This window comes from Elgaria multicarinata, chromosome 8 (genome assembly GCF_023053635.1).
Source record: "Elgaria multicarinata webbii isolate HBS135686 ecotype San Diego chromosome 8, rElgMul1.1.pri, whole genome shotgun sequence".
NCBI classification, from domain to species: Eukaryota; Metazoa; Chordata; class Lepidosauria; order Squamata; family Anguidae; genus Elgaria; species Elgaria multicarinata.
In genome coordinates, this window is record NC_086178.1 from 55,862,351 (window position 1) to 55,920,762 (window position 58,412).

The window sequence follows — 58,412 nt, forward strand, 5'->3', positions numbered from 1 at the left end:
CTTGCGAAGCCATGGTTAGTGTGTTAACCCTTTTGAGCAAATGGTTAGTGAGTGTGTTTAAACCGTGGTTATGTAGCCACCAATGGTTAGGAATGGTTCACACAACAGGCTAAGTCATAATATTTAGCTCAGAATGCTTAGAATGGCTACTAGGAGGAGGGCTTTCTCCGCTGTGGCACCCCGGCTGTGGAACGAGGTCCCCAGAGAGGTCCGCCTGGCGCCTACACTGTATTCTTTTTGTTGCCAGCTGAAGACCTTTTTAATTTTCTTAGTATTTTAACATCTAAATTTAAACTTTCCTGTTTTAATTCTGTATTTTAACCCTATATCAATTTCTGCTGTGTGGTTTTATCCTGGTTGTGCTTTTTATATTGTATTTTGTATTGGGGTTTTTAGCTTGTTGGATGTTTTATTATGTTCCTAATGGTTTTAATTTTTGTGAACCGCCCAGAGAGCTTCAGCTATTGGGCAGTATAAAAATGCAATAAATAAATAAACGCCATTGCTTAGTGTGTTGTCTGAACAGGACCTTTCTCAGCTCTACCTGGAGATGCTAGGAATTGATTCTGGGATCTCTCGCATGCAAAGTAGGTGCTCTGCTACTGAACCCTCTGTGAAACAAAGCTTGTTTCTATTTGAGAAGACTAATATCCCAGAAGCTTCCCCACTCCAGAATCTATTTTGCTGCTTCAACATTTTTATTAATGAGGACAAGGTGCAGGGAATGGTTATCAAAGTTGCAGATGACACAAATTTGAGTGAGATAGCTAATGCCCTGAAAGACAGAAACAAACTTCAAAGTGATCTTGATAGGCTGGAGCGCTGGGCTGAAAACAACAGAATGAAATTTAATAGGTATAAATGCCAAGTTCTACACCTAGGAAAAAGAAACCAAATGCACAGTTACAAGATGGGGGATACTTGGCTCAGCAATACTACAAGTGAGAAGGATCTTGGAATTGTTGTAGATCACAAGCTGAATATAAGCCAACAGTGTGATGTGGCTGCAAAAAAAGCAAATGCTATTTTAGCTTCATTAAAGCAGTATAGCTTCCAAATCACATGAGGTGCTGGTTCCCCACTATTTGGCACTGGTTAGATCTCATCTTGAGTACTTGTTGTATCAAAAAAGAGGCAAGGTAAAAGTACAAATATAAATCCTTTATTTAAAGTATGCCTTGCAAGGCCAGCAGCATAGCTGTATGCCTGACTAAGCCCTCTCAAATGCTATCCCCAATCTCCCCTTATAGATTGCCCAGCCTTCAGCTGGGTCTAATCCCTGCTCTTTTAAACAAATAGTACTATACCATCTTCACAGTACTGTGTCCAGTTCTGGGCACCACACTTCAACAAGGATGCAGACAACCTGGAGGGGGTTCAAAGGAGTGCAATAAGTATGATCGGGGATCCAGAAACAAAGCCCTATGAGGAGAGACTGAAAGAACTGGTCATGTTTAGCCTTGAGAAGACTGAGGGAAGACATGATAGCACTCTTCAAATATTTGAAAGGTTGTCACACAGAGGAGGGCCAGGATCTCTTTTCGAGATCATCCCAGAGTACAGAATAATGGGCTCAAGTTACAGGAATAATAATCTAAAACCAACAATACGTTATTTGAATATTTGAGACAGCTATGGCCTATGGAGAAAAATGTTCTCTGCAACAGCTTGTGAGGTACTGATACGGTAGATCAGAGTTAGGCAGATTTCAGGGTTATGGGGTCTAATTTTTTTTTATACTAGAACCCCAAGGTCCATCAACCACAGCCAGGTGCAAAACAACAGCTTGGATGAGTCAGATGCAAAATGGTGGGTTAAGGAAGGAGTGGGAACCTTGTGGCCATCCAGTTGTTGTTAGACTGCAACTCCCATCATCCATGGCTTCCCACTCCTGCAACTCATGAGCCATAAACTGTGATGACCTGCATATATAAGTCTACATCTGAGTTAGTGTACATCAGGGGGTAAAACCCAACATAAGTCCAACTTCGAATTGAACCACTGAAATGAATAGGACTTAAGTTAGTCATGACTAACTCGTCCCATTCATTTCAATAGGTCTACTCTAAGTAGGACTTATGTTGAATTTTATCCAGGGATTCTAACACAGTGCTAAAATTGTCTAGCAGAGCTGCACAAAGACTTGGTCAAAGGCAACCATTTTACAGGCAAGTAACACTGAGGCTGGCAGATAAGTGACTGATACAAGGCCAGCCAGGCTAGCAAATTCTGTTTAGTTTTTACTTGCTGCTTTTAAACTATTGGGAGCCAGATATTTGCCCATCTACTGCAAATCACCAGAGATCTATCAACCGAGATTCCAATCTACCTTCTGACTACTCCTGGTCTAGATCTAGAGCTCTCCCAAACCTGCCAGTCTAGGATATTTGACTCCATGTCTGGAAGCCAGGCTAGCACAGTAGAACTGTTTGATGGGAGGGCTATCCTGGGTTTTACAGAGTTGGATAATGTTGGGTGCTGTTTAGATGGTATGTAAGTTCGGGATAAAGACTGTTCTGTTCTGTTCACCGGACAAAACAGCCAATTATTATTCTAGCCAATCCCAACCCTCCTAAATGGGTACACACACACTCTAATCAAGGTGGCATTCCCCACCCACCCCAAGAGGGTTAGTTATCTCATACTCATTCTGACTCTTCCCTTATCTCCCTTATCCAGTAACACTTCTTTAAATGTTTGGTGAAACTTTCAATCCATTGGCAGTCCAATCTCATGCAGATTTATTTATTTCAAATATTTAACAGTCACTTTTCTACAAAGCTATCCAAAGTGATGTACAACAATAAAACATATCAACAAAAAAATTAAACATGTCTTAAAAATAAAACAAGAATCAACTGTGTTTTAATTTAGTCTTTCCTTTGTAGAAGCCCCATTCCTGTTAGGAATTTAGTTTTGTATTACTGTTTCAATTCCACCACACATACTCATTTCTCCCTTCTTCACTCAGGGGGAAAATTAGACGTACACACTGTAAACATAAAACGTTAGGGAATTAAAATTGCTTAGCACTGAAGGTGGGCTACTTTATGAAGGTAGCAGTTTTAACTAACAAAGCTTCATAAGCAGCTTTTTGAAAGACAAATATGTGGAATGCGGTTCTGAGTTCTATCCATTCCACCACTTACATCAGATTGTTTGAGAATTCTTTGCTTTATTCTTTTTGGCTACAGTACAGAAAATACTTTTAATGTGAGTCCAATTTAAGCCATCAGGAGTTATGCAAGAGTAAGTGCATTTTGAATCACAGCCTAATCCTCATACACTGTCCAAATACAATTCTATCCTGCCTGGCCTATGGGATCCACAAGGATTTTGGAAGATATGGATACTTTTTTGTGTGCTTGTTAATAAGCAACTGAAAATGTACTTACACTGAAATAAAAAGGAAAAATAACTAGTGCTTCTCAATGTGTTTTTGTTTTGTTTTTAAACCCAAACCTACTCTATATCTCAACCCTCAAGGCTCTGGCAGCTATTTCTTTGGTGGACAAATGCACAAATTTATTATTGTCATATAGGTACACCTGCAAAACCCAGTACCATGTCTGCAAGGATTGATGGACTGGGGTACTAATCCAACACTGGCAATAGAACTAGAACAAAGTATCTCAGCCTTCCACCTTAAACCAGTTCCATTAGGCATGGAGATGATATGAGACTCCTGTAACTGTTTCTCTGTGCAATTGTAGTGACTGAAATGCTTAAATCGCTGTTGCTGTGACAGTGGCTCTGGTTGCTATGGGATGATGGGATCCTTGGAATGTTACATCCCTCCTAGGAATGAACCATTGCCACAATCTTTTGCTTGGACTGTTCCGAAGACAATATTTCCACAAATCAGTAAGTCTCCTTATTGGTCCCAAATTTTGCTCAAAGTTTGGACTTGTCTGACATTTTTACACATACTTTGTAATTTAAATGAAAACAACAACAAACAAAACAGTTTCTAATTCATGGCATTGAGTCACCGGTTCTATTGACATAATCATAGAACACGGAATAGGGCATCGGTTGTTATGTCTGGGGATGGCATTGCAAATATGAATAGCCTCTACGCCATCCACAGCAGCGCAGCGCCCCGCCCCTACTCCCTCGGGTAGTCTGAAGTCTGTTGATTCTTCTGCACACACTCCTTTATTCTATCGTGCCCGGAATAAGGGTTGTGTGAAGCCAAAATCGCGTTTGGTTTGTGCACTTCCAATAAGTCGCGTATCCTATATTAACTCTAAAACAGCACCCTGCCCCTTTCGTAATCTGGCCTAAACACCCTGCCCATTGACCCTCATATCGTACCCCGGCCCTGGGAAGCGCACACGGCCGTTCTTCTTGTCCGCCGCTGGAGAGGCCTATTGCAAGGGATGTACAGTATGTTTGCCCCTGCTCTTTCACACGTGACAGAGGGGGACGCGCACGCGCGGTTTGCGCTTCTCCCCCGCCTTGCGATTCTCAGATTATCATGGCGGCCGGAGGGGCTGGTGTGGATGTGGGAACGGCTGCGACCCCTTTGCAGGGCTGGGAACGGGAAAGCGCGGCCAGAGAGGCGGCGGAAGGTACGGGCTTGGGGCAGGCGGCCATAGAAATGGTCTGGAGACGAGACGGCGTGCTTAGGCTGCGTCTGTGGGAAACGAGGCGGGGCTTGCGGGGCTGCAGGCGCCAGCTCGAGAGCTGATGGGGTAGATAGTCAGCTGGGGAGCGGGTTAAAGGAAGACGGAGGTGATAGCTTCGGACTGAGGGGGAGCGGCTCTGCGGTTGGGGCTGTGTGAGGGCTCATCCTCGGAGTTTGTATTCCATGTCAGAATTCAGTCCAGGAATATGTAAGGCAGCCTTTCCCCACCTGGTCCCCTCCAGATGTTTTGGACTTCAACTTCTATCAGCCCTCGCAAGCATGGCCAACGGTGAGGAATGCTGGGAGTTATAGTACAAAATATCTGGAGTACATCATATTGGGGAAGGCTGATTAAAATAATACAGTGAGTACCTCTGGGCATGTATAGAGTGCCTTTGCCTCACCACTGAGTAACTTCACTCTGTGCACCCACATCTGGGATTAAGGAGTATGTAATTACAGCTAGTAAAACGTACTAAAGGTGAACAGAGGGAAGGTATTCAAACGGTTGGTATCTTAAAGTGTAACATTATATTATTGATTAGGTGCAAAGTAATGAGCATTTTTTCAGATATAGTACTGAGTAGGAATGGTATGTTGAGGTGGACATGAAGAAGCTCTCGTAGGCAAGGCTGGCTAGAGGATAAAACCATAAGCAGGATTTGCTTCAGGGGGTGGTGGTCTCTGATCATACCTGGGCATAACAAGATCGTTCTCTGTTTCCCTGGTCTATTCTGTTCTGCTCTCCTGTACATTAAACTGCATGACTCATCCACAAGACTCTGAAAAGATAGAAAAGCCTGCCCCTTACCAATCTGGCTATGAATACAAAAGAGGAGTTAAAAGGGTAACCAGTCCACATTTAAGTGCTCTTATTTTTTTCTTCTTCGACATGCAGCTGCACATTTCCTCTGTTCCTGAAAACTCCCTTTTTTAGTTTTTGAGAAAATGTCCAGCTTTAATCTTAATTAAAATGACTTGGTGGTGTGGTGGCCACTTAGAAATTCATCACGACGGGATTACAACTGTATGGACAGCTGATTTTAGCATTTAGCCATATGGAGGCAAATTTCACTGTGCTTTCTCTACCTTGTATTTTTTGTTCAATTGGGGGAATGTGCTAACTCTTGCATCACTGCATGGTCAGTGGTAGCATCCAGGCATATTGTAAGGTGAGTTCTATCCACAACCCAAATATAGGGATTGCATAGGTGTGAGAACTTCATCTCACCATATTGTTGGCTCTCCCTGCAATTCTATGTACTGTACTGCAATGAGTTCATAACTGTTTGCTGCATGGCAACCAGTTATTTGAATCCACTTTTTGTTAACAAGAGAGCAGAATGCAACAGTGGGCACTTGGCTGTCCATTAAGCTCTGAAATGCTGCCTGGGCTAGCAGTTTGATTAGAAACCAAGAGAAGGCATTAGTTGCAGGATTGGTTTTGTGGATGAGATTTTTAACAGGATCTGAACTAGGGGGTTCTTGACTTTTTGATAGCTACTGTGAAAAGAACATTAGGGAGTTCATCGTTTACAAGTATGTATTGCTTCATTTTAGGTTCCTTTTATGATTTAAATAATTAGATGAGCTTAACTTATATAGAGGCAAGTGAAATACCAGGGGATGTGAAGAGGAGAAAGTGGGATTTGATTTAACTTCCCACACCTCTGGCCTCTGAATTGTAAGTAGACATAAGAAAGAATTGTACTGTTTTTCTACAGTAAGTTCCCTATAAGCTCAGACCATTTCATCTTTGTACTATTCATGGAACATGCAGATGTTTGAAGTGTCAGGTGGTAGACTGGTTCAAAGTATTGGGATTAGTGCAAAAATCAGTACTGAAACAGAACAGAAAACGATATGTCCTGTATAGTTTAAATACTTCTGTTCATCCCAAAATAAAAGGAAAGCAAAATTAAGAACATGATAGATGCATAATCAATTGTTCAGAAAAGGTGAGACCTATTTACTTTAGAGTAGCAGGGGAAAGGAGAAGACAATTGACCATATGACTGTCATGAGCCATAAAACAGAAATGAGACCAAGTGGGTGGGTGTTAATAATAGTTTCTGATGTGCTGCTGAGAATAGTTCACCTTATTTGTACTTGTGGTAAGGCTGTGTTCAGCACAGCTATAGCTACTTTTGCTGCTGACATTGCTAACTTTGGCAAAGCTAATTACGCACATAGATCTGCAACAAAATGTTATGGTTTGTGTATTTTGCTCCTTACCTTTATAAAAAGGGGTGGGGAATGGGTGGTCCTCCAGATGTTGGACTGCAGCTCCTATCTAGCCAATGGTGATGGATAGTGGAAGTTATGGTTCAATAACATCTGGAGGGCCACACATTCCCCAGCCCTGCTTTAGTACATGCCCCTTTTACTATAGATTAAACCGCCCAGAGAGCTTCGGCTATTGGGCGGTATAAAAATGCAACAAATAAATAAATAATACAAAGTTATTTTGTTTTTAAATACTCAGTGTAGACCCATGCAGAAAAAATCATGGGATGAGAAGATGAAAGAGGCAAAGAAGGACACTTTAACGCTTCCATTCTACACACAATCAGATTTACTCACCTCGACCTAACTAAAGATTCTTTTGCATGTTTATTGCTTGCTTATTCAAGAACTGTAAATCAGATAAGTATCCTAGTATGGATGCTGCTTGTCTACATTTAGAAGTACATACTATTTACTCCAGGCTCAGGCTCATGACACAGGAAGTGAGATGCGCATAGATGGATATCTTTACTTAGATAAGGGTGGCAGGCTCCATGGAGCCAGTTTGGAGGGCAACTGCTGTGACAGTTCTGCTCCAGCCAGGAATCTGAGGCAGAGGGACTTTGGCAGGTTCCTAGTGGGGAGGGATTGGGTTCTTACCCCACAAACTTTTGAAGTTTAGAGTCTACACGGTGACGAGGCAGTTTCCCTTGCAATTTAAAGGATCCTTGTGAAGGAAATCCAGTTGGGCATGATGGAGGCATATCTGATGGCTCAGTTTCCCTGCTGCCCTGTTAGCGGCCGGGCTGAAGAGAATATATAGTAACTCACTTCCTTTGAGCTAACTCACAGTTACAGTGGCTGAGGGCAATTAGCCTCTGCTTGCTACTTTCTGCTGTCAGTATTCCAAAGCAACATGGGATTAGTCAAGGTGATCAATGGCTACTAGTCATGATGGCTATATGCTACCTCCAGTATCAGAGACCGTATGCCTCTGTATGCCAACTGCTGGGGAACACGAGCGGAAAGGTGCAATTGCACTCATGCCCTGCTTGTGGGCTTCCCACGGGCATCTGGTTGATCACTGTGAACAGAATGCTGGACTAGATAGGCCTTTGGTGTGATTCTGCATGGTTCTTGTGAGGGCAGTGTGCATTTTCAGACCTCAGTCCCTGATTATTTTTATAAGGGAGCTGGGAGCCTCTGAGATTTTTTTTGCATACCTCAGGGTCATTTATTAATGGATGGAGTGCTATACTGAGCCTAGTTGGGGTCATGTGAACTACCCTAAATACAGCTGAAAAGAGGAAAGGTTTACAGCGATGAGGAATTCCATGAAGTTATGTTCTGGTTGAGTCCCTTCTTCCCTTCCTTCTGAACAATAACTTCTCCAAATTAGGTTCTGAAGTAACTGTGAAGTACAGAAAGGTGTTCTTGGAAATGTGGTGCTCTTGATTTTTAAAGAGACACATTAAGAAATCAGATCTCACAGCTCTTTCCTTGGTACACCTTGTACTTTCAAGACATGTGCTGATAAAATGCAGGGTTTACAATTGGTTCATTCACACTAAACCTCTAGCATACTATTAGCTTTTTAGCAGATTGGGCTAAACCTGGGTAATTGAAGAAATTATGTACTCTGTCCATGGTACCGCCAATTTTTTATTGTAAATTGGGAGGAAAACTGTATTTTTAGGTGACAGGTTGCCTCATATCACCCAGTAATTTCCTTCATTTTCTCTTGACAGTTTATGCTAGCACAACATGATTTACTTTAGTGCTAATGCTGAGTAGGATACTTCCCATCGAATTTGGATGAAATGCGGATGACATTTTAAATTTCTTTGGTAAAACTCTCAGCTTTTTGCATCAAATCAAATTTTGCATAATTTAGCATTTATTTTTGACAACTCTGCAAATTAGGTTTATGTGCAACTGAAGCAAATTGCCCAGATGGACAGGCTTTGTATGATTGGAGTATGCTAGATTTAAAACTGTGCAAGGCAAGAAGAGGAATGGAGGACTAAAAGCACTGGAGATGTTGTGGACACTCAGTTATGGAATACAAGAGCATTACAGTGCTATTCTAAGCTTACTCAGAAGTACGGCCCATTGTGCTCAAAGAGGTTTACTCTTAGTTACTGTGCTTAGGAGTGTAGCTTTAATCTCTCACTTGCCTAGGGTGAGTAGCAGTTCTCCTCAAGTGCTTGCCAGAGATACTGGCAGCCACTGCAATTTCAGGCTGCAGGTACGACTCTGCATAAGGCTGCTGACTTTGAGAGACTGGCTGAGATCAGACAACACGCTAATCAACTGGGGGTGGGGGTGGTAAGAGAACAGAATGGGAAACAACCGTTGATTAGTGTGTCGTTCAAACTCAGCCACTGAATCCATCTTTCCCGGACTCCTGCAGGGGTGGAGGCAAAATTCTTAAATTTGCAGTTGCCAGTAGTGCTACAGCAGCACAGTAGTGTTAATGATAGCTGCCCATCTGGATTCTTCTGTCTTCTGGGAGTGCAGATATGGGCTTAAGTGAATTGATTAGGGATGGGCAGCTACCTCTTGAACATCTAATTACAAGGCTGATTAGAACAGAGACTTGTTTTCCTTGGATATTCCAACAGATGTTCCTCTTTTTCTCTAGCATAAAAGGAAAGTATATTGTTACGAAGATGTTGCTACTTGCTGGGAGTAAGGATAGGCAATGTTTGCCTTTGCTCGCCTGTGAATCTCAGTCTTGCAAATAGGTGTATAAAAATAAACATTTCTGTCTGTTTGTACGAGCCTGGGTGTAACAAGAGACTTGAATAGTGATCTGGCAAGTTCCTCTTTCCCTGAAGAAAATACTAGCCCCACCTGAAAGCCCAACAGGGGCCAGATCTACACCAAGCAAGATAAAATGCTTTGAAACGGGTTGAAAACGATATATGGAGTGTGTCCTGGACCCCAACAGTTTCCACCACTGTTATAAACTATTATAAAACAGTAGTGTAGATCCTGCCAAAGTCTGATGTGTCTTTGCTGCTTCTGTTTACTGCCTGTGTGGCAGCTGTGTGAGCTCCTGGTTAGTAAAGTCTTAATTGGCCCAAGGTGCATAGATTAAATGACCTGCATGGAATCTCAGATGGGACAGAACTAGATTGAAAACCCTGAAATTCCTATATAGCTCACTATTGCAATTAGACCTCCTTAGAAATAGCTGGGAATGACTGCCTCACCACTTAACATGTGTCCCCTTGTTTCCTGTCACTGTACACTATCTCAGCCAGGATAGTCTGGCCTTAAGGGCCTAGAGCAAGGGTGAGCAAGTTATGCCCCTCAGATGTTTTGACCCACAACTCCCATCAGCCCTAGCCAGTATAGCCAATGGTGAGGGATTATGGGAATTGTAGGTCAAAACATCTAGAGAGCCACAAGCTACCCACCCCTATGCTAGAGAGATGGCCTATTTAGCAACAGTTATTTTTCCTACCTGGGAGAAGCACTGCAAAGATATCCCAGTTCCTAATTATTGTTTCAAAAGTCCAGGGCAAGATAGGATTGCGATGCTTGCATTTGTTGAGGGGAAATCACTATGGTGGGGAAGCAGGCAAGCCTAGGTGCATTTTTTTTACTCCTTTGCATGCTCAATAAATCAGCTGTGTATTTAAGCACTAGCCTGGTAGCCATAGGTGAGTATAAATTGAATGAAGGTAACTGAGCAGCTAGTGGAACAGGAATGGGACACTCTGTTTCTCCTCTGTAACAAGCATAGGAAACAAGTGGGCTGTCTAGAGTTGTGGGACGCCTCCTCCACCGTGCCCAGCATAGAAATGCAGCTATCTTCCTCACCTCTTTTAGCGCCCAACAGGCTAGATTTTTAATTTTTTTGGCAGGCTGATAACTTTGACAGGTTACTTACAAGGCTGGGATAAGTGCTGTGACAATTTTGTGTTTGTTATGCCACATGGGAGGAGATAGACAACCAGCAGAGTCTCCCTCCCTCCTTATCTCATTCAGTAGGTTATAACCCAGATAAGCTAGGCCACGTGGGGAGAGAAAAGAACAACTCCTTCCCTTGAGTCTGGCCTGAAATCGCCTTCCAATCCCCAACTTAAGGAACAGAATTTATTACAAAAGTACAATAAAAGATGAGAAGGAAAACAAAGTAGGCACAGACAGAACTTACTAGCCTACAATAAACTCAGTGCAAAACCCCCATAAGCAGTCCAGTTGATCAGGCTGGAACAGCTTGGATCTTATGAGAGGGAGACAGGAAACGCAACCAGTTTGTGGGACAAGCAGGAACGCAACCAGTTTGTGAAGCAAGCAAAAGGATTTATTCGGGGGGGGGGGTTGGGGGTTGGGGAAGGGAAATAGCAATGAATATAACAATACAAGAAAAGCAAGTGCAAGTATTTCACAGAGAGTCTCACACCCCCTCTGGGCAAAGAAATCTTTGTTTCAACATTCACAGAGTTACAAATGAACCCTCTGAAAGCAAGAACACTTTGGAACTGTGCAGGCCCAACCAATCAGGCAGCGGGAAACAGAGCTCACTGGATCACCTCTTGCTTTCAATGGGCAAGGATGTGAGTCACGCCAGGGATTCCCCTCTCACCTTCCTTCCGATCAGTAGCACAACCCCTTTGAGTCACACCAATCCAGCCAACTGAGTCTTGGTAGCAGAGCTTCCTGGATCGCCTCTTGCTTTCAATGGGCAAGAAGAGATTCACGCTAGAAACAAAACCCTCCTTGCCCTTCAGTTGGTAGTGTGGCTCCTAAGGAGCTTCTTGGTTCCTGTGGCACTGTTTTATACAGTTGTCTCTGTTGGTGTATACAATCTCTGCCAGCTGAGTCTTGGGACGGTGCCCTTCTGGATCCTGCCCACCCGGAGGCGGGAGAATTCACACCAAAAGATTGGCACTTCCCTCGTCCCCCAGCTGGATGTATAGACCGGTATAATAATTGTGCAGTATGACAGAGGCAAGACGGCCCACCTTATATTTGCCCTGGACGATGAATTATACCCACAAAATTCACCCACAACATACTCACAGGTTTTCAGTTAGCTCCCCTCTTGGCCAAAGGGAGCCAGCGCCGAAAAAAGTTTGGATGGAGGTAGTGTTCTCAGGTGCACCTGGAATCATCCAAGAAAAATGCCACAAACCTCCAGAGCAAAGAGAGCACTGGGGTTTTATACCCTTGGTTCATCATTGGGGCTTATGGCCATGGAGGAAGATGCCGGGGTGCTCTTTGTTGATAATGCATCATGTACATTGATGGTGCTATATAAATAAATAAATAATAATAATAATAATAATAATAATAATAATAATGTTCAGTTTTGGGACGGAATGCTTTGTCTTGATGGACTGACCCCATCTCTTGACAGCATGTCCTGACCCCCTATTCGCTCCCAAGGCTGGTCTAGGTGTTAGCCACCTTTTGTCTGATGTTATTGAGAACATTTGACACCCTTGTCCCTTGTGTGGGGCCACCTCTGTGCTCTTACCTCACAGACTTCAGGGTGCCTGGCACATATCCTTTTTCCTCCCTTCATCTGACTTCCAAGAATCTTAAGGCCATATACATTCTTTCACACCTTCCCTCCTGCCAGGGCACATGGGATCAGCGACCCTGCCTCTGTCATCCCCCCTTCTCTTGATATCTTCCATTGACATTTGCATGTTTTGGTAATACAGAAACAATTAGCTTACTTACAATTCAGTTACATCTGAGGTCATGCTGGCACATATCTCTTTTACATTACACCATAATCATTACATTTCAGACAAAGGTTATGGTGCCTGTGTTTACACTAAGGAGAGGAAGAGCGTAGGCTGAAGTCCCCCTTGCAAGGTTGTAAAACTGGCAACTTTATTGAAGAAAAGGAGAGAGACAGGGAGGGGGTGATATGGCAAGTTGAGGGGGAGATAGGGAGAGAGAGAAAGTAACCTTTATTGATATTAAAGAAGGATTTTTTTTTAAAGAAAAGGAGAATTTTCAGAGCCTAAGCAGCAGATAGGCAAATGCACATTTTTCCAATTTGGGGGTCATTCACAAACTCAACCTAAAATCCACTCGTAACACTCCCAGCCAACTTCTAGAGTTTATCCAGAGAGGCAACAAAGGTTCCAGATGTCCCATTCACAGAAGCTGTAATTCCTCATTTATTCAAACTGGTCAAGGGAGGAGCAAAGTGACTGTTCAATTAACTTTTCAACAAAATGCAAAGCACAAGACTCCAATTCCCACCTCTTAGATAAAACTGGAATGACACCCCTTAAAGAAGAACGGCCTTGGCCAGGCCTAACAAATGAAATATATCTAAGAACTTAGAAATACATGCATTGTTGAAGAAACCCAACAAGAAATGGCTGCCCTGGCCTGCAACTAAGGGGAAATAGATACTGAGAAACAACTTAGCGTCACAAATGCTTTTCAACTCGTGATCATATGAAGTTGCCTTATACTAACTGAGTCAAGCCGTTGCTCCATGAAGCCTAGTATTTAACTGGAGATGTCAGTGACTGAATGTGGTAACTTCTGCATGCAAAGCATATGCACTGCTGCTGAATTATGCAACCAGAGGGTGGCAGATTGCACTGGGCCTTAAGCTCCCCATGTCTAAATTTGTATTTTAAGAACTGCTGCCTACTTTGGTGTAACAATCCACAGAACTTCTTAACCTTTGATGCTCCTTTTCTCTTTTCTTAGGCGTGAAAGCTGGGACGTGCACCATCTTAGATGTTGTAGAAACCTTGGGGTAAGTGGAATGCAGTACAGCAGTTCTCTGCTCTAGGGAATCTTATCTATCCTGCAGTCCAGGACGACAGTTTGCATTGCTGCAGCAACCTTAAGGCTCTATTGTTCAATGTTTGATGTTTGCCTGCTGAGTGCCATTTGCCCAGACTGGGGTGTAAATTTTCATTTAAATAAAATGTCCTGAATTATTAGGATGGGTTTTCTGTGACTTTGGAATGGTGCTGCGGACTTAGTCGTGGTAGTACTTGCTTAGCATGTTGCTCCTGGTATTGGGATTGATTTCAACTATATTTCCTTAGGCTTCCTGCCAAGTCCTTTCTGCATCTTCTTAGCATTTATGTATGGGAAGTATGGGAAGAGAAAGCCTCCATGGCAGTTTGTAGGTATGCATAGGGTATCTTTGACGAAGGTGTAGCATAATGGCTAAATGTGAGTTGCAAGCCAGGAAGTCCCTGTTTGAAATGTCACCTCGGCCACAAACATACAAGTTGCTAAGGTAGGAATTGACCTGAAAGGGTCAAACTGAAACTGCAAAATAAAAAGGCTGTTTCTCCTTTGTGATGGTCAGAGTGAAAGGAGGAGGGCTTTTCTCTCCTCTGATCTAAGGCAAAGGTTGGGCGTGCAGTAAGACTGTTGCACTTTCACCTGATTATGCACACAAACCCATTGTCCTCCATCATTCCTTGCGTTGCTCGGGTGCCAAGACACATGAAGTGGAGTTCTCCTCCCTGGGCCAGCCCCGCTCCCTCTCTCCCACTGGTGCCTGCTCTGCTGGCTTAAGCTGGCATTAGGTGAACTGTGCTGTTATTGAAGCAAAGTGGAACCTCTGGAGGGAATTTGTGAGGTGCGGTCCACCAGCAGGTCTTTTAGCAAATCAGCAGGTGTTGCACACAGTGAAGAAGGTGCAGGTAAACACATTTTGGGAGGGTTGCTGCCAGGATGGGAGGGTAGGTTCAACACATCTAACCTCTCATTTCATTTTCATTTGGTTTATTACATTTATGCCCTGGTTTTTCTCCAAGGAATACAAGATGGTATACCTAGTTTCTCCCCACCCCCATTTATTCTCCACAACCCTTTGAGGTAAGTTAGATTGAGAGAATGTCACTGGCTTATTGTTAGCTAGTGAGCCTTATGGCAGAGTAGAGATTTGAACCTTGGCCTCCCCAGTTTTAATCCGACACTCTAACCACTACACTGCACTGGCTTTCACCTTCTCTCTTCCTCTGGGCATTGTGAGGCAGCCCTAATCTCTCCATCCCTCTCTGCCCCAGCATGTATGTGTGTGTGTGTGTGTGTGTGTGTGTGTGTGTGTGTGTGTATATATATATATATATATATATATATATATATATGGCCAGTGAGAAGACTGGAGCGGTTATAATACCTCCATAATTTTTTTCTTGGTGAATGGCTAGCTTTGGGGTTTTGTGTTTGTTTTTATCCATAGTACAGCTGGCTGCATGGCTGTTGTTGCAGAAGCTGAGCTTGTTTCCCCCCATATTTTACCTCAACCATAATTTTGGAAAGCAGGATTATATGGATTTTTCTGCATTGCTGAATGAGAAACGAGGGCCTAAAGAGCAACATACACTTTCTTTCTATCTATCTGTCTGTCTGTCTCTATCTACGATTATTTCTAGGCTGCCTTTAAGGGGAGAACCTTCTCACTTTTTGTCATTTATTTAGAAGTAATTACAGTTGAACTCCGGGATTTACATCTGAGTAAATATGTGTAGGATCACACTGTCAAGAACACTGACTACAGCTAATACAGTAAAGGGAGAAGCTGGGGGAGACGGATTGTGTGGGATAATAATGTAATGGCTTTCTGGATGGTCACATTAACATTGATACAGCAAAGTTACTGAATGCAATTTCTCAAGCATATGGGGCCAAAGTATGGATTTTTGGACATGGTCCGCATGTAACGAGAAACCACAGTGGATTGTCCCTGCACTGACTTGAATAGTTAAATGGTGATAGTGGCGGTGGCCGCAATGAGAACCCCCATGAGGAAGTTCACTGATGGTGGATTCTCATTATGTGTAAACCAGGCCTTACTGGTGAACATGTAGAGGGTTTTTTAAACCCTAACTGATGAAGCCAGAGGAAACTTTTGTGGCTTCCTGTTGAAATCAAATCAGGATATCTTCTTTTCCCATCCACCCCAAAACCTATTTTTCTTTTCTCCTCCTTCACCTGTGGCCTTTGAACTCCTCCTCCATTTTCTATCTCTGATACAGATCTCCTCTTGAGAATGCAGACCCTCGGATGCGTACACGAGGCATCCAGATGCTCTCCGAAGTCCTCCTGCAGTGCTATTTCCTACTCCAAGAGCAGGAAGGTAGGGCATATGCTATCCTACTTGTGGGCTGGATCCTCACTCTGTCCAAGGTGCTGGCCTCAGCCTTCAAAGATGAAGCACAAGGTTGTGATGAGTAACTGAGGGATACACAGATATGTCTTGGTAGTCTTTGACATCCCGTATTTGAACTGTTAACTGCCCAGAGAACCTCATCTGTTGGGCAGGATAAAAATGCAATCAATCAATCAATCAATAAATAAGCAAGCTCCCATGATGAGTAACTGGGGTGTAGTTAGGTTTATTGAAAGCCCTAACTTGCCCTTAAAAAGTGCTTAAACTGTAGAGTAGTGTCCCAGAGGCCTTTATTGGTTTTGTTAGTTTTGAGCAGCCTGAACATATCTAGATGCAATGTGCTTCCATTGACTGTGAGGTTCGTGACAAATTGTAATTCTCATTTGGAAGAGGATGAAGGAACATCTTGGATGAAATGCCTTCTTGATGTGATTAGGGCAACAGCTAATGAGCAAGTGGATATTGCAATGCTATTTTATAATTTTGACACAGCAATGGGTCTTAGGGTCACACAGAGTGGGACTTTGACTGAGTGGGATGATGATCCTGGGTTGAATCTTCCGGCCTCCATTTCCCATCAATGTGCATAAGTTGGCTTCAGTCCTGGAGACTTAGAACCATGCCATCCTTGATGGTGCCCCATACCGTGTGCTTTCCCAGGGGCTACTTTCCATGCTGGGTCACACAGCTATGTGGGCAGCATAATCATTGTTAACTTCCTAAATCTGCAAACTTTAAAACAAGTGTTCAGAGCTGTAATTCTGCCCTGAGGAATGTGCTATGGGATGGGTAATAGTTACCTTGCAGTTTGCTTTCTGGGATATCCTGTTCCTGTTTTTTTGGTCATGGTTGTTGACAATGTATGTTTACATTTAACAGACCATCTGTCACCAGAAAACTTTTTGATGTATAGCTGCGAGGAGCTGGTGGGAGGGAGAGGATGTCAATATTGCTGAACAACCTGCACTGGTTCTGTATTGTCCACTATCCCTTCAAAAGTGCTAGGGCTGATGGAGATGCCAGTTTGTCCCATACAGATTTCTAAATATTCACTTACTACCATAGCCTGGTGATGCTTCTCTATTCCAGTGACCCATCTTGTCTTGTTCTATGAGAACCGGCTGAAAGATCATCACCTTGTCATTCCCTCTGTGCTGCAAGGACTCAAAGCTCTGGTGAGAATTTGCTCCCATTGTTACCACTAATACTAAGGAACCCATGGCAGAACTGAGGCATCACAGTACCCATCTGATCAGTGCTAGGGAACTGTGGTGTTGTAAGGACAGGAGGTAGGCACCTCTGGCTCCAGAGTCCAGGAGTGAGATTTCTGGTAGTGGGTGCTGGAGGAAAAATAATCTTTTCTGAATCTACTTGGGATGTATAGGGGTCAGAATCCATAGTGCATAGTTGTTTCCTTTCTCTTCTTATGATTGGGTCATGGTCACATGCTAACTAAATGGCTTATTTTGTATGTTTCCATGGCATTGGGTGGGGAATTCCTTCCTTATGGTTTACATTGCCAGGGTTTACTGGGGCCCTAAGCGTATTGTCAGGAGTTGCTGTGCAGGCAACCATCCCTCCCTTAAATGAAGGTGAACAGGGAGTTGTTACCATTATTTGTCTTGTCTTTAGAGTATGTCTGCAGTGTTGTCTCCAGGCCTGGCAGTGTCTGTTCTCAAAGCCATCTTCCAGGAGGTTCATGTCCAGGTGAGCATGGGAGGTCCTGATAGACTCTCCCATTTGGCCTTTACATTCCATTTCCTATTCACAATGCTAGTAGTGAGCTGGTTATCTTAACATCCAGGACTTGCTCATCCATATTCTCTTGATGCCATCAGAATCAAGGACTGAGCCCTTCAGAGATTCTGACTATTACCTTCCCTGACCTCTGAGACTGTGATTAGGAAATCTGCCAGTGTTTCAGGGTTGTTATTTAAAATCTTATCCCTTGTGAACTGCACTTCTGTTCTGCGTCTTCTAATATTATCAGGTGGAGGACAATGTATTAGAACTGGATGTCGGTTCAAATCCATCTCTACCATAGATTTGCTAAGTTGCCTTTGGCAAGTCACTATCTTATCTTCCATGCCCAACCTGCTCTCCCCAAACTAGAATAATGGCCCTGCTTGTCAGCGTAGTTGGGATGCTGAACAAGATGAGGCTTTGCTAACTTCCTCTGAGCCTTGGGGTTAAAATCTAAAACCTTTAGGATTGTACATATATATCTTGTGCATGTGGCGATGTATATCACTTCTGAATTAAAAACACACATTCACATCAGAAGTAGCGGTTTCTTGGCTTTCACATGGGGCAGAAAAGGAATTGGAGCTGTTCTCAGCAAGACTAAAAATAAAAGGGTAGAGAGGAAGGTGAAATGTCCTGGCCTTCTGCAGATTGATAGTGTATGTGTATGCTCTGTCTTCCCTTTAATATATCTTGATTGCCTTTCTGGCAAATTAGTCATCTGCCAATAGACATACTGTAGTACAAATAAAATGATGATAGAATAGAAGCATCCCAAATGAATTGGAAAGGACGGCAATAAAAATATACATCTCTAAAGCTTGAATAACCTGTGCATTTATTTCTTGCCTATGCGTTTCTCATCTTCTAGTCTTTGCTGCAACTGGATCGCCATACAGTCTACAGTATTATCACTAACTTCATGAGCAGCCGAGAGGCAGGTGAGATGGAGAGCTGTAGAAGAGGCTGAGTCGGACATCTTACTGGGAAACCCTGGACATTTCCTAATCTGCTGCTTTATCCCACAGAGCTGAAAAGTTTGGGTGCTGATTTCACCTTTGGCTTCATCCAGGTGATGGATGGGGAGAAGGACCCACGCAACCTGCTAATAGCCTTCCAGATTGTCAGAGATATCATTGTGAAGGGCTATGTGCTAGGTATGTCCAAGTCCTGGTCAGACTGATTGTATGAGAGAAAGCCCATTTTACCAATAGTTGCTTAGTTCGGCTTCTTACCATGCCTACTGTGTGTGAGGATGCAGATTGGTGGGACAGATCATGAGCATGGAAAGCCTGTTGAAGCATGCTTAGTTTGGGAAACATTGAACCAGAACTACAAGGCATCAAGTTCCCAGATGAATTTTCTTCCTGGTTTATGGCCTGTCTCAATGGTAGCACCAAATAGGCTACAAATTAATAGGCTGGGTCATAGAGGCTCTGAGCCTCTGCCTTCTTGCTTTGACTTAGGGTATGTTTGTGTCTGGCTATGTTGGCCATTGAAGGGACTCACTGCTGTCTTCAACTTCTCAGGGCCCTTCGCAGAGGAGCTGTTTGAGGTTACTTCCTGCTATTTTCCCATCGACTTTACACCTGTGAGTGAGTTATTCTGGTTCTGTGTCTTCCTTTTACTTCTAACCAGTTCCCATGCTGGGATATGGGTGTAGAAACAGGGCAGCCTGGGATTGATGGGTTTATTCAGTGCAGCTACTTGGTCTGAAATGGGGGGGGGGGTTTTAATGAGTAAAACTTTCACTCTCTGATTCTGTTCCAGCCCCCCAATGATCCTCATGGAATCCAGAGAGGAGACTTGATTGTCAGCCTGCGGGCAGTGCTGACCTCCACCCCCGTGTTTGCTGAGGTAAGACAATCAAAGTAGCTGAAGTCTGTTCTTTATGTCACTACCATGGCCCTGTGGAATAGATTTTGATATTTTCATGAAGGCAGCTGATGTCACAGTACCTGAACACAGTGCATTTAATCCCAGTATTGTAGAGATAATTGCCCTTGATTTTCAGACTTGAGCCAGTTCCCAGTATGTGGTCTGGGTATTACTTGCCAGGGAGGAGGGGGCTTTCTTACTTGTCTCGTTTCTGGTTGTTAGTGTGTCCCCCTACTGCTCTTTCAAAATGTTACTAGTGGTCCTTGGGTGTCTCTGGCCAGGGAGTACTGCTTATAAAGATTAAAAACAAATACCTGGTTTTAAAAATGCTGGGATTAATGGGATTCTGAAGAGGTCCATGCATTGCACAGATTGTTGCTTTGCTGGGGGTATTATGCTTTTTCTTGGATTAGAGTGAAGTCAAATATTTTGAGTATTGTTTGCGGTGCCTGCTGTTTTGGGATCTCATCTTTAGGATATATTTTACCCCCAAAGAATGCTGAATTTTCCAAGCACCTTTCCTTCCCATCCCCACAGTTCCTGCTCCCCTTGCTCATTGAGAAAATGGACTCTGATGTACAAAGTGCCAAGCTGGACTCTCTACAAACCCTGGTAAGAGCACTGAGCAAAGATCACCAAGCCCCTATAATAGGGGACTGAGGTTGTTGTGCATTCCTCTCTTTTTCTGCAATGTTCCCCAAAGCAAGACTGTGGCTGGGGGATTCCCCCCTCCCTGCACTGGGGTTTGCTTATCTTTCATTCTGGTCCAAAGGGCGGGGTATTTGTGATAAGGCAGTGCAACTACTTAATTTGCAATTAACACATTCCCTTGATGACGTCTGTGTGGCTTTTCTTACAGAATGCTGCCTGCATGATCTACGGACAGAAAGAACTGAAGGAATTCCTCCCTAGCCTCTGGTCATCCCTGCGCAGAGAGGTGAGAGGAATGAGTATTCACAAATGGAGATGGTCTTCGTTTTTCAGGAAACTGAATCCAGGCTTTTTCCCCGCTCTGTCTGGGGACCTATTTATTTATTTATTGCATTTTTATACCGCCCAATAGACGAAGCTGACCTACCCTAAATGCTACTCCAAACATTATACAGTTCCTACAGTGAATTGTTGGGGTGCTGGGGGAGGATTTAGTTTCCTTCTTAAAGGACTTGCTGAAGAACTGTCTGAGTTCTGGAGTGCCTCTGTATCTTGTTCAGTAAGGGGAAACCTGTTTGCATTGTACAGCTGATTCTCCGTCTCCACCCCCTACAGGTGTTCCAGACAGCAAGTGAGAAGATTGAAGCAGAAGGTCTGTCCGCTTTGCGTGCTCTGTCAACATGTCTGTCCCGCTTGGTGCTCAGTTCCGATGATGATGATCTGCTCGATTCCTTTCTTAGAAGTGTTCTGCAAGGTAAGCCCTGGAGCAGCAGGCCTTTTCAAGAAGTTTCCCAGTCCTGTCCAAGGCACTCCATTCCTCCTCCATAAAGCGCTGTTTGGAGGAAGTGGTTATTCCCTAGAGGGAAAGGCCCATCATACTGTTGCAGACATGATTTGGCTTACAATGCTGGAGGAAGGGGCGGAAGCTCTGACAGAGAGGAAAGAGCACAGAATAGGGTCTCCACTAAGCGGTGATGCTGTTTGCAGTCAACATCCTGATGAAAGAAAGTGGTGTTGCTTTTTGGAGGGATTTTTTTTGCTATTCCTCCCAAGCAGTCTTGTCAATTTCAGATTGCAGACACCATCTGTGTGAGCCTGATATGAAGCTGGTGTGGCCGAGTGCCAAGCTCTTGCAAGCAGCTGCAGGTGCCTCTTTGCGGGCCTATTACCAGATCACGAGTGTCGTACTTCCCTTGCTGGTGGAACAGTATACCAAACATGTGCAGGTGAGGACAAATGGGAGAGGGAAGAGTAGTGGCAACGGGGTTGGGAAATCCCAGTTTCATATTGGAGGATGTTGAGTGGCAGATTCTTCTGCCACTACCCCAGGTGTATGCTTGGGCTGGAGGACCATGGAAAGCCGTAGTCTGCAGATCTTGTCTCTTCCTCTGTCTTAAAACATGTCTTTGATCCCTCCAACCCATCCTGTATCCTCTTGATCTCTTGTAGAGTAGCCAGCACAGGACAATCTTGGAGGTGCTACTTGGTTTCTTGGAGTTGCGGCAGAAGTGGGGTCCTGAGGAGGAAGGTGAGATGGCTCCCTATTACTTCCTAGGACAGGAGAAACCTCTTTTACTTGCAAGACTACTCTTCGGCAGCATTAAGAACATAAGAAGAGCCATGCTGGATCAGACCAAGGGTCCACCTAGTCCAGCACTCTGTTCACACAGTGGCCAACCAGCTGTCGACCAGGGACCAAGAAGCAGGACATGGTGCAACAGCACCCTCCCACCCATGTTCCCCAGCACCTGGTGCACACAGGCGTATTGCCTTGAATACTGGAGATCGCACACAACCATCAGGGCTAGTAGCCATTGATAGCCTTTGTCTCCAGGAATTTATCCAACCCCCTTTTGAAGCCATCCAGATTAGTGGCCATCACTACATCTTGTGGTAGTGAGTTCCATAATTTAACTATTTGCTGTGTGAAGAAGTACTTCCTTTTATTTGTTCTGGATCTCCCACCAATCAGTTTCATGGGATGACTCCGGGTTCTAGTATTTTGAGAGAGGGAGAAAAATCTCTCCCTGTCCACATTCTCCATACCATGCATAATTTTTTACACCTTTCATTTTACACCTTTACACCATCGATTTGTATAACGGCAGTATGATACTGACCATTTTATTCTCAGTTCCTTTTCTTATAATGCCTAACATGGAGTTTGCCTTCTTTACAGTGGCCGCACACTGGGTAGACATTTTCAGTCACCGCCAGCTCAGATCCCATTAAGTTATACTTGAAGCTGGGTTCTTTTGCCCCAACATGCATCACCTTACACTTGCTTACATTGAACCACATCTGCCATTTGGACGCCCACTCTCCCAGCTTGGAGAGATCCCTTTGGAGCGCTTCACAATCCCTTTTGTGTTTTAGCAACATTAAATAATTTGGTGTCATCAGCAAACTTGGCCACTTCACTGCTCACTCCTAATTCCAGATCATTTATGAACAAGTTGAAAAGAATTAGTCCCAATACCGATCCCTGTGGGACCCCACTATTTACTTCCCTCCATCGGGAGAATTGACCATTTATTCCTACTCTCTGCTTTCTGTTCTTTAGCCGGTTACTGATCCATAGGAGGACCTCTCCTCTTATTCCATGTCTACTAAGTTTATTCAGGAGTCTTTGGTGGGGGACTTTATCAAGCATTCTGAGGCTATAACACTCCTGTCTTGCCCAGAATGGTTTGTCTTCAGAAATGAGGTTTTTTTATCCATAGAGATTGAGCAATGACCTATCAGGGCAGGGGGGTAGGGTGAGCCTGTACCATAAGAGGGAAGAGAGAGAAGGGGAGGCAGAAGAATTGAAAAGGAAAAGAGTTGACAGGGTATTTTCCCCAGAGGAATTTGTAGCCTCTCTGGTTGCTAAGAGAAGTCTCAGAAAAAGTACACACGAGTCATCTGAAAGTGCTGAAACTGCATATATGCCATACTGTGCTAACCCAGCTCACAAGGGGACAAAGCCAGTTGCTATCAAATGAAGCTGGAGGAGGAGGGGCAGAGGCCCCTATGAGGAGCGGACAGGGTTTTCTTGCCATTCTTGCCAAGTGGCTCAGTTGCCTTTTCCAGCAAAACATGCACAAGCAACTTGCCGGATGATATGATGAGCCACTCTGAAACAAATAAGGGTGATTAACCCATCATGGGTTGTTGTGTTGTGCGAACTAGGTCAATGTGACTCCAGTTGAATAACCATGGTCTACTATTCTGTATAAGGAATCCAGCTGTGGTTATAGGGCACTCAAAACTTTAGGTGGTTTTCAGTTCCCTATTAGCTAGCTACCTTCTCTCAAGCTCAGATCCTTGGATAGAAATTGAAGCTCATCATTACAGCACCCCTGCCAAGTTCTTTGCAATTTCTACCTATTAGTGCCTGCAACACTGCGTATGCAATATATTTCTCTCTCTCTCTCCCATTCAGACAAGAGTCCGCTGCTTTGCTCGAAAGACTCTCTGTGTTCCATGGTGTTCTCTGCCCTTAACGAGCCCAATGTGCAGCTTCAATTAGTTGGGATCCGAACTCTGACCTTTCTAGGATCACTACAAGGTGTGTATTATTCTGTGGGTTAAGTGGCATTTCCAGGAAGTACAGGAAGGATTATGTACATTATAGAGATATTTTCCTTGAGATGCATTCCTGAGATACCAGCGTATACAGAACCTTCGAGTGTGAAAGTTGGCATGTTCCATTATGTGTGCAGCCAGACAATTGAACTTCAAGAAGATTAGATGCTGTTCCATCCTGTTTTCCATAAACTCGGGCTATGTGGGCTCTGCATGGCCTCAAAATCAGAGTCCATTGTAGCAAAACAGTCAGTAGGGTTCTGCTATATAAGAAAGGAAAGTCTTTGAGGTTCAGTCTATTTGCTGTTTCAGGGCTCCTGACCCTCCCAGATGTGGAGAAGCTTGTGGACCACCTTGCACAGTTCATCCTGCATGAGGAGGATTCCCAAACCAGGTGAAGGGATGGGGACCAGGCCCTCTGTTCTGACATGGGAAACAGCAGACATGGTTGAGTTTTCCTGCATTGTCTTAGGGTGGAACCCTTTCATAATACATTTGTTTTCTATTCCTTATCTGTAAACAGCAAACAAAAAGGGTTCCACCACTTATAACTGTTCTCTTTAATTCTTCATTTTTTAATCCCAAATCAAAACTGCTTGTTTCTGTTAGGCATTTTCTTACTCTGATTTGCTAAAATGTGTACACATCTTAATTGAAAAGGGGCCTGTCTAATACTGCCTTTGGGATCTCTCCTTTCAACCTTCTTGAGCTTTTGCATTCTTGCTACAACAACGTTTGATTTATCATACCTGGTGCTAATTTATGCATGAAACTAATATTCTCATTCCCTTAGCAGAAATTCATTTGAGTCGTCGGAACCCAATAGTGTAGTTAAGCATTCTTCCATAAAACCATCAACTGCATTCTTTCAGAAATGCCTCGTAGTTTAATATTGTACTTTCTGATGATATTCTCTAAATCCGTTTTTAGCACTGTTATTGGTTATTACTCCTAAAATTTTTAAGCTTACAACTGCTCAATCCGTGGCCTAAAGCTCCCATTCAGCATGCCATGCATTCAAACCTATCAAACACAGGACAACTCTTAAACTGACTCCGGGATATATTTTCATAGCCTCTGATGTGAAAATTCCCACCTTTTTCTGACAAGTTCTACAATGAACTCAGCGGGAGAGAACTTACAAAAGCCCAGACAGTCTGCATCACTGTCTTCCTTGCACTCTTGTCCAAAGGATGCTTGCCATAAAACTTAACATGTTATAAAATCTAGTATGCACAAAACATAATAATACAGTTTCAAAAATCAGATCACAATGGAAAGATGTGTTTTCACGTTATGACAGTTCATTCAACTTTGCCCTTTCCTTTACCCCTATAGCTTAGCAGCTATGGAGGCTGCTGGCACCCTGGCTCCTCTCTACCCAGAGGCCTTCAGCAGGTGCTTGGTTCGGAGGCTTTCAGAAGGGTTGTATTCAGGTACAGCATATGAACTGAGTGGGGTTGTGGGAAGGTGGATGCCCTCCCTCCATGTTACCTTACTGAGCATTTGTGCTGAAGTGCTCAGTGTCTAACTCTGAGTTGCATTGTAGCTGCACTGTAGACAGGAGTTATGCAGGTGGCTTTGACTTGCATACTGGTTAGTTAGTTCTTAGACTAGGGCTGGCCTTTCTTACATCCATGTTCTGGGAGAGATAGTACTTAATGGGCCTTATTATTCTGAACATACTCCCTGCCTAGCTGTCGTGTTCTATGTGCTCTCTGCTGTCCGTTTCAGAACTTCAAGAGGGCAGCCCTCCGTCCCAGCAGGAACATTGCTTGCAGGCCCTGGCAGCAGTGTCCACTCACCCCAGTATAGTGAGGGAGACTGTTCCAGTCCTCCTGCAGCACCTCCAGCAGGTTCAGAAAGGTAATGTAAGAATTATATGTGACAAACTATTGGAGTTTGGGGAGAGGTGACCCAGTGCTTGGGGCAGCATTAGAAAGGTTCAGTATTTGTATGAAGGTAATGGGGGTTGGGATATAGAAGGTGAAGGGACTTAGTAGAGAACCTGTGTGTGAGTAGACCCCTCTTTGGTGCAGAGACTTGGAATAGGTAATCCTTAGGCTCTTTCAGCCCCGTAAGTCTGTAACCAAATATATCAGGAGAGGCAAAGCTAGTTCAGATGTTTGGGATTAGCACAGTCTTTGCCTTGAGCACTAATTGTAGTTGAAAGGGGGATATAACTTTAATAAATACTGTCTCCATTATAGTGTGTTACTACTATAGTGTGATGCCTTTAAATGATGGTGGTGAGTATGGCCTCATTCAGATGATTATATCTTGGCTTAACAAGATGAGATATGAATCATCCTAAGGGCTGCACATGCTTTGCTCCTCCCTTTGCTTGAGCTGGCAAATGAGGAAGTTTTCTATTAACTATAGTTCCCTGTTTTGTCTGAACAGAGAAACTATGTTTAATGACTTCCGAACAAGCCAAGATATTAAGCCAACTTCAAAGTATATGGCTTAATATCTGGCTTGTTCCTAAACCTTAACTATATAGTTTCCCAGTTAAGATGAAATGGGAAACTATAGTCAATAGAAGACTTTCTGGTTTGATTGCTCAGAGTGAGGAGCAAAGTGACTGCATGTGCAGTCAAACTCATTCATAGCTTGGCTTACTATTCTGAGATATTATAATCCTGTAGTCATTTTTCAAATAGCTGGGAACAGACAATCTCCTATCAAGAATACTTTTTCATACTGTGGGTTGCGGAGTTTTTTAATTACTCTTATTTTTGCAGGCCAAATGCCAGCAGACATCCAGTCTGTGGTGTCTGTGTGCCAGAGCCTGCAGCAAGTGGCATTGCAGTGCCAGCAAGATGCTCAGAGCTATTGGTACTTTCACCAGGCTGTGGTGCCCTGCTTGGTGGGCTTAGCAGTGCAGGCTGCTATGCAAGGTAAGACCTGGAGATGGGCACCGATATGATACTCTCTGCATTCGAGTAGTACCTGTAGCTCGGGTGGGGCAGTGCTTGCTAGGCAATTTGGGTATCTGTTGTACTTTTGAGTCCTGTCGAAGGGGATATATCTAGCAGTGCATAGATCCATTCTTTCTTTCCCATGTCCTGGCCTGGCCCTTATATCCCTTTCCCACTTTGTACCTATATTATGCGCTGAGAGCCACTTCTAGTGGTTCTGAGATATGAAAGGCAACCCCCATCCCTTCTCACTTTTGCCTTTTTTGCTACTACTTTCAGAGAATTCCCACACAACAGTAAGCAAACTGCTACTGAAGGAGGAAGCCTTATCAGCCATGGTACTGGTCATCAGTGCTGCCTGTATGCACTTAAGCCCAGAGTAAGTAAGGGCTCTTGATCTCTGTCCATACAGCATGTGTTATGTCTGGTCCCAATTTCTAGGCTTTGGGGTAAATTCCTGAATTTAGTTCCTTTGTTAGGACAGATTCTGGGGTGGGGGTGGGGGTCTCCCTTCCCCCATTCCTTAATGCTTAGAACCATGTGGCAGGAGAGTCCCTGTCACTTCTTTCTCATTTCTTCATGGCAGGCTGGCTGCCCAGAGTGTCTCCAAAGTGGTACCCCTCTTCCTAGACGGAGAGCTCTCCTTCCTGCCTGGAAACAGCTTTGCCAGCACTTTCCAGCCCTTCCAGGTAATTTGGATGAGTGAACCTCTGATGCAGCTTTGTATGGAGAAGCATGGCCATAAGCTTCAGGGTGACTCTGGTGCGAAAGTGATGTCATCTCCCCTACAGGATGGGCAGTGTCCAACGGCAAACCAGAGAAGACTTGTTGCTCTCCTCATGGCCTTTGTCTGCTCGCTGCCAAGAAATGTAAGTCCTGGGAGATATTGGGGGGATGGGGGTGGGTGCAGCACAGCTGAGAGCAAACATCTACACTGTGCCTAATGCCAAGCTGAGTAGTGCTGGGAGGCAGTGGATGGCATGAAGGTTTACAGTTACCTCTATGCCTCCCCACGCGCTCTGGTTTCCTTGTAGGTTCCAATTCCTAAGCAGGACCGGTTGCTTTGTGAGCTGCTAGCCCTGAGCTGTTCCTGTGACTGCTCCTTCACTGCCACTTCTGCTGCCAAATGCTTTGCAGGACTGGTTAACAAACATCCAGCAGGTAATAGCTGGATCAGGTTGTACATGTCCAAGCGCTCAGGGGTTGAGCTCTGCTCATGAATCCCCAGAGCTGGGCTGTTGGATAAAGCTCTTCTAGACTGATAAAATGAGCTACAGAGGACTAACTGTCAGTCACTTCACCTCTACCCTTACTAGGGCCTGACTTAGATCAGCTCTTGGGAATAGCCGTGAACAAGCTGGAGCAAGGCCTGAAGGAGGGTCCCTATCAAAGCCAGGCCCTCACTCTGCTGCTGTGGGTAAGTTTGTGCCATTTTGCCCCAACCTCTCTGCAAGTAATAGAGTTTAGTGTGCCATTTTTCCCCCTGCAGGTGAGCAAGGCTTTGTTGCTGCGCTACCACCCACTAACCACACAACTGACCGACAAGGTGAGCTTCAGGGAAGAGCTGGGATCCTAAGGAATACAAATACGCTGCTCCCTGGCTGCATTTTAATAGCTTCTGTCCTTCTGCCCGATAGCTTCTCGTGCTCTTAGGGGACACAGTCCTTGGCCCTGCAGTGGGCGATGGCTTTGCCTTGCTCATGGCCGACTCCCCGGATGTGCTGGGCAAGAGCTGCCATGCTGAGGTGCGCCTCATGTTCCGCCAGCGCTTCTTCACAGAATGCGTGCCACAGTTGGTGAAAGGTTTCCACACAGCTGCCCCTGGTGAGAATCACCCCAGTCCCATTTCTTACCTGAAGTGTCTGAAGTACAGAGAGTGCAGATGGCATCATGTTCAAGTTTATCTCACTTGCGAAGTCAGCACAGAATTTGAATCTCTTTTTGCCTGCAGCATTTGTGGACTCTTGCATAATGTTCTAAACCTGCTTCTTTCCAGCCCTTCTTGGGCAGGTGTAGAACTGGAAGAAGCTTCTGAGCCTTCCACTTGCAGAAGAGGAGGAGCCCAAGCTTCATGCCCTTTTCGGCATCCTATTCTCTTTCTGCCAAATAGGTTGGATTTTTCAGGGTTTCTGCAATTGCTTGAGGGGAGGAGAGTTCAGAGCCCTACAGTTACTTTTTCCTGAGAAATGAGACAATGAAATGGGCTTTCTTTACTGGCAATGGGTGGTTTTCACTATAAGCTCTGCAGAGGTCAATTGCTACCTGTCCCTTGCAAGTTCCAAGCATGCGTAAGCCTTTTTGGAAGACTTCTCTGGGCTACAGGAGTGAGCTTTTGCCCTTCTCTTCTTAGGTGTGAAAGCAAATTACCTGAAAGGCCTTTCTCACATACTGAACCACCTGCCCAAGCCAGTGCTAGTGACAGAGTTGCCTACGGTGAGTGTGGACTACTGGCCGAGGGTCAGGCCCTAAGGACTCTTGGCTGACGTGAATTATCAAGATGCAGGCATGTAGCATAAGGAGAATTGTGCCCCTCTTTTTCCTACTTTCCTATCCCTGCAGTTGCTGCCTCTGTTGGTGGAAGCTCTGTCATGTCCTGACCGTGTGGTTCAGCTATCAACTTTGCACTGTCTGCAGCCATTATTGCTTGATGCACCCCATGTAATGAGTCTGCATATTGACACGCTTGTGGGGAAATTCCTCAGTTTGACCGACAGCCCTGCCATGGTGAGTATTGGGTAGCCTCCTCCTTTGCAGCCGGGTACACCCTTGTCTCCTGCTGGAGAGGTATTAGACTTTAGAAAATTAAGGACGCCATCCACTTTTTCTATTGCAGACAATCCGCATTTCTGCACTTCAGTGCCTCCATGCACTTGCCTCCTTCCCCACGCCAGTGGTAAGTGGGGAATCTACCTATTGGTGGTAACTGGCCAGTTCCTCCTCAGCCATTACTCATTTCTCTCCATGGTGAGACTTCCGTGGATGTTGTGGGAACCTCATTAATGCTGCTTTCCTTTTACTGTCAGGTGATCCCCTGCAGACCACGGGTAATTAAGGCACTGGCCAAACCTTTGGATGACAAGAAGCGGCTGGTGAGGAAGGAGGCTGTGACAGCACGAGGAGAATGGTGAGAGAAGTCGGGTTTTCTTTGGGGGCCGTGTAGAAAAAGGGTAGTGCTTGCCTGAGTAGGTCCCCTGAATGCTTAAAGCCTGGCTACAGTTGAGGTAGGCTTGCGTACATTGTAGATGTGATGAAACGCATGAAAGACTCTTGTCTGAGAACAAACGTTTGGTTGCACAACTTAGGGGTTTGTCCACCCCTTTCCTGCTGTTGTTTAAGCCCAGTCCCGTATTCTTTCTCTTCAGGTTTCTGCTCGGAACACCTGGCAGGTGAAGGTTCACATTTCAAATCCCGATGGACAATCTCACCTGCCTCTGCTCACCTGCCAAGCCATCTGCCTGGATGTCCTAGGGCCTCCGCAAGGCTCTAGGCAAACGTGGAGGACTTTTGTGAGCTGGCAGAACCCTAGCCACAATCTCTGTATCCGGTAGGATGAAACAGCCAGCCCTAGTTCCTGCTGCAGCGCAGTAGTGCGTGGAGGTGGCAGGACCCACGCACACCACGCATGTGGGGCCAGAAGAATAAACAACTTGTTCGCTAACCGCTTCTGGAAAAGATGCCTCTTGTGGGGAAGGGAGCTAGTAGAGATCATAGGTTCAGTTCTGCTACGGGCCTTCCCTTCATCCTATACCAGGGGTGGATAACTTGTGGCTCTCCACATGTTTTGGCCTCCAAATCCCATGATCCCTCATCATTGGCTATGCTGGCTAGGGGTGACGGGAGTTTTGGGCCAGAAGTTGCCTACTCCATCACACACTTTAGGTACATTCCTACCATAACAGCGTAAGAGTATTAGTAGAGAGAGAATCATTTCCCCTTTTCTTACAATGCTGAGCTAAAATCTGTTTGAACTCAATTTTCATTGAGAATTCGCCCCCCCCTTTTTTTGCACACTTGAATTCCCCTAGCCATAAGTACACGAATTAGTTGACTTATTGGAGTACAGGTGTTTTAAATAGCTTGAAGCAAAAATATTCAGGATGGTTTTAAGTATTAGTGGTAAGAGCTTTGTCAGAACCATCTTGCATGATACATGCTGGAGAAAATGTAGAAAACTGGTTCTTTTAAAAAAACTGATCAAGGGGGCCCTTTACTACACCAGCCCAGGCAGGTAATTTAATTTTTAGATCATCAGTATTTGCCACAGTGGGAAGTAAAAAAAGTAAAACCTGCAGTGTCTTGTCCTTTCCTTGCACTATTCCATATCAGCTTAAATAGAGAATCTCATCTAAGCTCCTCTGAGTTATTCCACATTGAATCTGTAGTTTTAAAAAACAATCTTACTTGTAGAATGCTCTTCAACCATCCCTAGCACAAGTCTGAATTTTATATATGGAATGATATACCATTGTAGATATACAGGGCTAGAGTTCCTCTAGTTTGTGTACTACTCTTGTCTTTCAACGGCCTATTTGAATTGCATTTGACAACAGCTGGCAGTATAGACATGAATGGTGGTAAGGACAGTATTGAGAAAGGATTGTATGTAGAGTTGATACTTAGCCCAAAGAAAGTTCAAGGTTCATTCCTGCTATCTCCTACTTAAGGTCTTAGGAAACAGGGCAAGAAAAGGTTTCTGTCAGACTGATTGCATCCCTCCTACTCCCAACATTTTAGTCATAATAAACTTGGCAAACTGTGGTCACAGACAGTAAACTAACTTGTAATAAATGAGGCTTGAGGCACTAAGGAAGTCTAAATTGCTACTCTTAGGGGTGTGGGTTACAACGTAAACAAGAAGTACTTACATGTACTGTACAGCTTCCAAACAATGGGCCTAACTGAATACTGACTACATGTTTCTCAGGGCTTCTTTTCACTGTCAAACACTGCTGTTTGTGTAGATTCATATACAGCTATGTTCTCCTTAACCCTACTGTACCACTATTTCCGCACAATTTGGGGAAGGGACTATGTGTTTGCTAGTGGGCACACTGCTGATTGAAAAGGTTACAAAACCTACCAGGAAGTTTAATCAGAGCCCAGAACAGAGAAAGTGAAAATGTATTTGGCAGGAGCTGTTAGCTCTACCACACCATTGCCATAGCTGTAGGGGGGAAATTGACTTGTGAATCAATTCTGTGAACACACATAATCCTAAACAGTTGTGAGCTAGACAGATCCAACAGTTTGTCTTACTCGGATATCACCACCACCCCTCCCCTAAAGAGGAACTGATGCCCATATTAAAAATAGGGTATTTGTTTTTTTTATTTCTAAGGTTTTAAAAAAATCCCTACCTACTTAGAGAGAGCAGCAGGACCCTGGTGTACCAACCAGCCTCCCAAGAGTTATGGCGAGAGAGGACCTATCTCCCCTTCTCCCCCACTGTCAGGAATGACAATACTTAGTCAAGCCTCTATAGGGCGATGTGGGCAGATACGAAGTCGAGATGGGCGAGACGTCCCTGCCTCACCTCAGCTGCCTGCAGCTGGGGCTTCCTCAGCCTTCTGCCTCAGACTGCCGGAGCAAGCAGTTCACTGCAGATGATCCAGCTGTGGTGTGTTAGGCCACCTCCTCTTTTAGGGACTGGATTTTGTTAGGCTTCCCAATGAAAGCAGCCTGTGGCCTCAAGTCTTCAACCGGTTTGTGCACTTTTCTCCTTATCCTACTTAGATTGCCAGGAGAGGAGTCTTCTGTTCAGCAACACAAGGGGCAGTGTCCCAACTCAGGCCAGATCCATACGGTGGGTGGGTGGAGGGTAGCAGAACTCGGGTGACCCAGTGCCTAGGAAAGAGAGCAGTGTCTTCAACAGAATATATGGAGTGCCGGAAGCTATACAGACTTGTTTGTATACAGCTCTCTAGCCCTTTCCAGTTTACAAAGAATCTAGAGAGCCATAGCATTACTTTGGAATTCAAAATAAGCAGCTGCAGTTGTACTAATCGTACCTTCCTGGGTCAAGGGCCAACCACAATCATTCTATTACCAATGGCACAGGATGTAGGCACTTGTAGCCTCCCCCGCTTTCCAACAGTTTCTTACCTGTGTCTCTCCACACCTAGGAAAACCTTCCAGTTGCCCAAAGGTCCATAGCTGTATGGATTTCGAAACACCTAGAGCCATGGGGGAAAAGGCATGAAATTCGAGATTGCATTATATTATTCTAGCACAAGTATTCTTCCATTCTGTAAAGCACCCCCTGCTGAGAGAGCCCTTGACTGCCAGGCAAACTACAGTACCATTTAACTGGGCAAATAAACGTAAAGCAGCCACAGTCTTTAAGTTTCTTTTCAAAAATTACATCCTATTTGTATATAACTCTAGTACACTAAAAGCATCCAAACAAAGCAACTAAAATGATTACAATAAATTCAAATACAGTATATTCAAAAACATGCCTAAATAATGAAGGTTTGTGTTTCCTGGAGGTTATGATAAATGGGCAGAGTCAAATCTCAAGAGAAAGTTGTTTCCACAAGGTGGGGGCTGCAGTGGAAAAGGCCCTGTTCCAAATATTCTGGAACTGCACATTGTGAATTAAAAGGGCCCTAAGAGATGGGCTCAGATGCTCTGCCTGTCTTCTTTCCCCTCATTGAAGGTCCGGGCTCTCTCCTCACCTTGCCCTTCCATTGGAGCCTCTTCCTTTCTTTGCGGTTAATGTGCCTTTCTATGCTGGTCTCACCACGAGTGATGAGGACAGAATGCCATAGCATGAGGGCACCTAGCGCCAAGGCTACCGAGCTGGGGAAGGAAGGAGGAAAATTGTAAAAATGCCAAGGAACTGAAGTAGTCAGAACAAGGTCAGTTGGGTGAGACTCTGGGCTGTTCACTTTTGCATAGAATAAGACATCTGGTGAGCTCTGTGCAAGAAGCTTTCAAAAAAGCCCTCTGGAGGGGCCTTCCCCTTCCCCCCCATGAGCACGGTCACCTGAACAGCCAGATCAATTACCTGCAGAGGACCCAGGCATACACTACACTCTTGTGAAAAGCTCGCTGGCGGAAGGAGAAGGTGGGCGGTGGTGTCTGGGAGTACGTCTGCAAGGAAAAGCAGATGTTGCCGTGATCGGATGTGCAGAGGCAACTGTGACCCAAACCAAGATGATTATGGCAGGCTTGCAGGGACAAATGAAGGGACGTACAGCACAGCAGACAAGATGGATACCTTCTAAGAGACAAGGACCTCGGTGATCATGAATCAGCGATGGGCAGAGCATGGGTATTGGGACTCCGAACTCGCTTCCCTAACTCCCCCATTCATCACTTGTCTTCCAAAAAGGGGCAGAACATCAGTTCTGCAATTATCCCTTCCCCTTTATGGGGCAGCATGTGCCAGCTGAATGGGGGTCTGCAACTCCATTAGGGAAGAAGGGAAGGAGCGTTTCTGCCCAGGAAAGGGAATCTGAGCTGTTGCAACCACTGCTGTAGATTCACTCCTGGGGCAAAGCAGCAAAGCACCCATACCATGCTCTGTCCTGTCCCTGACCTGAGCAGCTGAGGAGCAGGTACCCCACCTGATTGGCTGTCACGTGCAGTGTCTCCTTGTCAAGAAGTTTCATTCTCTATCGGATGGAAAAGAGGCTGCCAGTTATACACGCTCAATGTTTCTGGGCCTATGTATCCCTGCTGCACATGGCAGTATCTTGTGCAGTAACAAGGCCAGAAGGAGAGAGACCCTTCCATTACCTCCCACCCACCCCCAGAGAAAACAGCCCAACCCCATCTCCCCCAAAGACCAGAACTCATCTGGGAAACTCACCTCGATGGCAGCATAGGCTTCCCAGAACATGTCCCATCCACTGACGCTGCTATAGATGCAGCCCATGGTCATGAACAACATGAAGGAGAAGAAGTAGCGATGGTTGAAGTGCCCCACACAGTTGTTCAGCCAGGCTATCTCTCAGGGTTAAAGGTCTGTAACTGCAGACAGAAAGCCAACCCTCCTCACATCGCAACAGGATAGCCAATTCTGGAGCTCCCAGCCAAACTGCACTGGCTCTTCACTGATCCAATTGCTTCCACTTCATATCCATGACACTCCCATTGGGCTTCCAGCATGCACTGCTCCTGACTTGGAGATCTGCTCCCTAAAGATGTGCTTTTAAGCAAAATCCCAGCAGTGAAGAGGGCATACCAGAGTAGTGCCTCATGCTGGAAGAATTGCTGCATGAATTTCTGGCCTCAAAAGTGTTTTCCCATTAAGCTGAAGCACGAAGGCCCCTTACGTACAGTTGATTATCCCGGCCATGTTGCCTCTCAAGAGATACGTACATCTCTGACGTTGCAGGCTACCTCCTCTAGCCAGTTAGTCTCAAGAGATCTCATACTGTTCCCTGGAGGTATACAGCATGGCTGGGAAACTTGTGGCCTTCTAGATGCTTTGGCCTACAACCCTAGCCATCATTGCCAATGAAGGAGGACGCCCATCCCAGGTATACAGATTCCTTTGAATTCCTGGGACAAGTGATCTGGCAGGACACTATCCATCACCCTAAGTCAGTCCCACTACGGGCCTGCAGAAGGATACGGCAGTGATGGTCCATCTTCAACACACACCTGTGGGAGGGAAATAGCATAGGCTTTGAGCAATATTGCATGCAGTTTAGAGACTAGACAGGCAGAAAAAGAGCTGCTTTGCATGGCTAAACAATAGTAAGAGAATGGTACAGCTGTAAAGCATGAGAAGGTGTAGCAACACAAGAGAAATGATTGTAAATCAGCACTCTGCCCTTTTGTGTACCTGCGAGCAAGAAGCCTGGGAGTCTCATAGAATCATAGAACAGCAGAGTTGGAAGGGGCCTCCAAGGCCATCGAGTCCAACCCCCTGCTCAATGCAGGAATCCACCCTAAAGCATCCCTGACAGATGGCTGTCCAGCTGCCTCTTGAATGCCTCTAGTGTGGGAGAGCCCATAACCTCCCTAGGTAACCTTCCCTCTTTGGCAAGAACTGACTGCGGGCTCACATGAATACATGCCCCCACCTCCACCCCAGTCTGCATCCCTATTGCCTTTGGGAATGTTACCTAAGCTAATATAAGGAGGCTTCTGTGCAAATTTAGAGATGCTCCTAAAGGTAAGATTGTGTATTCTGCAGATATGCAAATGTACTAGAAATATGGAGAATTTCTTTTTTGCAGAATTTAGCTTCTTGAGAACGGTAGTTTCCATTAAAAACAATGAAAGCTGGGGTGATAGAAGTAGGGTTAAAGTGAGTGGAGATGCTAAGAAAATCTGAGAGAGGCAGAGGAGGATTGAGCAGGTTTTGTAGGACTTCAATGTCCTTTGACTTTAATCTCAAAGAAAGCAGAAACCATGCAAAATAGACACATGCAAATTGAAAAGATCAGCATAATTTATTCAGGTCACAAAAACGGGGAGGTGTCCTCCCACACTACTCTGCCTATACCTACTTTTTGAATGTAGGTCTTCCTCTGAGAAAGAACAATGTTGATGCTCTTGCATTTATAACTTGGCTGAAAGGAGCAAAGTGAGGACTACACCCGAGGACTCGAGCATGACAAAGTTTAGTTTAGTTGGCCATATTGCCCAAGAGGCAACAATTAACCTGTCCCAAAAAATATCCTCTACAAAGAAAAAAAAGTCATCCTCTGAATTCTAGATCAGGAAATTCACATTCCATAGTCAAAATTATGAAAATCACTGAAGTATGTATTGGATAATGTGATTATGTTGCTCATGTTTGCATGCTTTATTTTGATGCAAATCTTTGGATAATTGGGAGAAATATAAGAGAAAAGAAAGAGAAGCTTATAGGAAGGGAATGTGGAAATCAAAAGGAAGACTTTAACTTTGGCCCTGCTAACTGCAGGAATGGGTCCCCAACACAGAGACCTTTCCCCAGTTGGAATTCGGCTCTCAGATCGGAAAAGGTCCCCCATCCCTGCTTTAACAAATTCTCAAGAATCTCTGCCAGACACAGGATTCCTCTCCTGATATTGCAAGACATTCCACATGTGCAGAACTGCAGAAAATAAACGAAACTGGTTATGGAAACTGCCAGAATTAGAGACATGCAACCACAAAACAATGGGACCTGTTGATCCTCCTATGGGGAGGGGCCATAGCTCAGAAGTGCTACGTAGACAGTCTCAGGTGTAGTCTCCAAGCTCTCCATTTCAAAGGATCTCAGGTAGCAGGGCTGGGGGAAAAACCCTCTGCCTGAGACCTTGGAGAGCTGCTGTCTGTCAGTATAGGAAGTACTAGGCCAAATGAACTAATGCAGCCTTCCCCAACCTGGTGCTCTCTCAATGTGTTGGACTGCAACTCCCATCCAGCACGGCCATTGGCATGATAGGAGTCACAACTGAGCATATCTGGAGATCACCAACCAAGTTGGGGAAGGTTGGACTAATGGTTTCTTTTCTTAAACTGCCCCGAGGAAAATACTTGAAGGGCAGTATGAAAATAGTATTATTATTATTATTATTATTATTATTATTATTAACATTTATATCTTGCTTTTCCTCCAAGGAACCCAAGGCAGTGTACATAATCCTCCTCCATTTTATCCTCACAACAACCCTGTGAGGTAGGTTGGGCTGAGAATCTGTGACTGGCCCAAAGTCACCCAGTGGGTTTCCATGGCCGAGTGGGGACTAGAACCCGGATCTCCCGACTCCCAGTACAACACCTTAGCCATTACACCACACTGGCAGTACAGTGGCTAAGATAAACAAACCATAATAAAGAGATAAATTATATAATAAAGAGATAAATCAACCATGGTTTATCTCTTTATTATTTTCCCTGGGGCGGTTGAAGATTTGGTATAAGACAGCTTCATATGTTCATACCCAATGGTTAAAGTCTGGTTTATGCAAAAGAAATGTTTAAGCAGTTATGCTTCAGAAAAAGTACAGGCTGCATAGATTTCTCCAAACTGAATCTTTTTTAAAAAGTAAAACTTATTTATTTATTTATTTAATTCATTCATTCATTCCATTTCTAAACCGGCCAATAGCCAAAGCACTCTGGGCTATTCACAAAATGGGGAAAGAGATTAAAAACAAAAACAAATTACAGGTGACAGGGAAGCATGACAGTAATGACACCTGAGTTGGACAGAAGGGAAGTGCCCACCTGTTGCAGATGCTGCAGTGATGGGTCCGAGCAGGCTTCGGGGCAATGCATTTCCTGCAGATGGAGACAGCAGCGACATCGCTCTTCGACTGCTGTGGGAAGGGAATAGCAGTGGGCATTTAGCTTTCTCTTGCCAGGATGCCATCTCCTCACACTAACCCAGAACATACACAGATCAAGAATATGTAGACCCAGGCCCTCTAACGCAGGGGTGGGCAGAAGGAAGGTCTCCAACTCTTTGGGACTTCAGCTTTCAGAGGCCCCTGCCAGCATGATCAATGGTTAGGAAAGCTGGGAGATGAAGTCCAAAACATTTGGAAATCTACTTTCTGCCCACCCTCTGCTCTAAAGCCCCAGCATAGCAGCAATTGCAGGCCTGTCTTTGGTCCATGAGAAAAGGAATGGTACGAAGTCATGCCAAATAGCCCAGGTTTAGATCTAAGCTTTAAAAGAAATGAAGAGGTGAAGTCAGAAATGCGAAGCCCTCTGCCCTACCTGTGGGGGATAACCAGGCTGAGTAGTGATGGCCATGTAGTAGTGGAAGACAATCATGACGAGGTTCCAGTGGCCATAGATGATGTGCCAGAACACCCAGGCAATGGGGTAGGTCTGCAGGATGAGTGGTATGAGGCAGACGTACACTATGACCACCACTGAGCTGGTCAATGTGATCACCAGAGCCACAAACACCTGTTGGAAGGAGGAGGAAAGGTTCTGAGCCACCAGCACCTCACAAAGAAGTCAGCCCTTTTGATGGAAGAATGGGTGGGTGGCGGATGGATCCCCTTCTTAAACCTTGCTTGGTTCTCTTGGGAATAGCAGGAGACAACAGTGTTGAGGAACTGTGAATGCCTTCTGCGAAGCACTGATACCATCTCCTCCAGCATTTGTAATGCCATCCATCCCCGTGCCCTGCTTAGTGGTTCAAAATAGCTAGTCAAGGCAGCTTGAAGCTGGGGCTGCAATTCTAGGGGCTGGAGCTGAAAACACCTCCGACAGGCCTTAAGATACACTCCGGCCCCTTGTTCCTTGATACTCACCACCCCAAACCAACGGGTCACATGGTCCACCAGCCAGTAGATGGGCTCAAAGAGGGCATCAAGAGCAGTGTCGCCATCAGCAAAAGAATTGTACAACAGCGAGCGCAGACAGAGACGCCCGTACAGCCATAGTTGTTCCACCTGCCGGGTCAGCCAGAACCGACGCCGCTGACCTAACCGCAGACACTTCAGGAAGAAGCGCATGACAGCGGAGTACATCCGTCGGCGGCTCCTCATCCCTGCCACTCAGAGCCTGGGGAAAGAGTAAGTCATGTCAGCAAGTACTGGTCAGGGGGTTTAGACAGCGGGCAAAGGCTTGGTGCTGAGCATTCAGCAACTCAAGACTGAATCTATTGCTCCAACATCATGATGCTAAGGGATGTAACGTTGCAGGGAGGTGGTACAGTCACTGCTGATCACAGGATAGCATTGAGGCTGGGGAGTCACTCTCACTCCTTACTATCAGTGGGGGTTATGGCACACTAGTAGAGAACACCAAGAGTGGGAATGCCCCTCTGTGCTTTGCTGATATTCCTGCTTTCTTCCTCAGATGGAACAACAAGACTCCTTAGGTGAGACTATACGCACCTGGAGCTCAAGGGGCAGGAGGATTCCCACCCCCCTCTCCAAAGTACTAAAGGGGCACATCTATAGGGATTACATTCAGGTTTCTTTACCCCAATGTCATTGCATTAATTGCAGATAGCCATGACAAAGGGAAAGGAAACACTGGGAGAAAACCGCAAATACAGTGAATAGTAGCGACACTGTGTCTTTCCCAATAGTGCTTAGAATTTGGGAGGAGAGGTACCCAAGGTTAGGGATGAACCCTCCCCAAAGGAAAAAAATAACCCCTTATCTTCCCCATCCTGGTGAGAGGAGCACCAGGTTGGGAAAGGGTGCCCTTATAGAGCTGAGCCCCGATAAGGTTTAAAGGGCTTTCAGATAGTGAGGGAGCAGACAGAATCTTTGCTCCCACCTTTGGTGCTTACTTCGAACTCTGCAGAATATTTTTAGGTTGGGAAAGAACCAACTGGAGAGGAAAGCAACTATTAATCCTTCCCAAACCCAGCCTAATCCCCTTGGCAACTCTATCCCAACTGGGGCAAACATCCCATTTGCACAGGAGTCAAAGAGGACCAAATTATAAAAGAAGGGAGACTGACTGGATGAGGGCACTTACCTGCTTGCTGAAGTCCAGCATCAAGCTGCAGCTAATCTAAGAGCAAGGAGGAACCTGAGCTAGGGCAGCTGCAGAGGAAACTGATCTTGGCCAATTAATATTAACCAGTATTGTGACCCTTGGAACCCCTCGGATTGATGGCCTGGAGCAAGGAACAACGGAGCAAGAGGGTCACAGGGCAGAAACAGTGCAAAGGGACTTAAGGCAGAAGGGGGAACAGAGCGCTACACTCAGAAGCGTCAACCCGATTTTTAATCTATGCAAACTCTGGCTAGCAGGCTTCTGCCTGGCTCTGCAGCAATTATTAAATCCAGTCTCAATTTAGTCTTACTGGACCAGCAAACCTCCCCCTCTCTCTAATCTAGTTCTACTTTTTTCAAAATGTGTTCTGGTACTGCCATCAGAGAAGATATTTCCTGCTGTTGGTCCTACTTACCCTTTTCAAGTTCATCTAAGGATGTTGTTATAGCTGCACAAGTTAAGTAGGGATAAGTCTACCTCCCAGCCTCTCACACATGAACTTTCACAGGGTCAGACTTTCACAGGGTCTGGGTCCTCTTAATTCTGCAACAGTAGAAACTCTGATAGAATTTTATACTTTGTGGCAGAATTCCTGCAGTGTTCTTCTTAGTAGCCAGATACCTGCATGTACACCATATCAGTCCCCACCCAGAGAATTACCCCACAGGACAGATAGTCTATAATGCACGTAATGATCTGGTGGTCATATAATTTGTTTGGAATATTTAGATGCAAAAGTAGAAGTCTCAGGTTACCTATTTGGGCTCATACACTAAATGCTTAATGATTGAGCATTCACCACCACTCCTTCACTTGTTCGTGCTGGGATTACAGTGTGCGTGTGCACATGCGCACGCACACACATATATGTATACACACAGAAAGAGAGAAAGAGCCATTGTGTCTGCCATTAGCTGGATGTACCGAGAGATCAGCCCATTCTCTGCAAGCTGAGCAGAGTTGGCATCATTCCTGGGCACAGATTAAGGGTGATTTCTGAAGCTAGCATCACCCCTCTGACAGATGGCAGCAACAGCAGAAATGACAAGAGGGAAGATTAATTACCGTGACACTCATCAAATAGTGGGACCTGCATGGGTGAGTCAATAGGCTTTCTGTGGTGGGGGGGCGAGTGAAAAGAATGTTACAGTCCAGCCTTCCCCAACCTGATGCTCTCCAGATGTGGTTGGACAACAACTCCCAGCTTCCCCAGCCAGCACTTCAACCACATCTGGGGGGATCAGGCCAGGGAAGGCTGTTATGGTCCCTACATTCTTTAGGAAATGTAGTTGATCTTGGGTTATAACTACACCGCTACGTCAACTCCAGATTCCCTACTCTAGGCATACTGGCCCCTACTGTGGACCAGAAAAACAAATATTGGAAGGGCCTGAGGAAAGGAGGGGGAGGAAGAGAAGATTCCTATCCTTTGTAGAGAATATGAGCCTTTATAGAGGCTGGGGAACTGCAAGGATTGAATCTGTTTCAGCGGATCATCGCTCTACATAAACCGGGGGAGCCACGCAACCTGAGGTGTTCCTTTCTAATGTGCCTTTCAAGGGTGCAGCTGCTATGGAAAAAGGTAGCTAAGCAATTACTGGGGAAACGAAGGGTGGACGTCCCCGGGACGGGGGACACCAGAGGCTGAGCAAGGAAGCGAAGCCTCTAAACGGCAATGGAGAAAGGGGGCAGCCGGCGCCGGAACAGCAGCCGGTTTCAAAGCACACCGGGGAAATGAGGTCTATCCCATCATGCACCGCAAGAACACCGCGTGTAATGGGGCGCTCTTCCTTACCTGGTCCTGCCATTCTCTGGGTCCAATCAAACCCAGAGTGCAAACCCCGTTATCGCATCCATCCAGACATCTTCTCCTCCTCCTCCTCCACCACCACCCTTAGCTTCAAGCCTCCTCATGCGCGCATGCGCCGCTGCACGCTGTATACGCTCAATGAGACTACATTTCCCAACGCCCATTGCAAGTCGCTTGATATTCTTTTTCCTCCAGCGGCGGTCACATTTTCACCGGCGATATGGTTTCTTTTTGACGTCCTATAGCGGACCGAAATCCCGAGGAACCGCGTGCGTGGAGGAAGTCAGGTGATCCCAGGCGCGCCCAATGAGAAGGCTGCTTACAGCCAGCCGGGAGGCCTAATAGGAGAGCGTCGTCCCCGCGCCCAGGACGGTGCCTTAAGGCCATTGGAGCGGCTGCAGAATGGCTCCCGCGCGCTACTGCGTCCCTGGTGGGTGACGGAGGGAGAGCGGGGCGGGGAGGGACGGGGCTGGTGGGGAGGGCAGGCCACGGAAGTAGCGCCCGTGGGTCCAAATCCAGGGAGCGCTGAGGGTGAGATACGTTGACAGTCCGTATCCACAAATCCTTTATCACAGTCTTCCGCATCCTGGAGCTCTCCAGGTGTGTTGGACTGCAACTCCCAGCTCTGCAGGCTGGGAGATAATGGGAGTAGTAGTCTCACGCACCTGGAGAGCAACACATTTTGGAAAAACTGCTGTGAAGTACATCTGGTTGGCCACTGTGTGCTGGACTACGCAGGCTAGCCTCCTCCAGCCCAGTGCCCTTGAGATGTATTGGACTACAGCTCCCATCATCTTATTGGCTTTGGTGGCTGGCTGGGGATGATGGGAAAGTGTGCCAGGTTGAAGAAGGCAGATGTATGAGAATTCTGATCCAGCAAAGTTCTTATGTTGATCGTTGGAAGGAGATGGGATAAACATGCTGGTCATAGGATAGTGCTGGGGTGGGGATTAGCTCAAGGCCTCCTGTACTTAACCGTCTTGTTTCTCCTCCAACAGCCAGTCAGGGAAGTCCCCAACCAGGGTATGATGTCAGTAGTCTTCCCCTCACCCCTGTGTAACTGGTATTCAGAAGCATATTGTCTCTGAGACCTGAGGTCCTATTTAGCAACTGTTAGATCTAATCCTCAATGAACTTGTCTAATCCTTTTAAAAAGCCATCTAAAAGAGTGTCCACAACTACATCTTGTAGCAGTGAATTCCATAAGTTAAGTATACATTGTCTGGAAGAAGTGCTTCCTCTTTGTCTGCCCTGAATCAACCCCCAATTTCATCAGTTGACCCTGAGTTTTGGTACTATGAGAGAGGAAGAAAAATCATATCTTTCTCCATGCTATGCATAATTTTATATTCCTTTATTAGAATATAAAAGTCTCCCACCCTGCTTAGTTGTCTTTAAAAAAAAACGCACACCAGGGATGAGGAACCCTTTTCCTATGAACAGCTGTTGAGCCACAGTAATTGATAGTGGATGGAGTCAGAGCTGATGGTGGCTTGAGCCTGAGCCAAAACTGGCCAGAGTTTACAGCAAGGATGGGCAATTTGTGGCCCTCCAGATGTTTTGGCCTATAGCTCCCTGCAACTCTAGCCACCATAGCAAATGTTGAGGGATGATGGAAACTGTAGGCCAAAACGTATGGAGGGCCATGAGTCATCCAGCCCTGGTTTACAGGATTACAGAGTGCTATCCTTCTCGCACACATGTGCACAAAGAGGAAACAATTTCCAGGGAAGTGGTCTGGAGAGCAAGAATGGGGCTGCTGCCTCTGAGAGCTGGGCAATGCTGAGAGCCATGTGAAATTAGGCCTAGTTGTTTAGTTTAGAAGAACCAATCATTTAGCCTTCCATAGGAAGCTGCTTTCTATCAGGTGAGGCTACTTGTGGACCTAGCCTGATATTGCCTGCTCTGGGTGGTATCCTCACTTGATCCTTTAAAAAAGCTAGAGAAGCCAGGGATTGAACCTGCAAAGCATGTGCTGTACCACTGAACTATAGTATCTCCCCAAAGCCTTGGTGTATATTGAAGCAGGAGAAGAGAGAAGGATAGGTGAGTGGTTGGGAACAGAATCAATAAGAAGAAATGGAGATAGTTAAGAAAGACCACAAGGGAGTGGGGAAATGTATTAATGATGGGGTGAGGGTGCTCCAGTCAAACAAAACAACGTAGTAGAAAGCAGAGATACAAGTGGAAGCTAGAGTATGTGTGTGGAAGGTATAAGGGGCACTGCAGGAGGGAAGGGGCACACAAGAGTGTAAAGGAAATTGAAGGGAGATGTGGGGTAAAGGCCCAAATTTTGGCTTGAAGCTTCTAGGAAGCCAGAGTAAAGAAATCTTGAAGCTTCTAGGAAGCCAGAGTAAAGAAATCAAGGAGAGGGTTGACATCTACTGGGGGGATGTTTCTATACTCTGGCAGGGAAAGAGAATTGCAGTATAGACCCCTCTGTTCAGGAGTTGGCTGTTCTATTCAGGAGTTGCTCTGATCACTCCTGTGAGCAGGACGGCTTCCCTCATTCCCAGTCTAGAGGTACAGTGGCTCTGTCAAAGGGTGTTTGACCAATGCCTTTCTCTCTTTTTACTCTCTGGGGATAAACCGAAGGGGATGGAGGATAGCCTACCAATATGTTGTATGCATTTACCCTACCTATATGTTGTATGTGTTTATTATTTAAAGCATTTTACCCTCTTCTTACGTGACAAGGCTCTCAGGATAGCTTACATAAGATCATTTAAAATAAAAATGTAAACTATACAAAATGTTTGTGCTTTTACTACTGTGATGAAAAAAAGAACCAAAAGCCAACAAGTCATTTTGCCTTGCTGGCTTTTGCTTCTTCTCCCCCCACCCCCACCCCACACAGAGCACTTGGCTCTAAGTAGTTGTACAATTAGGAAAGAAACGTCTTATACTTTTGCTGTAGCACTATGGTGAGAGAACCTGCATGTAACGTACTATTTCTAGTCACTGCCCTGTTAACAGTACAGGAGTGTATAACACAACAGAAGGATCCTAAGTTGGTCCTTCTTTCATTATGGCATCGTCACCTGTGGTATTTGATACTGCCTGGGGAACCTTACAGAATCTATGGAAGCATTTAAAATATCCAGTGAATATTGTGCAGACTAGACTTCACAATGCTTATTTTTTCTAGCATGGGTAATGAGGGGATATTAGGTTATCTCAGCCAGGCAGTGACTTGGGACTTAGAATCATAGAATAGCAGAGTTGGAAGGGGCCTACAAGGCCATCGAGTCCAACCCCCTGCTCAGTGCAGGAATCCACCCTAAAGCATCCCCGACAGATGCTTGTCCAGCTGCCTCTTGAAGGCCTCTAGAGTGGGAGAGCCCACAACCTCCCTAGGTAACTGATTCCATTGTCATACTGCTCTAACAGTCAGGAAGTTTTTCCTGATGTCCATCTGGAATCTGGCTTCCTTTAACTTGAGCCCGTTATTCTGTGTCCTGCACTCTGGGAGGACCGAGAAGAGATCCTGGCCCTCCTCTGTGTGACAACCTTTTAAGTACTTGAAGAGTGCTATCATGTCTCCCCTCAATCTTCTCTTCTCCAGGCTAAACATGCCCAGTTCGTTCAGTCTCTCTTCATAGGGCTTCGTTTCCAGACCCCTGATCATCCTGGTTGTCCTCCTCTGAACACGCTCCAGCTTGTCTGCATCCTTCTTGAATTGTGGAGCCCAGAACTGGATGCAATACTCTAGATGAGGCCTAACCAGGGCCGAATAGAGAGGAACCAGTACCTCACGTGATTTGGAAGCTATACTTCTATTAATGCAGCCCAAAATAGCATTTGCCTTTCTTGCAGCCATATCGCACTGTTGGCTCATATTCAGCCTGCGATCTACAACATTTCCAAGATCCTTCTCGTTTGTAGTATTGCTGAGCCAAGTATCCCCCATCTTGTAACTGTGCGTTTGGTTTCTATTTCCTAAATGTAGAACTTGGCACTTATCCCTATTAAATTTCATCCTGTTGTTTTCAGCCCAGCACTCCAGCCTATCAAGATCACTTTGAAGTTTGTTTCTGTCTTCCAGGGTATTAGCTATCCCACCCAATTTGGTGTCATCTGCAGATTTGATCAGCGTTCCCTGCACCTCCTCGTCCAAATCATTAATAAAAATGTTGAAGAGCACTGGGCCCAGGACTGAGCCCTGCGGTACCCCACTCGTTGCCTCCCCCCAGTTTGAGAAGGTTCCATTGATAAGTACTCTTTGAGTCCGATTCTAGTGTGAGAGATCCTTGACTTGTGTTCTATCTCACAGGAGAGCGACTCTGCAGCTTAGAGGAAGGAACACCCGGGAGCGGCACCTACACGCGTCATGGCTCTATCTTTGCCTCTCTGGCTGGTTGTCTCACGAAGAAAACTGAGAATGGCATGGTGAGAATGATGCAATCTCTAAGCAGCAATATATTTGGCAAGGGGGGGACTGCATGTGCAGAATGCTTTGATGCAGGTAGGGCCAGTTCATCCATAGTGAAAGGGAGAAGAGGAAACAAGTCCAGAAGGGACTTGAATTAAACATTCTGAAGCAATGCACCAAGTAAATGATAAGAACTGGTCACCTTTGTTCCCCTTCAGCTCCCAGTGATCTCTGTGATGAGGGATGTGGAATCTCAGCTTCTGCCTGACGTGGGAGCCACAGTTACATGCAAGGTAATTTCAGCAGCGTTAGCACGGCACAGTAGAACTGTCCTTCATTCAGCTACTGGTGTGTCAGGATAAGCAACAATTGGAGATACAGACGGGATATATAACCCTTGAGCTTCAAGATTGACCATGCATATGGGCAGAGTTGTTGGCTGCATCTGTTTATACTTAGGCTTCAGTGTTTAGCCCCTGTATGCCATAAACCCCTGCGTTTCTTCACCACCATACCCAGTTATGGTCCTTGCAGACATTTTCCCTTCATAGATTGGGAGTAAAACTCACTCCATCCCAGAACCTAAACTAGATTTCTCCCCCACAGAGCTGATAGTGTTACAGATAGTAATTGCTAAGGATATTATGTCTCTGAGAAAGAGGGAAAGGGTGATTGATGAGACATTGAAGTGCTACATCCAGAGATTACAGTTTGAAACAAATAAATTCATGGCTTTCTCTCTCCGTCCACCCCCCACTCCACATCCATTCAGGTTTGCAGCATTAACTCCCGTTTTGCCAAGGTGCACATCTTGTATGTTGGTTCTACACCGCTAAAATCCCCATTCCGTGGAACAATACGGTAGGGAGTAGGTTTTTTTGGTTGCGGGCATTTTCAGAGGCATTGGGTATCTGTAGTGTTAGGGGTTGGCTTAAACTCCCACCTTGATCAATTCTTGGTCTGACTCTCAACATTGGAACTTTAGTTCTAGTGAGAATTACGGAGAGTGATTGTTGGCTCTAAGAATCTGCAATCACTTGGCAGACCATGACGACACAGTGGCTCAGTTCAGACAACACGTTAGTCGATGCAGTTTGAAAACTCCACTCAACGGTTGTGTTCTTAGGAGGTACTCCATGCACATGTTCTAACTCCACCATTGTGTGGCTGTGGGCTACTGGGGAGTTGAGTAAAATCCATCATGACATCTGATTGACAGTTCCTCCCCCTCTCTTCTCCCCCCCCCCCGGTCCTCCCAATGGTATCCCATCAGCCATTGCAGGAACAACAAAACAACCCCAGTGGCTCTCCTAGAGCAGCACTCGCCAGGGAACTGTAGCCAGTGGGCAAAGTCAACTCAACGGAAAACTCCACAGAGCCCGCCACACAACACACAACAGTTGTGCAGGAACTCTCCTCTGCCAGTGTGGATATTCTGTGTGGGGTGTTTCCACCATGGAATTCTAAAACCACTGTTGAGAAACCTGTTGTCTGGACTGAGCCAGTCAGTTGTCTTATGGGTGGGAGGGAGAGGAGGAGGAGGAGGAGGAGAGGGTTTAAGGTCTCATCTTCCCTTCTCCCATTACAGGAGAGAAGATATCCGAGCTACAGAGAAAGACAAGGTCAGTCAGATAAACATTTTGACTAGAACATACGCTTAAAATGGGGAATGTAGGTAATGCACATAGCCAGAATTTTTTCCATTCATGTTCTTTCCATCATTACTGGTCTTGGAATGATTACTGGCAGAGGTCAAAACCATGTGTGGGCAAGAGGCCTCTCACCAATACTTCTTTTTCAGGTTTGCTGAGGAAAAGATCTGTAATTGAAGTATATTCTAGCACAAGATCGGATGGAAATCATTGCAGTTTTAAGCTTTCCTCCATGTCTAAATTGGTCTTGCTTCATTGCACCATCTCTCTCATAATATCAGTTTCTTGAAGGTGTTGCAGTGTTTTGATCACTATATTCTCTCTCTTTTCCCCTCCCCACCCATCACATGGTGACAGGTAGAGGTTTACAAGAGTTTCCGCCCAGGAGACATTGTTCTGGCCAAAGTTGTATCCTTTTTCTGTTGCTTTTGTGTTCTAGCTTGTGATGACTAGGTGGAAGAGAAATCCTCATTCTATTTCCCTTAACTCAACCTGTGGGGCTAGATCTCCTTAGGTGATGCACAGTCAAACTACTTGCTGACCACTGCAGAAAATGAGCTAGGGGTAGTGGTGGCTCACAGTGAAGCAGGTAAGAACACTCTCATTCCAAGGAAGTTGGAGGTAATGCTGAAATGGACTGTAATACTAGCGTTTTCTGGGCCTCAAGCTTCTGCAAGAGTAAGTAGGAAGCACTGTGGGCCTTTGGGAACACCACTGTTGTGTGACAGGGGAGTTCTAAAGTAATGTGCAGAAACCTGGTGCAAAATGAAATGGGCAATTTCTGGGTGCATCATTTTGGAGGGCCTTCTGAGACTGGAGTTGCTCAGTTTCAGAGGGGCAGGTGGTGGCAGCAGCATGAATTAATTGTGGAGTATCTTCACTCAGTGGAGGATTCTTTCTTTCCCTGGGGAGATTGTAAATATTGACTTCTCTTTTGATCCCAGGAGTACAGATGGTGCCAATCAGCTGGTGTGAAATGCAGTGCCCCAGTACACATGGCAAGGAGCTGCGCAAGGTAGCCCGGGTACAGCCCCAGTTTCTACAGACATAGTGAACAATACATATGCCAAGATGCACAACTAGTACAGGAAAGGCTTAGCTCTGGGCATAGAGCTAGACGGACTTGAAAGTAGCCTTCTATGCTGTTGCTGTAAATCGGTCTCATGAGTGTGCAAGATAGAGCTGGGCCTAAGGAAATGTATGTTCACATCTGATTCTGGAATGGTCTGGGGAAAGAGACCTTGACTACAGCCTGTTTCCCCCAATTTTATATCCCAATTCCACTGTGTTTTTAAATAAGCCAATACACTATTTTCTATAATCCCCACGTTTCCTGCCTTGACTCAGTCTTTGGACCTGCCTTGGAAGGACAAATAAAACTATGTAAAGAGAGTTGCTTGCTTGCATTCTTTCAGTCGTTTCTTCTCATCCTTACCCATACCACATCAGGGTGATATGAAGAGTTTCCCTCTAGAGAAGGTTGAACTGCCTAGTTTGCCCCTTGAACCTAGTCAATATCCATAATCTTTGCTGTACTTGTCTACTGGTTTTGACATACTAGCACCCATAAATAGAATTGAATAGTATCCAACAATAAGGCTGAAGTCCCCAGCATGGTACCCATGTACACCAGTGTGCTAGCTCTGCCAGATTCCATGCCCCTCCCAATTTTAAAATAAAAAATAACAAGGAGGCAGGCATGCTGTAAAGCAAAGGACCAGCCTCCAGGCCATCTTTATTTCCAAGAATGTGTCTTGGCCCTACATGGACCTGAGACATTCCTGGAAAATAAAAATAGCAAGTGGCTGTAGCCCAACACTTCATTTCAAAGTGTGCTATGGGAGGCTAGAGGGATGGCGGATAGCAGGAGCCAAGTGTTTTACCAGTACTGTGTCTGTTTTGTTTTTTGTGCTTGTGTGTTAAGCTTTGTTGTGTTTATTTTAATTATTTTTAGCCCCCCCCCCCCTTTAAGGGTAGAACCTATTTGTTTTGATGTAATGTGCTTTGGCTGGCTTTGTGTTGCTTTCTTTTATCCTCACCAGATTGCCTTCTGGGAAATTTGTGTTTTGCTACTGGCCATACCCGCCAGGGCAGCCATTTTGTGAAAGTACCCACAGCACCCTCAGAGTTCCAAATGTGCTCATCAGCCCCAAAAGGTTGTGAATCCCTGCAGTAAGGCAATACGGTAGGAGAGTTTGCATGGTCTGTTTCAGTTTTCTTATAGGATGACCCCTCACACCCTTAGAACTAGTTTGCTAGGAGGTTACCTGGAAGTTGAGCAGATACTCTGGGGAAATATACCAAGAAGAATGTGTTTATTCAAGTGCTACTGTTACAATCTCCAGAAACTCCCATTTGAGGCTTTCAGCATTTCTCCTTGCCATCTGATTTCCTGTGGAAGAGAGCCCTTTCCTGCATTGTGAAATGCTTTTTACCATCTGCCAACATTAGTAATCTTAGAAGAGTCGGCCTATACCAAAACCCAGCTATTTTCCTCTTGAATTGAAACATGAACTATTTGAATCTGAACCAGACCAGATTATCGTGAAATTTTGGGTACAAGTTCAGAGGTAGAGCTTTGCTAAAAGAAAAATCTGTTTTGATTTTTATATGTGTGCGTTTATGTAGGCATAAGTTCCTAAAGGGAAGAGAACTTCACTCTTCACTGACCTGGAATCTTGTGCCAGCTTCCTCCACTGTAGCTGAGAAAGGAATGGGTGGAAGGAAAGGAGCATTACAGGGTGCAGGGGCAGTTTGGCTGTTGTGCTAAGTACTGGACTAGTTCCACTAACATCTGGCCATAATGTTATCCCCTGAATCATGATGGAATCAGTAGCTTTAATACCTGAGAAGATGGTTGGACAGCTGCTGCAGCCCACACAGGATAACCTGAGTTGGAATAAGGAGAAGCTTCTCTACAGCAAAACTGTGACAGCTTTTTCTTTCAGTACCTTTCCAGCAATTAAGATGTTTTCTTGAAGTAGGGTCAGTGGAAGCTACATAAGATAAATAATAAAACTACTCCGCTAGTCTTTTAGAATCTCAATAGTTGGGCCACCCTGCTGAGTATAGGGACCAGAAAACAGCTCCACTAGGAATGAGACAGCTGGGATGGTCAGTCAATGCAACCATCTTACAGCTCTCTGCCCCTGAGCCTTAGAATCCAGAGCTTTCAGTGGATGCCACAAACTAACCTGGAAGCATCTGAGGTGTCTTGGGTTGGGGTTCCACTAGGTAACCCTATTAATAAGTAACACGGACACAGCAGCTATTGCACATAATTCCTTTATTTTACTGAGACTAGGGCAAATGCAGCCATTGTACAGTGAAGTGAGCTCCAGTGTAAACCTGCCTTATGTCAGACAGGGATACCACACAGACTGTGGGGCAGAAAAGCAACACATGATGATACACAGTATCTGGGCTTACTGACACTACACAGCAAGGTTAGGGGATCACAGCTGGAGAGTCCAGGGTGGGTACTGTTCCCTTTTTTCCCCTGCCCTCACCCCTTCTCCCTATCATTTTAAAGGCAATAAAACCTACAGAATCAGATATAGCTCTAGGGACAGCTTATATACCCTTTAATGAAGTGACAAGCGGTCTCGAAAAAGACTCAATAGAAATCAATTATCCTTGCATCCGTAGTGCTGTCCCAATCACCCCTAGTCTTAAAGTCACAATTCTGAATGGCCAAACCAAATCAAGCAATACTTGTCTGACTACAACTACAGCTGCCACGCGAAATGGAATGAAGGCAGGAGGGTCTCTCTTTAGGGAATGCTTGGGGATCCTCCTCCACTTTAGCAGCATCACATTCCATTGCACTGGGACTGGCTACACCCTCTGCTGGACTGTGGTCCACATCCCTAGGGAGGCTATCTAGCCAGATCCTATTGGAGAAAAGTGAATGTGGAAGGAAATTGGGCTTGAAAGAAAGAACTTGGCCCCAAGAAGCTTCACCTCCTTTGGTGCTGCTGCCCAATCCCTCAGATTTGTGGCAGGTATGTGCTGGGAAGGAAAGGGAGGAGGGAGGGGATCTTCTACTGATTGCTTGTCTGTCCCTGCCTTCACTTCTTGACCTTGCCCTGGGCTGCCACAGCTTCCATGGCCTTGCGGACAGTCTCCTCGTCTCCCAGGAACTGCATGGGCTTGATAGGCTTCAGGTTTTTGTCCAGCTCATAGACTATGGGGATTCCAGTGGGCAGATTGAGTTCCATGATCGCTGCCTCAGACATTCCTGCAAAAAGGGAGCGATGAGTCACATAAGCAGTTAGGCTATATCGCCCCACCCAAGAACAGTTAAAGGGGAACCTTCTTAGAGCTTGTCTTTAGACTTGACCAGGCTTGTGTGGCCTCTGGTCTCCAAGTCACAAGCAGACTTACCTTCTAGATGCTTAACAATGCCACGGAGACTGTTGCCATGGGCAGCAATGAGCACCCTCTTGCCTTCTTTGATCTGAGGAACAATTTCCTCATTCCAGAAAGGCAGGGCCCGAGCAATGGTATCTTTCAGGCTCTCACATGTAGGCAGCTGATCTTCAGTGAGGTCAGCATAGCGGCGATCCTGGGGAAGAATATGCAGTAGCATTTAAAACATGCTTGAAACCTCCTGGAGACTACCAAAGCTACCTGTTTAGTGGGATTAGGAAGCATCCTCACCTCAGAAAGTGCTTTAGAGAAACTGATTCTTAGACCTGTGCTCCAGCTATGCATCATGTTCATAGTTGCCTGCTGTACTTGACATGCTAGAGTAGGCACTTTACAAACAAGCACATGAGAGAGCTGCTGTGTTTTATGGTGGTCTGGCCAGTGACCCCTTTGATCTCCCATATCAACATTACTATTACTTAATACTGTCAATGGCATGCAAAGCTTTAAATCAGGGGTGGAGTGCGCCCCTCCAGATGTTTTTGCCGACAAGTTAACCAGCCGTGCTTTAAATACTTGTTTGCCAAAACATGCCTCCTCCATTATTGATCACTGTGCAGCACAAAACTATGAATATTGCTTTGGTTCTTCACCACCCTGCTCCACTGAAGTCTTCTCTTCAGTATCATGCATTCATTTAAACATCCATACCCAGACTTATACCTTTTTACTAGACCTAATCACAATTTAATTGTCCCCCTGTGTTCAACCTATCTGGAAGAAAAATCATACTTCTAGCCTTTCAATGCATGTAATTGGTATCCTAATCCACATAGCACATATACTAATGTGCTAGCACTTACTCCATATTAGCTCAATCTAGAATTAAATAGCCTGATCTTGCATGTGGCTTGTACTCTAGCCATTTCCATGGTTCACTCAAACATGTTGTATAGGTAGAAGTCTCCACCCCCTCTGTGCAAATAGCCTTGACTGTTGTCACCATGCAGTACAAACATCCATGAAAGGACACAATGTAAATGATTAATTGCATGAACGGCATTCCTGTTTGTCACAATACACAGCACAATAGTCACATCCCATGCAAAACCAGTAATTAGCAAGGCTAACTGTAGGGCTCCCAAAGCCTCTGGAATAGAGACAGTAATGTATCAACAAGGTCCAAGCAGCAGATGGAGATGGATGAAAATGTAGCCCGATGAATCCATTGGGAAGGGAATAAGCAAAACAAGAGGCATGACATGAAGTCCCATACAATTTACAGGGTTCTGCTTCAAGTCAATCATTTCAAAATCCTCCCTCCCCATCCTCAAAGCAACCCCCACTTTCATGCCATTTATGGATTAGAGCTTCCCAGCTCACCTTGCTGATGGTACTGTAGAAAGGGTGATCAGGCTCCATTGGAGGTGGTGGAATGTCAAAGGAACGTCTCCAGACCTTCACCTGAGCCTCACCATGTTTAGCCGCTGTCTCAGCTTTGTTCAGGCCTGTCAGGCCACCGTAGTGCCTCTCATTGAGGCGCCAGGTCCTCACTACAGGTAGCCACATTTGATCAATGACATCCAGCACAGTCCAGAGGGTGCGGATTGCCCTCTTCTGCACAGATGTGAAGCAGATGTCGAACTCATAACCAGCATCTGGAAGGACCCAGAGAAAACAAGATGTAGTGATGGACACCAACTTGGATGGCTTTAAAAGGGAGATTAGACACTTTCACGGAGAATGCTGCTATCAATGGTTACTAGTCATGATGGCTATATATTACCTCCAGTATTGGAGGCGGTATATCAAAGAACACAAGCTGGCTGGCTTTCTATAGCCATCTGGCTGGCCATTGTTGGAACAGAATGCTGAACAAGATAGGCCTTTGGTCTGAGCCAGCATACACTTATAAGTCTGCTTTAACCTGAAAGCTCAGTAACACATCACCTTTACAACAATTATGGATGAAATACAAAGCCAATCCATCCTGACTCCTCTGCTAACCTGAGACACTAAAGTGAGCTAAACATCTGAGCTTCACATCTGTTCACCCAAGATTTTACTGCTAAATACAGGATGAAGAAGTCACCTACCAAACTGTCTGGGTGGGAAAACCCAACAAGCAAATAATGTTGAAAGAAAAAACCTTGGTGAAATAGGTAGTTTTACCAATCTTCTATGGTCACAATCACCAAGCTCCAGTACTGGAAGTAGCAGCAATCCTAGATAGTGTCCAGACATTGCATCCTTCTAAAACACAATTCCACAATGTAGCCAATTTATGTCGATTGGCTACACAAACCCATTGAAGTGGAATAATGCAATGCTTATGTAATCATTGCGGGGGGGGGAGGGGGATCTGAGCAGCTGCTGCTCTCTTCACTGACCAAGAGAAGAAAAAACAGCTAGTTGTCTCTCCCCAAAAAGGCCACCATGTACAGCAGCATTAATAAAAGGTCCTTAAAATTGCTTGCTCGCTCCCTTGTGCCCTATTGCCCCACTCAGTAGAAAGGAAAAAGGATTATGCAACAAAGCGAACCAGTACTGAGGTGGAGAAAGCAGCAGTTGGGCAACCGAGAGGGGTGAGATGTGACCATATAAGCACTGGACAAATCATGCATGGTCCCACGCCAGATCCTTTAAACAACACACACCGATGATAGCTTAAGAGAGTACTAGAACCAATCGATGGGGGCACTTTTTACACTGAAGGCTTTTTATTCTACAAAATTCCCAGGTAAAAGCAGTCTGTAGATCTCTTTCAATGAACATAAATAAAAGGGAGAAATGAACAGGGTTTGGCTGCTTCTTGAGCATGCAGAGGATTAACATGCTGGCCCTAGTTGTTTCCTGGAACTCTTCCTCCCCTCTCCCACTACTTCCTGTACCAAGAATTGGGCACAAGCTCTCTCCCTGTTGCAGCAGTACTGAATGACTCAGCTCCTGCTACATCTTCCTAACAAAAGGCCCAGCTAGATTGGCAATGCACCCTGAAGGGTGGACAGGAGGGGGTGGGGGAGGACAGAAGCATGCTCAGCGGCACATCTCATGACATATAAGGCTACTGCTGAGTTCTTTCTTTGGAGATAACAGAGGGCATTACTTGGTTCAGGCAGATACAGTGCCCTGATGGAGGGACAGATGGCAAAGTGACCTATCCAAGGTCACTGCGAGACAGTTGCACATCTGAGGGAACATACCTAGAGAGGCAGTCACCCTTTTAACCCTGGAAGAATAGCACATGCCGCCTACTCAGAGTAAGCCATGCCTCTTTTGCATGCAAGGCAGAAAGAGTGAACAAGCAGCACATGTTTTACACTCAATTTATCCTACTACCCAGATGCTAAACCAGTCTTCCCTAACCTGATGCCCTCCAAATGTGTTGAACTGCAACTTCTATCATCCCCAACCCATTGGCTGAGGATGATGGAAAGTGTAGTTCAACACATCTGGAGGGCATCAGATTGGGAAAAGCTGTCTTAGAACTATAGCAAGAAAAAAATACTAAGCCATCCGTATCATGTTTGGCATCAATTTAGACAGAGGCATCTATTCGGGGCCAGCAGGCATCAATCACTGCAAGAAAAGTGACCAGGGTTCTGGCTAGTCTAGGACCTCTCCCCCTTTAGGCCCTGGCGGGAAGGAGGTTTGAAAATGATTAGGGGAAACCTCTCCTTTGTCCTACCTTTACATTTCTCTCTCTGCATGAATACTACAAATTCCGAGGCTAAGCCCTGGCTCCGAGAACACACGTGTGTCCCAGAAAAAGAAATCCGCTCCACTCAAAGCCCCAGAGGTCACACTCACACACACACACACACACACACACACACACACAAGGTTTAAGAGCATCCTTGTTCTGCAGGACCGATTTCTGACTTGTGGGACAGTCCCCAACGCAATTCCTGGAGAGCAAGTTCAACTGAATTCAGTGGGATTTGCTTCCGAATAAATATGGGAGGGATGTAGCTCAGCCTTCCCTAACATGGTGACCTCCAGATGTTTCAGACTACCACAAGCCCCAGCCAGTATGGTTTGGAGTGATGCGAGTTACCGTTATCTAGAATTACACATCTGGAGGGTTCCAAGTTCGGAAAGGCTAACCTTCCCCAACCTCGCACCCTCCGGAAGTGTTGGACTACAACTCCCCAAAAAACCCAACCAGCTATGCTGGGTGGGGGAGTCTAGGAGTTGGACTCTGTACAGCACCATGTACATTGATGGTGCTATATAAATAAATAAATAAATAATAATAATAATAATAATAGTCCACCACATCCGGAGGGCGCCAGGTTGGAGAAGTCTAGGCTAAGCTGTTAGCCCGCCCCAGCAAAGTGCAAGGCCCGAGACGGCCCTTTCCTTTGTGCGTGGAAGCGAAGGCCCCCGCGTGTATCAAGCGGAACCCAGGCAACCTGCGTTCCCACCCACCCCGCATCATGGGGCTCCTTTGTCCAAGGTTACTCTTCACGGCTTGCAGCCTCCATCATCCCCAACGTGCCCTACTGACAACCCCACCAGCCTCGCCCGCTTGCTCGGGTGCCTCCCTCTCCTGCCCGGCCCCAATGCCCGCGTCTCCGAGCAGCGGCTGAACTCGCGAGCATCCTCGAGCTCCCTCCAGCAGGCCGCCGCTTCCTCCTCCCGCCACTCCCCGGTCTCTTCACCTCTCAACGCTTCTCCGCCCCGCCGGGCTTCTTCCTGCCCCGCCGGGCTCAGGTCTGCATCGTACCAGCCGCTGAAACGGTTCTCGAGGTTCCAGGCGCTCTCGCCGTGCCGAACCAGAACTAGCCTGTACGCAGCCGCCATGCCGGAAAACGGATTGAATCGCAAGCGGTGCAGACGCGCCGGGTTTGTGTGCTCTCACTGCCCTCACCCGACCGACAAGGAGACACTCTGCCTGCCGCAGGGAGCATGCGCCGAATGAATACCGCTCCCACGACTGCAAAACGCAGATGCCCCCATAGACTTCGAAAAGGTAGACTCACCGGCACGTCTCTATTCCGGGTTAACTTTAGATGCCTTTCCACTTTTCTTTTTCAATTTTTCCCCAAGGGCGAAGCGAGAGTTGCTAGGGTTCTTTGCCCCCCGCCCGCAAAGCAAAAGGTAACAGTAAGGATACGAATTCGTGCTATTACTCAAGACGTTCCGTATGAAAATTGTTTTAAATTGTTTTTCAATATGTAAAATTGCAACACTAGAAGTCAACGGAGCACGTGGATTCTGAATGCAATTAGATTTCGGATGGGAGTGGATCTGATGGGATAATTTAAGGAGATCCTTACACGAAGGCGTTTTCTGCGGAGATTTTTGGTTGGAAATCATCTTTGATCTGCAATATTAACAATGGACTACACTGCAGGGCTGTCTGAAGCCTGCCTCTGAACCATATCCCCCTTCTCTCACACACATACACCCCTGCTCTATGACGATAATGGATTGTTGGCAGAGTATTTTTTTTACTTTGTTTTAATTAAATACGTTTCACATTAAGAGGAGATCTGAGTTAGAAAGAGCATTAATTTTTGTCTTCGCTACTACCTTTTGTCTGACAGGCTACTCAAAAATCCTCAGTTTCTCCATTTATTTCTGTGGAGAGTTCTCACTTCCACATCCAAGGGGGAACCAGAATAGCTTCAAAAGTGACCAGGAAGTTCTGTCTCCGGCCATTTAAACCGTTCAGTCTTTATGGACGATCCAGAGCCGCTGAACCACCCCCAACCATCCAAATTCAGCCTTGTTCGTGCGCAAGTCCTTCTTGGCGGCCTAGCGGTCTATGTTTCAGACTAGAATTCATACGTGCGTTTTGAACGAGGAACTATGAAGGCTTTGCGCATGCGTTCAGAAAGAGACGCCTGCCCGCTGCCTCCCGCACGGAGCTCACGAAGCGCACGCGAAGAGCTACGTGACCTTCATCCTCGGGGATGCCACCGTCGCAACGTGTCTAGGCATCCCCCGGTTGCTCCATTTTTCAGTTTCACTCTGTATTCAAAAAGCCGCATTAATATATTTTCAAGGAATGTACAGCACAGGGGAAGAAAATAGATCCCTAAGGCATTATATGGG

General features: G+C 45.5%; 4 protein-coding genes across 7 annotated transcripts; 2 read left to right on the plus strand and 2 right to left on the minus strand.

The window, feature by feature from the left end:
* Positions 1 to 4,468: 4,468 nt before the first annotated feature.
* MMS19 (MMS19 homolog, cytosolic iron-sulfur assembly component) lies at positions 4,469 to 30,401 on the plus strand. 2 transcript variants are annotated; one of them, XM_063132506.1, is made up of 31 exons: positions 4,469 to 4,574; positions 13,556 to 13,604; positions 15,850 to 15,950; positions 17,073 to 17,158; positions 17,616 to 17,690; positions 18,598 to 18,667; positions 18,755 to 18,883; positions 19,256 to 19,317; positions 19,497 to 19,583; positions 20,142 to 20,216; positions 20,464 to 20,541; positions 20,871 to 21,009; positions 21,327 to 21,481; positions 21,705 to 21,783; positions 23,680 to 23,805; positions 24,135 to 24,216; positions 25,161 to 25,258; positions 25,557 to 25,688; positions 26,567 to 26,722; positions 27,023 to 27,122; positions 27,330 to 27,432; positions 27,535 to 27,612; positions 27,778 to 27,904; positions 28,060 to 28,160; positions 28,233 to 28,289; positions 28,381 to 28,567; positions 29,094 to 29,176; positions 29,303 to 29,467; positions 29,577 to 29,636; positions 29,767 to 29,867; positions 30,106 to 30,401. In XM_063132506.1, exons 1-31 carry the CDS (start codon positions 4,481 to 4,483, stop codon positions 30,131 to 30,133), a joined length of 3,063 nt encoding a protein of 1,020 aa, XP_062988576.1. In that variant the 5' UTR covers positions 4,469 to 4,480; the 3' UTR covers positions 30,134 to 30,401. The 2 variants fall into 2 exon arrangements, with proteins under 2 accessions (XP_062988576.1, XP_062988575.1); XM_063132505.1 differs by having other exon boundaries at positions 28,060 to 28,289.
* Positions 30,402 to 31,808: 1,407 nt separating this feature from the next.
* On the minus strand, positions 31,809 to 42,093 carry ZDHHC16 (zinc finger DHHC-type palmitoyltransferase 16). Of its 2 annotated transcripts, XM_063132507.1 has the most exons (11): positions 41,940 to 42,093; positions 38,941 to 39,193; positions 38,396 to 38,590; positions 37,901 to 37,992; positions 35,328 to 35,356; positions 34,560 to 34,693; positions 34,315 to 34,362; positions 33,753 to 33,838; positions 33,421 to 33,544; positions 32,846 to 32,916; positions 31,809 to 32,587 (listed from the first exon to the last, which is right to left on the minus strand). In XM_063132507.1, the coding sequence occupies exons 2-11, from the start codon at positions 39,175 to 39,177 to the stop codon at positions 32,473 to 32,475; spliced, it is 1,131 nt and encodes a 376-aa protein (XP_062988577.1). In that variant the 5' UTR covers positions 39,178 to 39,193; positions 41,940 to 42,093; the 3' UTR covers positions 31,809 to 32,472. The 2 variants fall into 2 exon arrangements, with proteins under 2 accessions (XP_062988577.1, XP_062988578.1); XM_063132508.1 differs by lacking the exon at positions 34,315 to 34,362 and having other exon boundaries at positions 41,940 to 42,092.
* Positions 42,094 to 42,220: 127 nt separating this feature from the next.
* On the plus strand, positions 42,221 to 49,364 carry EXOSC1 (exosome component 1). Of its 2 annotated transcripts, none has more exons than XM_063132509.1 (8): positions 42,221 to 42,384; positions 46,228 to 46,343; positions 46,545 to 46,676; positions 47,099 to 47,187; positions 47,915 to 47,948; positions 48,336 to 48,386; positions 48,483 to 48,567; positions 48,923 to 49,364. In XM_063132509.1, the coding sequence occupies exons 1-8, from the start codon at positions 42,357 to 42,359 to the stop codon at positions 49,027 to 49,029; spliced, it is 642 nt and encodes a 213-aa protein (XP_062988579.1). In that variant the 5' UTR covers positions 42,221 to 42,356; the 3' UTR covers positions 49,030 to 49,364. The 2 variants fall into 2 exon arrangements, with proteins under 2 accessions (XP_062988579.1, XP_062988580.1); XM_063132510.1 differs by having other exon boundaries at positions 42,232 to 42,384; positions 46,545 to 46,619.
* A 1,883-nt stretch (positions 49,365 to 51,247) lies between these two features.
* On the minus strand, positions 51,248 to 57,265 carry PGAM1 (phosphoglycerate mutase 1). The gene is made up of 4 exons (XM_063132512.1): positions 57,014 to 57,265; positions 53,733 to 54,007; positions 52,365 to 52,545; positions 51,248 to 52,218 (listed from the first exon to the last, which is right to left on the minus strand). The coding sequence occupies exons 1-4, from the start codon at positions 57,153 to 57,155 to the stop codon at positions 52,049 to 52,051; spliced, it is 768 nt and encodes a 255-aa protein (XP_062988582.1). The 5' UTR covers positions 57,156 to 57,265; the 3' UTR covers positions 51,248 to 52,048.
* Positions 57,266 to 58,412: the final 1,147 nt, after the last annotated feature.

Excerpts from the sequence above, each read along its gene's own strand:
- MMS19 (XM_063132505.1), top strand. The coding sequence starts at position 4,481 with ATGGCGGCCGGAGGGGCTGGTGTGGATGTGGGAACGGCTGCGACCCCT. Across the intron at positions 25,689-26,566 it reads CCTCCAGCAGGTTCAGAAAG|GCCAAATGCCAGCAGACATC; the intron begins GTAATGTAAGAA and ends TTATTTTTGCAG. Across the intron at positions 29,637-29,766 it reads CCTCCTTCCCCACGCCAGTG|GTGATCCCCTGCAGACCACG; the intron begins GTAAGTGGGGAA and ends TTTTACTGTCAG.
- ZDHHC16 (XM_063132507.1), bottom strand. The coding sequence starts at position 39,177 with ATGAGGAGCCGCCGACGGATGTACTCCGCTGTCATGCGCTTCTTCCTG. Across the intron at positions 38,591-38,940 it reads TGACCCGTTGGTTTGGGGTG|GTGTTTGTGGCTCTGGTGAT; the intron begins GTGAGTATCAAG and ends TCCTTCCAACAG. Across the intron at positions 33,545-33,752 it reads TATGCCTGGGTCCTCTGCAG|CTCGGTAGCCTTGGCGCTAG; the intron begins GTAATTGATCTG and ends TTCCTTCCCCAG.
- EXOSC1 (XM_063132509.1), top strand. The coding sequence starts at position 42,357 with ATGGCTCCCGCGCGCTACTGCGTCCCTG. Across the intron at positions 47,188-47,914 it reads CCATTCCGTGGAACAATACG|GAGAGAAGATATCCGAGCTA; the intron begins GTAGGGAGTAGG and ends CTCCCATTACAG. Across the intron at positions 48,568-48,922 it reads GGTGGCTCACAGTGAAGCAG|GAGTACAGATGGTGCCAATC; the intron begins GTAAGAACACTC and ends TTTTGATCCCAG.
- PGAM1 (XM_063132512.1), bottom strand. The coding sequence starts at position 57,155 with ATGGCGGCTGCGTACAGGCTAGTTCTGGTTCGGCACGGCGAGAGCGCC. Across the intron at positions 54,008-57,013 it reads GGGCGGAGAAGCGTTGAGAG|ATGCTGGTTATGAGTTCGAC; the intron begins GTGAAGAGACCG and ends GGGTCCTTCCAG. Across the intron at positions 52,546-53,732 it reads TCTACAGTACCATCAGCAAG|GATCGCCGCTATGCTGACCT; the intron begins GTGAGCTGGGAA and ends ATTCTTCCCCAG.